The following is a 72089-nucleotide window of genomic DNA, read 5'->3' as shown; positions in this document are numbered from 1 at the left end:
AAGACACTTAAATAATTAAAATGAAGAACAATTTTAGCAAATATAAACTTATTACTATTTCAGTGGTAAGTGTGGGCCTGCTTTTGGCTGGTGAGATAGGATTGTTGTTGTTGTTGTTGTTTGTTTTCAAGTCGTTTCAGACTTAGGTTGACCCTGAGCGAGGGATGGGTAAATGACCTTGCAGGGCCATATCCGGCCCCCAGGCCTTAGTTTGAGGACCCCTGATCTAAACCAAAGCATCATAGGTGGGGTGAAACTATGTAGCTTGGTTACCTACAAAGTTTGTAGACAAAACAAAATTTGTATTCAAAATGTTCTACATTATAGATTACTCAGTGCTCAGCCATTATGTTTTTCCAGCTCTTACTTTAACTGAGCCACTTTGCAAATTGTGATGAATTTCTATCCAGTAGCACTTCAGTTGTTATCCTTGTAATGACTGAATTATAATCAATGCTATTGTCATAATTTTTCAAATGAATGTAGGTAACAATAAGAACAAAAAGCCATTTTTAAAATAATAAGGGACAGCATTTAGAAAAGAGAGAGAGAGAGAGTAAGATTATGTGTGGGTGTATGGTCTTTTTTCTTCCTCTTTTTTTTTTACTAACTTGACTGTTTATATTTACAACATTTATTTTAAAATCAGGTATACTAAATATATGCACATGGCTTAAGCTGAAGCTGTTCAGATGTAAGCTTCGGAATATATTTCCTTTAACATTAAGGTGTTTCTGAGTTCTGTTCAAATTTGTATAATCCAATCACTAAATTTTTCAAGCCTGTGATAAATTTTTTATTATTTGAACTTGTAAATGTAATATTTTGACATGCAGTTAAATATTTAAAGAAATTTGTTCTGGATACTCAAATATAAAATATGCCTCTACATTTAAAACTCTCTCTCTCTCTCTCTCTCTCTCTCTCTCTGTAGCATATAATAATTCGCAAATGGTACCCACCCCAGATGGCTGTAGGAGTGTGCTATTGACCCTTTGGATTAAAAGGATATTTCATGCAGTTCATGAACCCTGATTTATTACATGAAGAACTTGCAAGGTCTCACTGTTTTTATCAGGGTGGAGAATTCTTTTTCAACCTGAGGTACAAATTCAGTTTTAGAGATAGAATCATAAAACCATTGAGTTGGAAGAGACCCAGAGGCGGCCCTAGATAATTTTCAATGGTAAGCAAACAGTATTTTGGTGCCTCCCCCCCCAACAATCATCTATATATATACATTTGTTAGGGGCATCCAATGAGGAAACAAAACTCAAAAACCCCCCAACGAAACTTAACCAAAATTCCCATGCCCATAACACAACCCACAAAGTACAAACATATCTACTCAAAATGAAAAACAACACAACAACACACTCACAAAACGGCAAAACAACAAAACTCAAAAATCCCCCAACGAAACTTAACCAAAATCCCTGTGCCCATAACACAACCCACAAGGTACAAACATATCTACTCAAAATGAAAAACAACACAACAACACACTCACAAAACGGCAAAACAACAAAACTCAAAAATCCCCCAACGAAACTTAACTAAAATCCCCGTGCCCATAACATAACCCACAAGGTACAAACATACCTACTCAAAATGAAAAACAACACAGCAACACACTCACAAAATGGCAAAACAACAAAACTCAAAAATCCCCCAATGAAACTTAACCAAAATCCCCGTGCCCATAACACAACCCACAAGGTACAAACATATCTACTCAAAATGAAAAACAACACAGCAACACACTCACAAAAAGGCAAAAGAACAAAACTCAAAAAAACCCCAACGAAACTTAACCAAAATTCCCATGCCCATAACACAACCCACAAGGTACAAACATATCTACTCAAAATGAAAAACAACACAACGCACTCACAAAACGGCAAAACAACTGAGCATGCGCATTGGCGCCCAGCCGCAAGTTCCATCGCGCGCGCACATGGCCTTCCGGCCAACGTTCCCTCTGCGGAAACCATGCCTACCCCAAGCCCCGCCGCGCCGCTTCCCGCACACACACACCCCCTGCCGCACACACACACGCAACCCCACACTCCATCACTCCCCCTGCCGCCGCACACACACACGCAACCCCATGCTCCATCACTCCCCCCACCGCCGCACACACACGCAACCCCACTCCCCCCGCCGCCACACAACACACACAACCCCAGGCTCCATCACTCCCCCCGCTGCCTCACACACACACGCAACCCCACGCTCCATCACTCCCCTGCCCCAATCTTACCTCCTTTTACTTCACGCCACCTCCAAACCCCACCCCACCCCTTCCCGCCCTGTCAAAATCTAGGAAAGACAGGAAGGAAGGAAAGAAGGAAGAAAGAGAAAGGGAGGTAAAGAAAAAGGGGGAAGGAAGGAAAGTTAGAGGAAGAAGAAAAGGAAAGAAAAGGAAAGATGGAAGGAAACAAAAGAGAGACAGCAGAAGAGAAAGAAAAAGGGGGAAGGAAGGAAAGAGATAGAGAAAGAAGAGGAAAAGGAAAGATGGGAAGGAAGGAAGGAAGGAAGGAAGGAAGGAAGGAAGGAAGGAAGGAAGGAGGGAGGGAGGGAAAGGAAAGAAGGAGAGAAAGAGGGAAGATTGGCCACAGCAACACGTGGCGGGTAAAGGTTGTTATTTCTATTATTGTTATTATGCTATTGTTCCTCTGAGACCCTTTTAGGGGGAATGGGAGAGGTGTCAGGTCCCAGAGGCAATGCATTGCATTATTGTTATTGTTATGATGGTGGTGAAATAAAAGGAAATAAAAAGTGAAAGAAGGAAGCAAACAGGGAGGGAAGAAAGGCAAAGGAAGAAAGGGGGAGGGAATGAAGGAAAGAGAGAAGGATGAAACCAAGTAGTGAAAGAAGGAAAGAAAGAAAGAGGTAGAGAAGGAAGAAAGGAGAGAAAGGGGGAGGAAAAGGGGGAAGGAATAGGTAGGGACCTCTCTTTCATAATAGTCCAGATATCTACCTCAACTTTGATAAGTTTTACTATAGGCCACAGCAACGCATGGCAGGGCACAGCTAGTTGATATATATTTTCTGTTCGTCATGGGAGTTCTGTGTGCCATATTTGGTTCAAGTCCATCATGGGTGGAGTTCAGAATGCTCTTTGATGGACCAGCTCTGGTGTGGGCTGGTCCATGAACTATACATTCCAGTAACTACAACTCGCATATGTCAAGGACTATTTCCCCCCAAGAGCACCTCAAGAACGCTCCTGGGCAAAATTAACTATACTGCGAATGCTTACTTTGCGTAATGGGTTGAGCCACCCCTGAAGAGACCTCATGGGCCATCCAGTCCAACCCCTGACAAGAAGCAGGAAAATCGCATTCAAAGCACCCCCGACAGATGGCCATTCAGCCTCTGCTTAAAAGCCTCCAAAGAAGGAGCCTCCACCACACTCCAGGGCAGAGAGTTCCACTGCTGAACAGTTCTCACAGTTAGGAAGTTCTTCCTAATGTTCAGGTGGAATCTCCCTACCTGTAATTTGAAGCCATTGTTCTGCATCCTAGTCTCCAAGGCAGCAGAAAACAAGCTTGCCGACCAAGGGCAAGATGGATGGACAGTATCCTTGAAGTGATTGGCTTGACTCTGAAGGAGCTGGGAGTGGCCACGGCTGACGGGGAGCTTTGGTGTGGGCTGGTCCATGAGGCCATGAAGAGTCAGAAGCGACTGACTGAATAAACAACAAATGAAGTCCCAAGAGTAGCAGTAGAATTAAAAAAGGATCCAAGAAGTTCAACCCATGGTTAGAATTATCTTGAAGCAGTTATAAAATTATAAGAGAAAATCTCTTCAGAATGCTTAATGAGATTTGTCAGTATGTCAACAGGTTGAGTGCTACCTGGTGTTAACTATAAATGGATATCACTTCTCAATAAAATCATCTGCACTCATTGGCCTTGGAGGCATTAATTTGTTTTGTGAGCTTGTCCATTAAGGCTAATGTTCAGAGCCTTGCAAAGTTGTCCCAGACTCGAGATTTTGATTTCCATTGAAAGGAGACAAGGCATTTCTGTATTACTTGACTTAATTTATAAATATATACATTTTCACAGGTTGAATGGCAGTACAGTGCAACACCCTTTCTGATGTCCAAATATTTCTTTTATTTTTTAATTGTGGACAGTTCCAGGCATTAAGTTGATGAGAAGTATATAGTCATCCTGATCTGAATCAGTGCCCTATATATTTACAATGAATGTGTAGTGCCTCAGAGTATGGTGCTCTCCTTCTCTGGAGGTTTTTAAGCTGAGGCCGGATATTGATTTGCTGGCAGTGCTTTAATGGTGTTGTCCTGCATGTCAGGGGGTTGGGATGGCTGACCCATGTGCTCTCATCAAATTCTATGATTCTATACAATATGTACTTTGACCCCTAGATTTCATCATTTTCAGCTGTGGTAGACATGCCCCACACTCCTTTTAAAGGCCTCAAAGGAGATTCACTTATTTTTCTGCTGTTGTGAGAGCAATCAGCCAGGTCATCCCAACAAAAGGAAGTTATAGGTAGACCTGACATATAGAGAGCTCTAAACAGTTAGATTGTTCAAACTCCTAAATGCTGATCAAGAGCAAGAAAAGGGATTTGTTGTTGGGTGCCTTCAAGTTTTTTTCCAACCATAAGGTGAACATATCATGGATTTTTCTTGGCAGGATTTCTTCAAAGGAAGTTTGGCAAGAAGAAAGCTTGTCGAGAAACAAGGTGGCTTGTCTAAGGTCACTCAATGGTTTCCATGGACAATGAAGGATTCAGTGCTCAAATGATAATTCCACTTTGACTCTCTAAGAAATGGATAGGTAAAGGTAAAGCCTAGTCATGTCTGACTCTGGGGGGTAGTGCTCATCTCCATTTCTAAGCTGAAGAGCCGGTGTTGTCCATTGACACCTCTAAGGTCATGTGGCCAGCATGACTGCATGGAGCACCATTACCTTCAAACCGGAACAGTCCCTATTGATCTACACACATTTGCATGTTTTCGAATTGCTAGGTTGGCAGAAGCTGGGCCTAACATTGGGAGCTCACCCTGCTCCTCAGAATCAAACTGCTGACCTTTCGGGATGGAGTACAAAATTATTATTATTATTATTATTATTATTATTATTATTATTATTATTAAAACAAATAAAATGTAAAACAATTAAAATGCATATATTAAAATACACAGAACAAAGATATACAGTTTAAAATTGTCCAGTCGACGTGCTGGAAGAGATAGTTTTTCAGTCATATCTTGAATTCTGGCAGTTCATTTAGCTGTCGGAGCCCTTCTGGCAGGTCATTCCATAGTTTTGGGGTGGATGGTGAAAATGTCCTTTGGATGACTGTTCTCAATCGGGTTTTGGCTGGTTGGAATAATTGACCACAGAAGATCTAAGTGTACAGGGTGGATTATTCAGTAGAAGGGCTCCTTTAGCCTTAGATAATGATAGTGCTTTGATTCCACTTTAACTGCCATGGCTACATCTTATAGAATATTGGAATTTGGAATTTAGAGAAGGGTTTTTAGAATTCACAGACAGAGAGCACTAGTGCCATAGCAGACTACAAACACCAGGATGTAGCCATGGTAGTTAAAGTGAAATCGTGGCACTCTTAATTGTGTAGAGCGAAAGGACTCAAGGTCTATCATATCTATCATACACAGCTGCCATTCCTGCCATGTCTTTGCTGCAGAAGCTGAAAAATTTACTTGTTTGGATTAGAAATCATTGGATCCCTTAAACTTTATACCAAGAGCAACAACAACATCCTAAGGTCACCCTAGTCTAAATAACCAAGTTGTTAAGCTCCACTCCTAGCTGTTTCATTGTTTGCCAACCATTTTCCACTGCCTTGTGACTATCTGGGAAAAGTTTGTCTTAGGGGAAAGACTGGACCATAGCTTGAAGTCTTTCTTTCAAATGACAAGGGTGACCATCTGTGTTATTCTTCTTCAGTCTAAAGGACAAGGTGGCAGGAATAATAACAAGTAATAAAACTATGTGTGCAAACCTGGAAGCCAATTAGAACAATGTTCTCTTTTTCCAAAATGATTTTTCTCTTTTGAGAAACCTAGTTGAAAAATCATCAACAGAAATGATTATACAACACATAATATGAATACAGATTAGTAGGAACAACCTGTGCGTAAAAGGAAAGAGAACTGACAAGCATCTAGAAGTTATTATTTTGTGCATATAAAAGAAAGCAGAGGATGAAGATAAGGGAACTGGAAACAGTAACCTGACACTTCCATGACATCCCTGCATAGCTGTTTATTAAATGGCCAACATGTCTGTTAATAACACTTATTGACCTACTAGGTCAAAGTTGCTACTGCTAAGTGGCTAGTCAGTTGGATCGATAAGGTTGCCAAGCAACCAGATGATCCCAAACTACAGTTTAACCACCTGAAGTTTGATTTTAGGCCCATCAACCCTGACATTAGGTTTGAAAAACATTAATGTAAGACAGAAGCCTGTTATTATGGCTAGAAACCAAACAGATGATATCAGTGGCTTAGAAAACGTCAGTGAAAGGGAATAGAGACAGTCGAGTGGTCTCAAATTCTGTGGCAGCTTGTTGGACATACAGTAAAATAATTAACAACAACAACAACAACAACAACCAACATTGAGAATTCAGTAGTAGTAAACTGCTGAGTGCAAAAGACAAAGAGTGAATACCATAAAAACACAATCCAGAGCAGAAGAGAAAACTGGCCAAAGAAGGCTCTCTATGGACATATCCTTGGAAAAATTGAGAGCCAAATTGACAAAGAAAAAACATGGATGTGGCTCACAAATGGAACTTTGAAAAAGGAGATGAAGGGCCTGATTCTGGCAGCCCAAGAACAAGCCATTAGAACAAATGCCATCAAAGCCAGAATTGAAAATTCGGTGACAGAGCCCAAATGTAGACTCTACAAGGAAGCAGATGAAACAAAAGATCACATCCTCAGCTGCTGTAAGAAGATCGCGCAGACAGGCTATAAGCAGAGGCATAACACCATTGCTCAGATGATGCCTTGGAACTTGTGCCTCAAATACCATCTGCCTGCGACAAAGAACTAGTAGGATCACAAGCTTGAAAAAGTTACAGAAAATGAACACGTCAAACTACTCTGGGACTTCCAAATTCAGACTGACAGAGAACAATACTCCAGACCTCATGCTCATGTTAAAAAACAAAGTATGGATCGTCAATGTTGCAATCCCAAGTGAAAACAGAATGGAAGAGAAATAACTGGAAAAGCTGACACAATATGAGGATTTAAAGAACTGCAAAGATTCTGGCACAAGCCAGTAAAGGTGGTCCCAGTGGTGATCGGCACACTGGGTGCAGTGCCTAAAGATCTTGGCCTGCACTTAAACACAATTGGTGCTGACAAAATTACCATCTGCCAGCTGCAGAAGGCCACCTTACTGTGATCTGCACGCATTATTTGTTGATACATCACACCGTCCTAAACACTTGGGAGGTGTCCGACGTGTGATCCAATACAACAGCCAGCAGAGTGATCTTGTCTGCTAGGACTCATCTTGTTGTGTTTCTAATAATAATAATAATAATAATAATAATAATAATAATAATAATGCTTTATTTATCTCCCACCCTATCTTCCCAAAAGGACTCAGGGCAGCTTACAACAAAATAAAACACAGTGGCAAATATTCAATGCTGGGGATAACATATAACAAATCATAAACAAGCTCAATAAATATTTAAAAAGTAACTTAAATAACAAGACATTATGCAACCCACACAATTACAACATATTAAATCCCTAACCCCCAATTTCCAATCTCAATAAAATAATGAAGAGTAGAAACATCACACTGGCAACAAAGGTCTGCTTAGTTAAAGTAGTGGTATTCCCTGTAGTAACCTATGCATATAAGAGCTGGACCATAAGGAAGGCTGAGCAAAGGGAGATAGGCACTTCTGAACTGAGGTTCTGGAGAAAAATTCTGAGAGTGCCATGGACTGCAAGAAGATCAAAGCAGTCCATACTCCAGGAAAAAAAGCCTGAGTGCTCACTGGAGGCAAAGATGAAGTACTTTGGCCACATATTTAGCCAGTGCAAATTCAGCCACAATGGTTGGGAAAGTAGAATGCATCTGGGAAAAGGGTTCAAATGAAGTGAAGTTAAGGTAACCACTTACTGCAGGGGATATGCATTATCAGATAAGAACACTTGAATATGATTATGTACATTTATGTAGAGAGATGAAAATTTGGAAATGATTAATCTAGAGAGTGTAATGCAGCTACATTTGATCTGTGGCATGTTGCTTAGTCTGTTACTCAGATGCTAGTGGTTTTCTACTGACATTCAAGGTGTTTTGTCTCTCTTCCGGTAGTTCTTCATTTTTAAACCAGATCTTGGGCTCTTTTGCTTACCCAACAATAACACTGTATTTCACTTCAGCTGTCATGGATTCTTGGGATTTATAGTTTGTTAGGCACTAGAGCTTGTTAGCTGAGAGTTCTAAATACCTCTGTACAGACCAGTGGGTACCTGTTTGGAGATCATCATCCATAATGCAGGACTATTGGGTAGAAAAGGAGGAAGGAACTTGGAGACTAATAGAAGGGTTATTGAAGTGAAGAGAAATTGGAGGTGGACCTCATCTTCTCTATAGCTCCAGCTCATATTTATTGCTGTGTTTGCAGACACATTTCCAATATTTAGCATCTGAGTAATAGCATAATATTTTGCTGTTTTGCCATTCCTTTGTGAAGCAATATATAACAATATTTAGCATTCCGTTCAGCTTCGCTACCTCCATCATTACATCTAACAATTCCACATGATTTTGTTCTGTTTTATTTATTTCTTTTTAAAAATATGGTTCTAACTTATAGGAGAGTAGAATTTAATTGAACATTAGAAGAGAATGTGATAGTAAGCGTGGTTCAGCAATGGACCAAATGGCCTAGAGAGGTGATGGGGTCCCTTTTTTGGGACGTTTTCAAAAACAGTCTGGATAGCTACCTTTATGGGAGATATTGCATTGAACAAGGGGTTGGACTTGATGTGGACCCTTCCAACTCTGGAATTATATGGAGATGTCACTGCAACAGTATGCATGGCAATTCAAAACATACATTGTGTAGGGAAGACACATCCTAGCTCCCAATGAGTCTAAAATATACAATAAGAGGACAAGTAGTGAAGAGAGGGAGAAAGGCACAATAGTTGGGGAATGAAATCTTTGGACAAAAAGCAGTTATGTAATAAATTTATTCAAACACTTATACATTTACTAATATCCACTCAGAGGTTCAACACCGTGTCTAACATAGCATTAATCCTGTAAAACAGTTGCAGTACAGAAACAATGGATTAAATCCTGAAAAGTAACTGCACAGATTAAAATGTCAAATAAACATGTTTTTTGTCTGGTACTGAAGAGATCGTAGTGTTGGTGCCAGGTGTCCCTCCCTGGCATTGCTTTTTCACAGCACTAGTGCTGAAAAAACAGCTCCCTTTTACAACTGAAAAATCTGTCTCTGATAGATAACAGGAATAGATGCTTCAGCTATTGAAATCCCTGGTCATTTAGATCTTAAACGGTTAGCACCAGGGCTTTGAATTGTGCCTCGAAGCATACAGCAGTTTTTAAAAGTAGCATAATATGCACAAACCAAGTCATAGTATTGCCGAAGGCTTTCATGGCCGGAATCACTGGGTTGCTGTAAGTTTTTTGGGCTGCATGGCCATGTTCCAGAAGCATTGTCTCCTGACGTTTCACCTGCAAAAAAAGATAGGGTAGCTCCAGACAAGACAGGGGAGCATTCTCTCCTGACAATTTGCCTGCAAAAAAGACGGTAGCTCCAGACAAGAAATAATCAGGAACAGCTAATCACCTCTCAACAAAGGATTCCCCCAGACAGTAAGAAGTCACACCTTGAAAACTGCTAGGCCATTAAATGCTAATCAGTGTGGCCTATTGCAACATTCACACTTGCTTCCAACAGACAAGAGTTCTTTCTTCCACCTTGAACATTCCACAGATATATAAATCCCATTTTCCTAACTTCCAACAGACCTCACAACCTCTGAGGATGCCTGCCGTAGATGCAGGCAAAACTTCAGGAGATATTGCTTCTGGAACATGGCCATAGATCCCGAAAAACTTACAGCAACCAAGTCATAGTAGTCTTCAAGGGCAGCCCTACATATAACACCCACAGCAATTCAACTGCGATGGTAGGGGATTAGTATAGCATGGATTGCTATAGCCAAACTTTCTCTCTCCAGAAATGTCAGCAGCTGGCAAGCCATCTGAATACTATTGCTAGGCTTGGCTGCAGTTTGGAATTAAAGTTAAGAGGATACATCGCATAGTAAAGAATAGGGTTTGAGCAGGAATTTTCAAGGAAGGAACAGAGGTAGGAGTCAGGATAGGATCATGGTAAGCAAAGTGGATTTAAAAGTCTTAATGATCCATGTGTCATAAAAATGACAGACCACTCTAATTGTTACAGGAACAGTTCAGTCTTCCTAGTTGATCAGCTAGAAATTTAGCTAATATAAAATGGAAATATGCAGTGTTAAGCGATCTCTGCATGCACCATAGCTTTGATATGTAAGCAACACTCCTTAGAATTTATGTTGAAGGCTGAGTATGATATAAAATGCTATACACCATGAAAAATGTATGTTGTATAAGCTGTTTACTCAATATTAGTAGTAAAGTAGGAGCCCCCAGTGGCGCATTGGATTAAATCCTTGTGCCAGCAGGACCGAAGACTGACAGGTCGTAGGTTTGAATCTAGGGAGAGTGTGGATGAGCTCCCTCTGTCAGCTCCAGCTCCCCATGTGGGGACATGAGAGAAGCCTCCCACAAGGATGGTAAAACAACAAACATTCAGGCGTCCCCTGGGCAACATCCTTGCAGACAGCCAATTTTCTCATACCTGAAGCTACTTGCAGTTTCTCAAGTCGCTCCTGACATGAAAACCAAGTAGTAAAGTATCAAAGCATCGCCAGCATTTTGTCAGGCCTATGTTTTAGAGGTGGAATATGCTCTGTATTGCTCATGGCAGAAGCATGATTAATGGCATTGTACTGTTACTGGGTATGGAGTACTTTGCCATCTAGGAATGTCAGTTCTGTTCTCAGGGGATGATTTTTGAAAACATGACCCTTCCTTCTATACTCTAAAAGTATAGGCCAATGTAAAGCCTCAGTAATTCTAAGCTCCCATGTAGCTGCTTTTATGAGGTAGGAAGAGAATGGAACCTCCGAGGTGTAGCTATGGGAACAAGATAAGGACATTTTCTCCTCAAATAAGAACCTGATGTGCTAATTTTTTTTCTCCAACCCCCAAATTTCTTTGTGTTCAGATGACACAAAAGTCATCTGAACATTTAGAAAGATGAGGGTTGAATGAAAAATAATGCCTCCACTTTCGTTACTTGGGGTTTGGATGAGAATATTTTAATAAATCAAATGCAGAAATAATCCTTAGAATGTGCTCTTTAACTATCACTATTCACTTTTCCACATAATCACCAAACAATTGGATACATTTCTGCCAATGATGAACAAGTTTTCTGAAGCAGTCATGGAAGAAGTCTGTGCGCTTTTATTTCAGGCGTCAGCATCCTGGGTACCCATTGTGCACAGATCTTCTGATAGCCATGCAAAGCAATAATGTGACTCACATGTTCTTGTGGAATGCTGGTTATGCTTGAAATTTTTCTCCTGTCAAGAATTCAATGACTGCACATTGCTTAAGTCACATTGACCGACCGTCTGCGCAGGGTTCCATACTTCACACTTTAACAACACAACCATTCAATGTTAAGGCTTCCTGCCAAAATGGAATTGTAGAGGAGAGCCTACTGAACAAGCCAGTACTTGCCGCATACCAGTACTGCCATCTGTTGAGGAGTTACGAAGGTGGAGGCATTACTTTTCATTTAACCCTCGTATAATGTGGGCATGCACAAAGACGGAGCAAATAAAAAAAGGAAATGTGAGCACCTCAAACCAAAGAATATGCTCCAAGAACCCTCGTGGATACTTGAAACCATGGAGAAGAGTGAAGCCTATATTTTGACAATGCTTGAGACAGAAACACCCCATAGAATTGGAGTGAAGGAGAAAGAGAGGCCCTCAAACATTTATGGGATAGGGAAATGTTTTTTGGTATATGGTGAAATGACTCTATGGATATCAATCTGTGGATAAATGGGTCATATGGGGAAAATAGAGTTCTTATTGGGAGACAATGCTCTTATTTACCCCCCCCCCCCCCCCCAATTTCAATTCCCTCGGGCCGGTATTTATATATTGTGGTGCTCACCACTTCTTGGCTAGTTTCCATGGTATCAGTGAATGATCCCTGCATCCTCAAAATGACATTCATTTTAAGCAAACATTGCTTTTAAAAATTAACAAGGCAACAAATCAAATAATTACATATACATATGGTACTTTCCTTTATTTGAAAGTAGGCACTCTGCTTAAAATATGTGAACAGTGATTACTGAGCTGTTGTTTGAGTGATATATCTAGAAAGAGAGATAGATAGATAAATCAGAAATGCAACCAAGAAGCATAATGAGAGAGCAAATGCTATACCCCAGGTTGAATCCTTCAAATTCAGACTTGTCCCAGATTGAATATTTTAAATAGATATGTCTACAAATCTCCATGCAGTTTGGAATCCTGCCTTATGAATAGCTCAATGCTATGGAATCAGGGGAGTTGTAGTTTTACAAGATCTTATAAGTCTCCTCTAATACAGAGTGCTGGTGTCTCACCAAGCTATAAATCCTGGGACTCTACAGCATTGAGCCACGGCAGTTCAAGTCATATCAAGCTGTATTAATTATACACTGCAGATGAACCTTGGTGACCTTTGGCAAGTCACACTCTCTTAGTTCTTGTAGTTTTTCTGGGTTATATGGCCATGTTCTAGAGGCATTTCTAGAGGAAACCATTAAAATGAACAAAATCTGGCTACCAATATTAAAAAACTCCAAAATTACAATAGCAAAACAACAGAGAATAAACAATCAGGCACATCTAATCACCTCTCAACAAAAGATTCCCCCAGGCACTGCCAAGCCATCAAATGCTAATTAAGGTGGTGAATTGAAACATTCACACCTAGCTCCAGCAGACAAGAGTCTTTTGTCTCACCCTGGTCATTCCACAGATATATAAATCCATTTTCCTACTTCCAACAGACCTCACTACCTCTGAGGATGCTTGCCATAGATGCAGGCAAAACGTCAGGAGAGAATGCCTCTAGAACATGGCCATATAACCTGGAATAACCTACAATGATCCAGTGATTCCGGCCATGAAAGCCTTCGACAATACATTACACTCTCTTAGCTTCAAATTTTGCCAAGAAAATCACCTTCAGGTCAGCATAAATGATTCGTAAGTGACACTTCAGATAATGACATAGGTATATTTCTGGGTATTAGTTCTTTAACAAAAAATGCTGGTAAAAGGGGTGAAAATAACAAGGAATGATTAGGGATAGGCTCTTGCACTATTAAAAAAAAGAGAGGAACAATTCAACAAATTTCAGCAAACTTTCAATACAACAAAGCCAGGTGAGCATTCATTACTATGAAATATTCATTTTGAAACTTGTAAACACCACTTGAAGAATTCTTCCAAAATGTATCCTGGATTGAATTTTGCTTTCACCAGCCAGCACATATGATTTTCATATTGGCACCAAACTTACCAATCTATTCTTCTTTAATGAGCAAAGATAGGTAGTTGATAAGGAACGTGTATCTAGTCTCTCCCTTCTCTCTGTTTCAATAGATTCTTGAGGCAGATACAATTTACTTTGACTACTGTAAGCAGTCACACAGTGCTACAATAGGATCAGCTAGAATAAAATACTATTCTGTATTCCGAGAGGAGACATGATGGCCATGTATAAATATGTAAGGGAACGTCATAGGGAGGAGGGAGCCGGCTTGTTTTCTACTGCCCTGGAGACTGGGACGCGGAACAATGGCTTCAAACTACAGGAAAGGAGATTCCACCTAAACATTAGGAAGTTTTTGGAAGTGCAGCATAATAGATAAATATGAAGCTATGAAGAATGAACATGGAATGGCTAGATGAGGCTACTGGAAAACGAGTTTAACAGGACGACACTAGTGTTTATATATTTTAATGGTTTTATATTGTTATTCCGAATGATTTAAATTGTATTTTTTATGAATGTGTGGCATCGAATTTTTGCCAATCCGTAACCCGCCTTGAGTTGCCTTAGGACTAAGAAAGGCAGGCTAGAAATACCATAAATAAATAAACTTCCTGACTGTGAGAACTGTTAAGCAGTGGAACTCTCTGCCCTGGAGTATGGTTGATGCTCCTTCTTTGGAGGCTTTTAAACAGAGGCTGGATGGCTATCTGTCAGGAGTGCTTTGAATGTGATTTTCTTGTTTCTTGGCATGGTGTTGGACTGGATGGCCCACGAGGTCTATTCCAACTCTATGATTCTATTATTCTTTCCCACCTCAAGATTTAGTAATTTGTTTACTTCAAACACTGTGTTTCAACCCAATACCTAAAGTTGTTCCACATTCTCTCAGTGCTGATGCCGTTGAAAAATGTCCAGTTAGACAGAAGATAAGGAAGTAGATGCTGGTAGATGTCAGAAGACTGCAAAAAGAAGCTTTGTTAACAAGGTATGCCTGTATGTTCCTTTTACTCTTTGATGAAGAGATCGGAATATGGCACAAGTTATGTTTCATCCATAGTTCTTCCTATATCAACCTAACTTGTGAATGCGTCTTCATTTGGGGTTAATTCATAACTAACAAAGCAACCAAACAGGAGGTAATATTCACCATCACGTACTCCTCATGAAATATAATTCCTTCAGCTGACAAAACAAACTCTGTGAGAAAAGACCAGAATGTGAAAAAAATCATGTATTAGCTTGCTATTAAGCAGTCAAAAGAGAATGATTAATCTTCATTATCCTACAAAAATATCTTTGCAAGTAAACAAAGACAAGATTTTTTTAGCATCCCATTTATAATCCTCAATTTGTTTTGTGTGAAGCTCCATTGTTCCTCTCATTTCCTCTTACTTGTGCAGAAACCAGAGTGTTAACATATATAATTTAGGAGAATATCTGGACTCTGATCATGCTCCAGGGAAATGAATGGGCATCCTGTCATTAGCATCAATTCGACCTAAATCAAAGTTTTAATGACTGCAGGATTACGTGCAAGTATTGGAAGGGAAAGAGATGAGCTCCAACAGCTTTTAATTCAAATGACTGCACCTGATTGAATTCCTGGGGACTATGATGAGTATGTAATTTGGCTGAGAAATATATTGGATGAAACTCTCTTCAAATCAAAACTTGAATCATGTTCAACTTTTTCTCCTAAGTTCAGAGGGCCAGGAATTGAAGAAAAATAAAACGTTAGGAATGCCGAATGTTAGGTTCCAAACCAAATTCAGGGCCAGCTGTCATGTTTCCAGGCAGACAGATCTGGGTAATAGGGACTAATAGTTCAGAATAAAAGCCAACAAAGCCATCCTTTGGTCAGCAGACCAAACTTTGCCACATATGTCAGAAGTGTAGTTTTTAGGTGTGATGGGTAGACCAGTCTGCATCTCATCATCTGTTCCAGTGACATGTCTTTTGTGGCATGTTTTTGGGGACAATCTTTTTATCTCACTTGATCCTCCTTTGCCAAAATGGCTGGCATGATCTACTGACCCTTCTCCTTCCAATTGTTTTTGATAGCAAAACAAACAAGCAACCCCCCCCCCCGCAAAAAAAAAACCCCATACAAACTAGAGAGGCTGGTGAATTCAGTGCCAATGAGATCGTGGATCTTTTATGAATTTTAACCTAAACGTAATGTTTTAAAATGCATACCTTAACTTAAGAACCCAAGGAAGGTGCTGAACCTATTTTGGTGGTTGGGTTCAATAGCATGAGTAGCTTTTTTAAAGTTCAGACTAAACTCCGCAGCAGATTCAGCAAGTGACTAGCATGATGTTTCTGCTGCAATCAACCAAATGCTATGGGAAGATCAATTATTTGCTTATTGCCCTTTACCACAAATGGTTGGAAGTGTGTCATGGTCCTCAATATTTTCTTTAAGATCAAGGTTTTCATCAGAATGTTCTTACCAAAGGTTTTCATCAGAAATGTCATCTTGAAGGCTGTTTCTATGCACCTCTTTCACAACAGTTCTGTTACTGTAGCCATGATCAGCACAAAATCACATACATTTTGTGAAACAACAAATCACCTCCACTCACAGGCAGATCCACAGTTTGACTTCCATTTGTAAGCAATGGACCGAAGAAGCTTATTGGGAGCTGCAGGCTGCCATTTTGGAATGACTTGTATTCTACCACCGCCCGAGTACCAGCTCTATTTTGCAGCCAGAAGGATTACAATGGAAAATATCTCGCCACACAGCAATAGACATAGGTATAAATGTTGCAAGGATAAATTTTGTTTCTACTAGTTAATTCTGTTTCTTTAGGGTATGCAATGGCAGTTCTTATCAAGAATATATCTATGTCTCATACATGGATGGAACATTTTTTTGATTACATCCACCTCCCTGATGTCAAATTAGGGTGGATCTCCTTTAGAGTTTAGATGAAAACCCAGAGTACATTGACCACCTCCACATAACATGGAAACCACTGGCCAATTATGTCCAAGAATGCATTTACACTGTAGAATTAATGTAGTTTGACACCATTTTAACTGGCACGACTTAGTACTATGGAATCCTAAGATTTGTAGCTTGACACCACTTTAATTGGCATGTCTCAATACTGTGGAATCATAGGAGTTGCAGTTTGTCAGAGAAGGCTTAAGATGTTGTAAAAGAGTGCTGGCGTTCACAACTCGATGGATGAAGTGTTCAAAAGTGAGCCTTCACTCCCAGAAGTTGAGATATTTGGGAACGTTCTGTGATTCGACATTCCAGCTATACTCCTGGGTGGGTTGTAAAGAGGTCATGGACTAACAGCAAGATTTTTAAAAACTCATTATTCATGTAAGACATGGAAAACATCCAACATTTGGAACCATAATAATTAAAAACAGAGACGTTTGTTCTTCTTGGCACACTTATATATAAATCATGTTTATTTATATATAAGTAAGTAATTAGCAGAACTGAGAGATCAGAACAGATAAGACTGGCTGGCAAGCATCTTGGAGGTACGTGAGCACAGACACTAAGAATTCATCAAAGCAGGAGCCTAATGCAGTGAAGACAGAAATTATTAAAGTTTTCAGAAATTCATTTCTTTGGCCTTTTCTTCACCCCAGTCTTCTCGCACTCTCCTCGCCTCCGCCCGACCTAAAAGACCTTATGTGTTAGGAGAGCAAAGCAGCCTAGGGAGGTGATATTTTACCATGTCTGCACTATTAATGCAGCTTTAAAAAAATCTTCAGACAGGAAAAAAATCAGACAGATGCATCTTCCAGGTTCACATGTGCCAACTCCATCTGTTAAATCATTAAAACACAGGCTTGGCAGATTTGGAAGAAAAACACATTTGTTTTCTCTCTAAAGAGGAAGAGTAAACTTTTCCTCACATACTTATATGCTTTCCCCCTCCTTCTCCATTCTAAATAATTTCCAAGTACAAGTCTACCAGGATAAAGGAACTTCTGAAAGGAGGACTGAGGAAGAGGAGGAGAATAAGAAAGAGAAAACTGTTATTAAACCAGATAAAATGTTAATGTTAAGTGCATCTTATATAAGAATTAAAACCCATTTCAAAGGAATGTGAGCCAGGAGAAGTCCATTTTTAAGGTCTCATTTAAGCCTCTACATAAGCAACAATACAAGTGGAATGTAGAACCTTGAAAAATATTCCAGCATCATAAAAACAATCCATGCCCAAAGTAGAGGCTTTGTCACACAGTAATCCTTGCAAATATTTAACAGTTCATCCTTTTTGTCTCTATTTGGCTAGCAAAATTGTGTGTGTGTTTCTAGATTAATGTTGCCCCTGTATTTGGTTAATTCTGAATGGTCATCAAGATGCTTCACCTGGCATCTGGGAAAAAAGAGAGGAGCAGTGGAGCAAATCTGTCACCCCGCGTGCGGCTCCCCCTCAATCACGCTTTCCCCATCACATGGGAAAAGTGTCACCATCCTGTGCTGGACTCCATTGGGGCCAGCACAACATGGGAAGCCTCCTGTGTTAGGGGAAAAGCGTCCGGCAATGCTTTCAGCTTGGTTGGGGATGGAGCCTTCGCCGGAAGTCACACAACATAGTGTGATGCCTGGCATTGGACTCCGTTCATTAGACAGGGTGAAAGCATCCTAGGAAGCTAAATTCACCCCGTCTGATGAGATCATAAATCTAGTTTATATAGAATTAGTTATTTGCTGTTAACTGCCTTCAAATTTACTCATGGCAACCCAATGAATGAGGGCTCTCCAAGTCTTCATCAGCCTTGCTGTGATCTTGCAGATTTAGAACCGTTGCTTCCCTAATTGAGTTTATCCATCTGGAATACAGTCTTCCTCTTTTTCTACATCCCTCCAGTTTAATAAGCATTATTGTTTTTTCTATTGAGTCCTGTCTTTTAATGATACACCCAAAATATGACAGCTTCTGTTAGTCATCTTGGCTTCTAGAGAGTGTCCAGGTCCTATTTGATCTAAGATCCATTTCTTTTTCTTTTTAGCAGTCGACATTATCCACATAACTCTTCTCCAGTACCACATCTCAAATGGGTTGAGCTTCTTCCTATTGTAAGAGTTGAACATTCCCTTCTCCTTATTCTGCATGTCAAGCTAACAAGTAGGAACAGTAAAAAATGATGTTGGTCTTCACAGTCTTGTTGAAAGTAGCTACTTGTGAGAAAATGTGCACCTTACTTTGAGGGCTTGTGCACCTTTGTGAGACTTGAAGGGCATTCCTGATAAATAAAGGGAGCACAAAAATGCCTAAGTGTTAAAGCGTGAATGTCTGAAATGTACATCAATGAATATCCTTTAGTTTTCATCTCCAGAACTCAAGACAGAGCTCAAAAGAGAAAACTGAGAAAAAAATTGTTCATTTGTATGGCAACAATCTTAAGTTTGTCTCCTTTTTCCGTTTATAAGATATATGTCTTACATTTGTTAAGCACTAGCACATTTGTGATTATTTTCTGCATGTTCCATAACCAACACACACACACACAATCTTTTCCTTTTAATGCCCATTTAGTCCTGGGAATGTAAAGACTGTTTCCTTTTGGGAGAACCTGTGTGTGGTAGGCCATACAATCTATGCAAGTTCCATTCTTACCCTGTACTTTTGCAAACTGCAAGTCAAGAGATGGAAATTACGCCCCTCTCTTTAAAATCTTTTCCCTTAACATTTGGATTTGGCAAGTTACCTTTGTTATTATGGTTTCACATTAAAAACCCATCAGCTAGTGCTGACATTTTAATATGCAGTCTCATTCTGTAATAATGAACTGTTCCCTCCAACAAGCTACCTTTATTTTTCTTCTATTGTCTGTAAGGGTGTCCTTTAAATAAATCCGAATCCTGCTATAAGGGGGTTGTTATGATAGGGCTTCTTTCTAAGCTTCAGGCAAAATGTATGTCAGGCGAAAACATTTTAAACAATGTAGAAGATTTGTAGAACACTTTTCAGTGTTCAAAGTATGTTTTTCCATATTGGTTTGGATTTTACATTAGGGTCGGAGCATGTGCATTTCTTTATATAATTTCACATGTGTTCTGCCATATTAACCTTTTGTTGAGTGGCAATGCTGTGCTCTTGAACCACAACACCAAATGTGTAACAATGAGGAAAACCCAATACGCACTGCACCTCTATACACAATGTGCAAGACGCATTCATGTCCAATGCATAACAAGCATCCATGTGCAATTGCAAGACACACACAACTCTGCTTCTGTAAACTTTAATTGAACATAGCCCTTCTGTGATTGACACTTTCATGAGCCAACCTATTTGTGTATAAGGCAACTGCACAATTTCAGCATTTAAAAAAGGAAATTGTGCCATCACATCCAGACCCTATAAAAATAAAACTAAGATGTGCTTCTCTCTTTGTCTGGGTGGACCGCGGGGGTCTTTCTTTAGAAGCTTGAGATTCCCAGCAACTGAGGCTACTACAGGTTTTGAACATCAAAACAGAATATTTATTTCTCAAATGCCTTGCAGACTTGGCACCGCTTGGCAAAGTTGCAAACAAAACAGTCAACTGGTGAAACCATAAAGATGATCTTTCTTTCCTTCAGTTACTGAGGTAACTTTTTCCCAAATGGCAAAAAGGAAAATCCTGGGATCTTTTCACCCTAACCCTGAGCTGCTATGGTTAGAAAAAAGCAGGTTTTTTCCCTATCTATAGCTCAAGGTTAGCTTTGGAGAGGAAGTAATGCTCAATAATACTGAATGACTCAATATCTATCTATAACTCAATAAGCTTTTTAATCTATATAACTCAATCTATCTTTCTATCTGTAACTCAATTACTATCTATATCTCAATCAGTATCTATGTTTCAATCTCAATCTATAGTATCTCAATCAGCTTCTTTATATCTTAATCAATTAATTGATCTTTTTATCTATTTCTCAATCATTCTTACAATGGTTTTTTCAGAGTTACCTGCCTAACCAATAGCACATCTGAAGCTTTCTTCTCTACACTAAAGGAGGCAGGGGAGATTCCAAAATGGAGACCTCAAACCCTAGGAAAAAAGGCGGTCTCTAAACCCAAAGAGATACTTTCCTAAACCAATAGCTGCAAAAGGGCCTACAGGCTGGCTTTGCAGACTCTGATACTGTTTAACTTCCAGGGTGCTGCTGGGGAAATGCAAAAGAACACTATCCCATGCAACTAAAAGGTAATGCAAACTATGCTCCTGGAAGACGGAACAGAAATGGTTAATAGAAATATAAAGTATGAAAGGAAAGGATGCCTAGCTTGACAGCAGTATGTAGGAAAAAGCCAGTGGGATTCTGGCCTGCATAAATAGGAGTATAGTGTCTAGATTGAGGGAAGTCATGCTACCCTTCTATCCTGACTTGGTTGGACCACACCTGGGATCACATTGTGTCCAGTTCTGGGCACCGCAGTTTAAGGGAGATGTTGACAAATTTGAATATGTCCAGAGTAGGGAAACTAAAATGATCAAGAGTCTGGAGAACAAGCCCTATGAGGAGTGGCTTAAAGAGCTGGATATGTTTTGTCTGCAGAAGAGAAGGTTGAGGGGAGATATGATGGCCATGTATAAATATGTGAGGAGAAGTCATAGGGAGGATGGGCACAATACTGGCAAGCCTTGCTCCTTCAGTACTTTGATGGGTCAACAAATACCCTAATGCATCTGGACAAGAAGGCGATTAGAGACAAAATCTTTGAGAGGGATGCAGCTGACAACTTGCAGATTAGCAAACTGCAAGGTTTCTCTACCTGGTATCCTCGGCTAAAAAGTGACCAATATTGTCAACAATATCTTCAAGACCTAAAGTCAGCGGTCCTGAGGAAAGCATTTACAGCCCTGCGATTCCAAACAATGCCCTCAAACTGGCTAGAGGGAAGATACAGAGGGATCCCCCATGCCCAACGACTTTGCATTTGTGGCACAGGGGAAATAGAAGACCTAACACACTATTTGCTACACTGCCCCTTGTACAATGACCCTAGGAAAAATCTCCTAGGATCACTCTTGGAAGAAAGGGCATCATGGCAACAATCTGCGGTGGTCTGTGACTTGCTAGCAGATCATTCTAAAAATATAACACTAAAGGTTGCCACATTCGCAGTCACAGCCCAAAAGATCAGAGCCAAAGTAGCAAAATCCATACTGGGGGTCAGAAATGGAAACGGTTTGGAATGACACAAAGCAGACACTGTTATTGTCATATTTCTGCTTTCATAACTTTAAAGAACTTGTTTTAGTTTTAATTCTTGTTACATTTTAAGGTTTATATTGGAAAGTGTTTATAAAGTTAGTGTATCACTGATGTCATGGCCTATGGCTAGTACAATAAACAATGCATTCATTCATAGGGAGGAGGGAGCAGACTTGTTTTCTGCTGTCCTAGAGACTAGGACGTGAAACAATGGCCTCAAACTAGAGGAAAGGAGATTCCACGGAAACATTATGAAGAACTTTCAAACTGCAAGATCTGTTCAGCAGTGGAACTCTCTGCCCTGGAGTGTGGTGGAGGCTCCTTCTTTGGAGGCTTTTAAAGAGAGACTGGATGGCCATCTGTCAGGGGTGCTTTGAATGTGATTTTTCTGCTTCTTGGTAGGGGGATGGACTGAATGGCCCATTAGGTCTATTCCAACTTTATGATTCTATGAAAGGAAAACAGCCAGCTTTGGAAAAGTAAGGGATCAGAAGGAAAGCAGGACAATTATGTCCCCTGATGTCACTTTACCTCTAACATGATGGCACAGAGACACTGGGAACCATCACACTTAGCGCTTTATCAGACTAGCACTTTAAAGTGGTCACTCCCATATTTTTCCATCTTCTGCTGCCTGCAGAATTCTGGGAAATATAGTTTGAGAAGACAAGAACCTCTGTAGCCGAGAATTCCAAAGGCCACTCCCTAAACTACATTTCCCAGAATTCTGCAGGTCGCAGAAGACACCAGTGATGCGGCAGTGCCTTCTTTAAAATATGATAAAGCCCTAAGATAGGTGATGGGAGTGTTGTATGGTTGGGAGCTAGTGAGCTCATGTGAGCTGCCCCGAGTACCCTTTGCGGGAGATGGTGGCAGGGTACAAATAATAATAATAATAATAATAATTATTATTATTATTAGTGATGGATTAAATACATTAATAGCTAGGGACAGGAAAATAGAGGAGGTAGATGGGAAACACGTGACATTGTGCAACGTTTGGTGATGGTCCAGCCTACAATGCCAATTTGCCCTTGTCGTGTGATGACATCCTATGTAAGTCCTCATTAGGACTTTCATTGTGCTCTCGGTTGTGCATCTGGAGAAACACATAAACTTGGAAATCGGAGAAAGCTCTTCATAGTTCTGAGATTAAGATTCTATACAGTAACATCCCAGCTGTAAACTACAAGGACTTCTCTGTATTTAATTATTAAATACCAATAATTTGAACATCCATATTTTATACCTTAATTCTGAGGGCTTATAATTGAGTTCAGTGTGTGCATACGCATGCAGATGATGAAGATTTAGATGTTCTTCCAAAGCATCTGTTCGCTAATCCCCAGTACATGGAAACTGTATGCAACGGATGGTCCTAAATCACTTTTTCACTTGTGCTCAGAAATCTCTTGGGATAATTCTACATCTGTGCTAATCAACAGAGATTAGAAAAGTCACTTTTTGGGATTACAATTCCCAGGCCCTGCCCTAGTTGGACAGATTGGGGGAGGCGCAGTTCCAAAAGTAAGTTGTCCAAGTTCTTCTAATAACTTGTCATGACTTGTCTTGCCCTAAGATTTTCATGTAAACAAGATGCATTTCCTGGAAATTGGCTCTCTCTTTTAAAATAAATTGCCAGTTCCCATTTGGAGTCATTGGCTGAGAGCCACCATCACTTTGTTTTCCTCTCCTCTTGTCTGGAGACTGTGGAGACACCTAGTAACTGGCTCTGAATGGTTTCCCATTCCCCAACCTTTGAGTAGGTTTATGGGGTGAACAGAGAGGGCTGGATTATGGAGACGAAGTTTGGTTGTTAATTGCTGTCAAGTCAGCTTCGATTTATGGTGACCATATGAACCAGTGATTTTTATGTCTTCTGATTGTAGAAACATCATAATTATTATCACTTGAAAGTTTGCTATGTCTTACTTAAACTGTGGAGAGGAAAAGGGAATGAAATACAAAAGCAAACAAACCAAGAGCTTTATAAAGAAAGAAACTCAATTGAAGGTTAAACAAATAGCCCACAATGTGTTGCCACTTAGCTTGGCATTCAAAATCCAGCATGCACCCACTCCCTCGTTTGCATTGTACCTTAAAGGTTTCACACCACTTGCTTTGAAAGTGTTAAATTAAAGGAGTTGAGCAAAAAGCCAGCCCTATATGTTAACCTTTCCCACTTGAGATGGCAATTTCAAAAACACCATCAAATTGAAGGCCTCGGGGAGCCCTGGAACAAAAGCAAATGAGGAACAAAAATTGAATAGAAGAGGTGATGTGGATGGAGGACAATGATCAGGGATTTAAAAAAAATGCAGCCTGAAGGTTAGTAATAGGTCTGTGTAAGTTTCCCTGCTGATATATGAGAGAGAAAACACATTGAGCAACTATCACTACCATTAAAAATAATTAATTAAAAATGCAAAGCATAATCAGGAATAGAAAGCTAGTGTTTCTGAGAACTAGCGGGAGTTTAGAAATAATGAAGTTTCCACATTGTGATGGAATCATTGGTGAAAGAGCTCTAATTGTTCAAATCTTAGAGCCTTCAACACGCAGACCACCAAAAGCTTTTGTCATGTGGTATTGACCTGTTCCAGATCAACACCATTGGGAAAACATTTTCCTTTAGTAGAGATCCTCCATCATCCTCACAAAGAACATATGATGGTTGTATGGATCCTTGGTGCATTAAGCACTGGGATCTGGCCTTGGATCAAGTGGGATTAACTCACCATTTTGTAGTTAAGTCAATGGGTCCACTCTAGTGGGCCTTTTCAATAGCATTCAGACCCTAATTGTTTTGGACCCTGAGTATCTAAAGGACATTCCTATATCAAACTGCTTCTGTGTTATTCAAAACAGATCTTTCTCAGTATTACATCAGTAAAGGGAGGAAATTTGTCATTTTAAAAAGAGAGAGCTTTCTCTTTTTTGGATGTTCATCTTCTGGCAATGTCACCCATTTTTTACTGACAGATTGAAACCTGCTTATTTGCTCAAGCATTTAAAATTTTGTATAATCACAGCCAGCACTCCATATTTGCTGGGCTTTTAAGGGCACAGGATCCCAATGAAATGGAAAAACTGAATTAAAAGTGTGTTTTTAAATTTCATGACAGAACATCTCTTTAGGAATTTCAAGACCCTCCAGCACGAGACTACGGTCAATTTCTTCTGGAAGCTAACCATAGAATCCCATTGGAAGATCTAAGATTTCTAAAGAGGTGTCCTTTATGGAATCTGTAGGTCTTCCAGCATGACTGGTCTATATTTGGAGAAAGTTGCACTGGAGGATCTAGTGATTATTCGATAGTACATTTTGATCAAATCCATGACTAATAAAATCCACAAAAGTCAATCCCACAGAAGTAGAGGGCTGCCTATATAGTATTATTATTTTGAAGTATGCATTTTATGGCTAACACTGTATTTCTGTTTAATTTCCCATTTCTGCTCCAGGGCTTTTTGGGAAATATAAATGGCAACCCTCATCCACTTGATACTGCTCAGTGCTGTAAACTGTTCCTGGTAGGCATGTCATCTAGGGTCCATCAGCAGAGAAAGAGAGCTAGCAAAGCATTTTTAGCTGGAGCTGGCTTTGGACCCTTCCTCACTACGTAATTATAGCACTAGTATTCCATTTTAACTGCTATGGTCTCATCTTCTGGAATTCTTGGATGTGTAATTTGGCAAGGGTTATCTAGATATCTCATCCAGAGAATTCTAGTGCTCACAACCTCCACCTCAAGTTCTTCTGTATGAGGTGCTGGGTGTATGCTTTCCTTAGAAAGAAAAATCTATCAATCAGGCTGGAAGCACTCAAGATTTTCTACGCATCCACAATGTGTGGCCAGATGGTAGTACAAACAGGACCTAAGAGACTGTTTGACCTAGCGTGCTTTTAAATAGTCTGTTGGTTAAAATTTCCCATATGAATAGAACAAGTTGTACAGCTTGTTCAAAAAGTAGGGGAAGGGGGGAAAAAAGAAAAGAAAAAAGGTTATTCAATTAACAATTTGCACAAACAGCTCATGAGCTAATAGGAAACAGAATATGCAGCTTCTGTTATTTCACAAACCCCTTACATGCCGTTATTTCACAAACCAAAAGAAGCTTCTCTTTGCACAGTACTTGACAAAATCCAGCTATAATATGCAAAGGAAATGCCTACATATGGCCCTTCATTGTTTTGTGATATTTTCCTGCCTCTCTCTTTATGGTATGGAAGGCAAGTCAGGCACTTTCAGTGGGGGAAAAGTATCATGAGGTGAGATGTGTGTGTGTATTTGGAAAAAGTAGGGACTGAATGTTTTACTGAATGTTTTACTCCTTTCCTAATATTGATTTAGTATAATTATAAATATTTGAGAAATGTCTTGAAATTCTACATTTTCTAGTTGGTTTAAAATATTTTCATTGACATAATGGAAAGATCTGAAACAAGATCTGACAATTGTCTTTTCACTGTGGTCAGTAGAATCACAAGGGACCACCTAGGAAATGTAGAATGCTAGTGCCCCAATGAAATAAGGTGTGATAAGAAATAAGGTATGATAATTGTATAATAATAGAAGTCAATGAATAGGGTTTGAGTGTTCGACTAGGACTCTGGGAGACCAAATTACATTAAATACAAGCTATGGAGGTGATGAAAATCATGTGCTATGGCAAGCATGGCTTTCACTGCTTAAGAGAGCAGATGTTGTAGCCTGGTCAGATTCACAATGCTCAGAAGATGAGGAAGGGGATGCTGGGATAGTGTTGGAGCTCAGCCTGTGATTGTGTTTCAGGGTGCTTTGGATGTGGGGAGTGATGTCAATGAGTTTCAAGATGGCAATGGTTTGGTCATTGATATTGATGCAGAGAATGACCAGAAGATCCCTGTTCAGTGTTGTTTCCCATGACAATGTCCCTGAGGGGTGTGGGGATGATGGTGTGCTTTCTGAATTGTTACCAGAGAGTTCCCATGATAGAGAAACATGAAAACAGCTCAGCACCTGGCCCAGCTGCAGAAATTAATGAGCAAATAGATAATGAGCAAATAGATAGACAAGAGAGCCGAACAGTGGCTTCGGCGTTCTGCCAGGCTCCGAGAGAAAAAAGATGAGAAAGTCTCAGCTAAAGCAAAACCAATTTCTGAGCACTAGAGACATAGCTAATGAGGAAATAAAAGTCCCAAGTACAGGTATGTAATCAGATGAAGGATCGTTTGGAATCAAGTCAAGATCTCGTTCTTGTTTCATGGAAGCTTTGCTTGGAAAATTCATGTTTTAAGTGCCTTTGTTTCATGGTTTTGATTCTTGGATTCTATGCTTTTATATTCATGCCTTGGAGTCATGTTTTCTGATTTCTTATTTATTTATTTACAGTATTTATATTCCGCCCTTCTCTCCTCGAAGGGGTCTCACGGCAGATCACAATACACACATACATGGCAAACAGTCAATGCCATTTTTGACATACAAGACATACATACAGACAGAGGCCATTCAACAGTTCTTCTACCAAGTCCTGGAGGTTGCTCAATTCGGCCACAAGGGGAGCTGTCGCTTTGTCCACTATGACGCTGAACCTTTTTGGTTGTAGTATTTCCTCCTTGCTTCTCCGGCATTTTTATGGTGTCATAAATTAGCCTCCCTGCTTTAAGCGATCCCTAATTTTTCTACTCACAGCTCACAGCTGTTTTCGAACTGCTTCGGTTGACATTGAGCTGGGCAATTTCTTTCTTTTTTTAAAAAAACAGCTATTTCTTAACAGCTATTAACAGTTGGGCACTCAACCCCGACTTGGGCTTTGAACTTGCCACCTTTCGGTTGGCAGTAATTTATTGTAGCTGATTAACCAGTTGTGTTACCAGCCCAGCCCATTTTATTGCATTTTATTTGGGAAGTTTTGACTTAGTTTTTATGGACTTTGCTGGACTATTACCCCAGACTACTTTGCTCCTGCTTATCTTCCTACCTAATTGGATTTACCTATTTCTTTAAAGTGTTTTTTTTACTTTACTGCTTTTTAATTATCTTCAATAAAAGGATTGTTTCCCATCCAACGGAGTGGTGTTTAAAGTCAGATGGCTTTTCTTGTCCTGGAGTGCAACAGATAGATTTGGAGGGCCCAGAGGAGGATGGAAGTGGCCTGGAGAGTGTTGTTTTGGAATCTCCTTGCAGTTATTATTTATTATTATTTATTTATTATTTGCATTTGTTAACCGCCACTCTCAGCCCGAAGGCGACTCGTGGCGGTGTACAGAACACAGAACATGAAGACAACAGTTACAGTAAATCAGGATCATAACACACATCTTACTAACACACAGCTAATTAAACTAAAAATCCGCTTCGTCTTGTTTGGGTCATAATCAGTCTCGTCGTCTTAGTCCATTCCGGTGGTCATTCCAAAACATAGCACTTAATTGAAGGCCTTTTCGAAGAGCCAGGTTTTCAGGCCCTTACAGAAGGCAATGAGGGAGGGCGCCTGTCTAATTTCAACAGGGAGGGAGTTCCACAGCCGGGGGGCCACCACCGAGAAGGCCCGCTCTCTAGTCCCCGTCAAGCGTGCCTGTGAGGCAGGCGGGACCGAGAGAAGGGCCTCCCCGGATGATCTCAAGGTCCTCGTGGGCTGATAGGCCGAGATGCGGTACTCAAGGTATTTTGGGCCGGAACCGTTTAGGGCTTTGTAGGTTAGCACCAGCACCTTGAATTGGGCCCGGTAGCTAATCGGCAGCCAGTGGAGCTGGGACAGCAAGGGCGTTGTGCGCTCCCTGCGTTCCGCTCCGGTTAACAACATGGCTGCCGCGCGCTGGACTAGCTGGAGCTTCCGGGCCGTCTTCAAGGGCAGCCCCACGTAGAGAGCGTTGCAGTAGTCGAGGCGGGATGTGACCAAAGCGTGTACCACCGTGGCCAAGTCAGACTTCCCAAGATACGGGCGCAGCTGGCGCACGAGCCGAAGCTGTGCAAATGCTCCCCTGGTCCCCAGTTCCCACGAGACTGGAGAAAGTAATATCAGTTCTCATGCGAACCTGCCAGAAGTGCAGGCTGAGAGAAATGTGGGAGATGAATGTTTGTCCAGATCAAGGCACTTGGAACTTCAGAGGCAGAGCATACAACAAAGACAGACTTTCTTTTCCCGGTGGCTTAGAGAGAAGGAAAGGAAAAGCAGGTGTATGAGAAATGATGTCATGGGAGGGACTGAGGCCTTTTCAGTGGTTTTCTGCTGGTACAATCCTTTGTGAGAGCAGTGTGGTATTCAAGTGAATAGCTCTTTGTTCCTGGTCCTACGTCTTGGGATTCATGTATTCAAGTTTCTAAGTTTATTCCTGTTTCTAGTTTCATGGGTGGGATAGATCACCTGCCTTGGATTCATGCTATCATATTTATGGATACATATGTGGATTTACTCTTGAGACTGTATTTGAAAGGATTTTGGAATCTTGGCTATCTGGGAAATAACTGTTTGAACTTTGATTCTCCTTTTTAGATTTGCTTATTTTTATACAGGTCAGAATGGTCTTGATTTGGATTAAACAATTGCATAGAATTCTGTCCTCATATATTCTCTTCTTATATCTAGAACAAGAGCTCACATGTCCCATTAACCCCCTCTAGCTTTGAAGCCTAGAATATGGGTCAGCCAATTCCCTGAAGGGCCATTGGATGGGATACCTAAAAGATGGGCAAAGTCTTTGGGAAGCATGGCAACTCTGCTTCTTTTAGCACATGGCAAAGTCTACATAAAAAGGCAAAGCAACAGCTCTGTCATTAAACAGAATATTTGGAGAAAGATAAATGCATAGCTCCTTTCAACATGACAGTGTTGGCTGCATTTGCCATTGAGGTCGCAGGGAAGACAAATGTGACTGAATGCCTTTAAGGGCTGCAGAGTGTTAAATGACCTTTGATCGTTTTAAACACTTCGGGATTTTTTTTTAATGAAGGTCATAAGACCAGAAAAATATTACTAGAGATGGTACAAGCAGGCAGCACACCTCCAACTGTTACAAACTTTTCTGGGCATGAGAGTTTCTTAAAAACAGAATGTTCTTTATGGCTAGTCACTTCAATTCCTCTTTTTAAGGTGAGCTTTACCTTTTCCTGTGAAAGGCTAGCAAAGGCATGAGCCAACGGAACACACAGATATGAAATGATCAAGAGTGGTGCGTCCTTTTAATGCATGTGCTGTAAGAAATGGACATAATTTTCAAGCTTGCATTATGTAGCTCGGTTGAATCATGACCTTAAAGCTACACTTAGTACATTAAAAATAAGCCACTGTCAGATTTACTGGGGCTTTTAAAGGTTGCTCATGTCCTTCAGAAGATATGCAGCTGAAAGGCAATGAATACTGAAGTGTTATGAAGCAGCAAGGTGTGACTTCTATTCAAAAGGTGAAGGGGTCAGCAATTGAAATCTGTGGGGTATTCCTGAACATGCACGAGGTCATGTCATTCTGTCTTGCATGGAGACCATAGGTCATTTTCCTAACACACACACACACACACACAGTACAGTTTCCTTACAGGATGAAATGTCATTTAGCCATAGACTGTATGCCTTGCATGTGGGAAAATGTTTACCCGAGGTTGGGGAGAAAAATTGGACCCCAACTCTCAATGTCCTTTTCACCATTTAAGTGACTTCTGCTTTAATGTTGTGGGAAGCAAATGTTCCATTTTCTTTCTCCTCTTTTCATTTCCCCCCTTTGTTATCAGCTTAATTCCATTGCTGAAAAGCGAGTTCAAAATGCAAAAGTAATTTACACTCCATTAACTCAGCAGTGGGAAAAGGAGTGGTTAGAATTATACTCTTCCTAGTAGGCTTAGGCAAAAGCAAACTGACACATCCTCTCCTTGCTAGTGGGTTATTCCTCAATAATAGCTTTTGCTGTGCTTGGCCACTTGTCCCAGTGTTTACCTGTGGAATGTTAGGGGTTATGCCTAACTGGAAGCAAGTGATAATTAACTTATGTCTTCCTCCTTCAGGATCTCCTTTAAGGATCTGTGCAACAGGAAAGGGCATGTTAATGGTGGTGTCAAGGAGTTGCAAAAACTGTCCTAGGGGCACACGTAGCGCAAAACCCTCAAAATTCCCACTGCTGCCTATGAAGTATTTTTCTTATTTCATCTTCCTTTTTGATTTATAAAACATTGTAGAAATTGTGTAAGATGTTAATGAACATTTGATACTGTAGAATTAACTTATTCTGATTATGGATGGCCATGTCAGCTCCCCTTCCTCCTGCATTCAGGATCTCAAGCTCTTCCAATCACAAAGAGATGGTATGTGAGTGTTGCCAAATTCTTGCAAAACAGGGCCTAATCTAGTGGGTGCAAATGTTCCAAAAATGGAGGTAATTATTCACTTGTGTTTCAGATGCACTGGAGTGGAGACAACAATGTGGTCCTCCAGATGTCCAAGTGCAAGCTCCAGCAGCCCTGGCTAGAACACTTGATGGTGAGAAATGCTGGGAAAGGAAATCCAGCTACATGCGCATAACTACATGACCTTTGGTATAGGAGTTTAAAGCTTCTTAGAAAATTAGAGTATCACCTAGTTTCAAAAGTATGATAGCTGGATATGCAGGGATTCATACCAGAGTTCTAGGAGTTGAGCACTTAAGACCCTGCAAATCGATAATGAATCAGTTAGTTCAAATGTATCCCAAATTTGCTGTAATTTTTTTATTTTTTTTATTTTTTAAAAAACGATTCTAAATGTGATTTCTGCTTATCACCACTGTGGTGGGACATGGGTTGTGTGTTTGCACTTAAGCTACAGCACTTGTCTTTGTGATGCAATTTTCTAATCATCCTTGTCTAGTGATGTTTTGGCGCCAATGTTGAAACTCCAATACTTAAATTAGCAGGGATTAGGGCCACATCTACACTGCCATATAATATAGTGTGAAACTGCATTATATGGTCAGCAAAGACTTATATAATGCAGTTTTACTGCATTTAATTGCATTATATGAGTCCACACCGAATATATAATACAGTTTCAAACTGTATTATAAGCTAATGTAGATGGGGCTTATGACATCACTTGCCACTTTCCTCTCCTCTATATGTTATCTTGAGCTATTTCTGTTGCAATCGAATGTATAGCTTGGTTTTGATTGAATCAGATGCATTAGCTTTATAAAAGACCTGCTCTTTGTATGCAGTTGTCAGTCTTGTTCTGAGCATCTGAATCGGGTAGAAAATGGAGCATCTCATCTATTAAAGATAGGAATAGAGTTCTTTGCCACCTTGTCTCAAAGGCAAGGGATATGAAACATTGATGTTTTTGGTCATTCAAATCTTAGCAAACTTACTTTATTTCATCTGCCAGTTCTCCGATGGGAAAGCATTGTTATTTCTTTTCCTGTTCCTTTTCTCTCTTCGGTGAAGCTCAAACATATTTCCTACCCAACAAAAAAGAAAGAAAAAGAAAAAGAAGGCTGCTTCAATTTATTATTTCTTTACACATTCAGCAGGGAGTCGGCGGTTTGTTATTCAGATGCATCATATATTATTATGCTATATGTTGCAATGCAATGAAGTGATCGGTCTTAAAAGATGAAAATGTGTCTCCCTGGGACAATCATTCTCTGAAGCGTTCGTCTATCAGTTTGCACAGTGTTTTCCGAGCCAAATCAGAGCTGCAGAAAAACCCAACATCTGTGTCGCCTGCTCTTACTTTTCACAAATCAAATATCAACATAAACAGTGGGAGGCTGATTCCTAGGATGGAATGTATAAAACTCTTGCGTTGGTGCCATTAATATTCTCTGTCTCTCAACACATTTCTGACTAACATTGTCTGGCACTTGGCAATCTCACTTCTGAGGGGATTCTTGCAAAGATTTCCTTTGGTTTCTCATGAGTGCAGCTCCCTTAACCCTTCCTGGCCCCATTCCTCTTCTAATGAAAAAATGCAAACTTGCAACAGAAAAGTATCTGTTTCCTCCATACTTTCATGACAGTCAAACCTTACAACATTTTACTGATATATTTAAAGCATTTTCATTCCTAAGTCAAAACATCTTCCATACTGCCTTATGGAAAATCAAAGACAGTCACCAGAATGGCACAAAGGAGGAAACAATGATGGGGAGGATGGAAGGCACAGAGATCTTTCACCTGGGTGGCTGGATGAGTCCTGCTTTCCATCTTATTTTCCTCCTTTAGAGGAACCATTTGGTGTAGAGATATAAACAATTAATTTCTAGAACTTAGTGGGATGAGCCAAAGGTGGAGTTCAGAGGGAGTTCAGAGGGAGGGAGGTAGATGAAGATCAGAAGGGCAAAGCACTAGAGGCAGACTGGAGGTTAGGCATTGGAGGTTAGGCATTTAGAGGAAGAAGAGTTCTTGTACAGGCAGCCACCAAGTTACGAACAAGATAGGTTCTTTAGGTTTGTTCTTAAGTTGAATTTAAGTCAGAATAGGTACATTTCTAAGTGTAACTCCAACCACATATATACACATATACATATACATATACATGATAATGATGATGGTATTGTTATTATCCCTGGGTTTGTCTCTGGTATTGTTTGGCTCCTCTCTTGCCCTATTCCATCTCCATCCTCTTTTTGGCTAGGTAGCAGAACTACTCACTAAGCAGAACCATTCACCTATTTTCAAGACTGGCCAGAAGAAGATGGTTCTGCCATTAGAAAGACCTTTGTGCAGGCAGAAAAAGACTTATACCTAATCTTAACCCATTATAGCTGGTACGTCTTTGGACAAAGATTACACTGACACTCCACATTTCCCCTATGTTTATGACACTGTAGCACATCTTTTGTACCATTTGGTGTAGAGATATAAACAATTAATTTCTAGAACTTAGTGGGATGAGCCAAAGGTGGAGTTCAGAGGGAGGTAGATGAAGATCAGAAGGGCAAAGCACTAGAGGCAGACTGGAGGTTAGGCATTGGATCAGATAGAAGGAGATCAAAGGGATAGAAGGAAATGCAGAGTCAGACTACAGCAGAATGTGAAGGTCTAAGGCAGCAATGGAGGGTTAATAAAAGTTCAGATCAAAGACATCAGGAATCACAATCGAAGGCTGTAATTGGGAGGATGAGTCAGAATAGAAAGGGAAGGGTATAGAAGATAACTCATTATACATAATTCTCATGTTTCATTTTCCCAGTAATCATGATATAATTACAAGTAAGTAGTTTTTGGTCTTCCTCCAAGCTCTGATCTTGTTCTGTGTTTTGCTGACATAAGATGGTCAACCCTTCCCTAAAACAATTTATATTACGTTTGAGATTTGATCTAGAATTGGTTTGGGGATATATATATATATCTGAGAATACCATGGAGTAATACCATTCAGGTGTCCCCGCGCAGATTTGATCTTCCTTGATTGTTCTCTCTTGCTGAGGCCAGCAGGGCTACTAATGTTCAGAGCACTGTGTTCAGCTCTAGGCTTCACATTTAATGCTGACAAGCTGGAAAGCATCCAGTTATGCTCAGCGCGAGAATTTTACAAAGGAGCTCTTAAACAATTGCAAGTGATTTGCACGTGGAGAATGGCTTCCTGGCAGAAAAAGATTGATTAGCCTGTGGGGAAAGCTGCCATCTGTAATGTAATGAACTTGGCTGCTAAGACGACTGCTTGTGCCACTATTTTGGTGGTGCTCCAAAAGCGAAACACACGAATCTCTGCAACATCAGTTAAAAAGTTGAATCTAATATAGCATACTTTTGTGCTAATATGATATAGTGGGTATAAATTGGCATGGTTCAGGTTTACTGACCTGGAGGTTTCTAGGTAGAGAAAGGATGAATACAATATCCCAAGGTAATTGATCATAGTGTGTATGTAACTAGATCTATCTTTGCATACAGATGCCACAGTTTTAATCTCCAAAATCTCCTGTTTAAGGATTTTAGCCTGCAGGCTTTAAGCTGACCTCCATATTGCAAAGGTCTCTGTAAGTCAGAACAGCCAACTGATTTGGGAGGACTAATACAATCAAAGGCAGCTTTGTGTATTTTGCTGGGTAGATAGGCAAACAGTACAATGCAAACCACTTCTAGAGGTCTGTGCTAGAAATTGTTACATCTATAAAGTCCAGAGCCATATTTTTTTCTTTAGTCATCAATTTATCTGCTCTGTATTAATTGTTTTTTTAATTACCAAATCTGTCCCTTTTTAGAATTTTTCAAATGTGCATTTCGTGTACATTTATGAAATTGCACATTGTTGGATTGTATTCCACTTTGATTAAAACCAACTTAAGATGTGTTCATTTTTCCCCAGATATATCCACAGCCTCCCATAGATATGTTGGTGCTAGGGCTCAAAATGCAACTGATCCACAGACAGTCCTGCAAAACGTCAAGAGAGAATGCTTCTGGAACATGCACATACAGCCCGGAAAACTCACAGCCACCCAGTCTCGCTATTTTTAACTGAGCAAAGTCTGTCCAGAATGTTTGCTGAAGTGGACTCCTTGTGCATTCTAAGTCTGTTTGCATTAGAGAAATAAAAAAATATATATTTGAAAATATTTCAAAAATGGTTGAAAATAGCATTTCCTGAATTGCACAATTGTTTGCACAGGGAATTGCATTTTATATGCAAATACAGAAATATAGAGGTTGCGTTTGCATTTAGACTGTTTTTCAAATATTTTCAAATGTTCTTTCCATTTCTAATAACCCCCCTTCCTCAGATGCAATTTGTTGTTTCTCATTCATCCAGGCGCTGCAGACTCTTCATGACCTCATGGACCAGCCCAAGCCAGAGCTCTCTGTCAGCTGTCACCACCCCCAGTTCCTTCAAGGTCAATCCAGTCACTTCAAGGATGCCATCCATCTATCTTGCCCTTGGTCGGCCCCTCTTCCTTCCATTTTCTACAGCATAATTGTCTTCTCTAAGCTTTCCTTTCTTCTCATGATGTGGCCAAAGTACTTCATCTTAGCCTATACTGCCCTTTCCTCCAGTGAGCAGTCGGGCTTTATTTCCTGGAGGATGGACTGGTTAGATCTTGTCACAGTCCAAGGCACTCTCAGAACTTTCCTCCAACACCACAGTTCAAACACCAGATGCAACAGAGAGAGAGATTAAAGCCTTATGTATAAAGTATATTATCTGTGGGAGTGGAATATAATTTGATAGGACCCAGAAGATGCAATTCATGCCCCTTGCCCTATATTTTTAAAGTGTTAGGCAAGGTGATAAAGATTTTTCAGATCTCTACAAGGGTCGGTTAGTGTTGATGTGTGAAATCATTAACTCTGCTTCCCAAAAGTCAGTTTTCCTGGCATCAAAATACTCTCAGAGAATGAGGTTATTGAAGAATTGCATCCCTAATTTGTATACGTCTGATATGTGTATGTACCTATCTATAGATATAGCTATAATGAATGAATATTTTATTACGATCAACAGATTAGACAAATATAGTTTATATCTACATCTACACCTACAGCTAATCAACTGGCCTATTGATTTTAATATTATTTGTTGAAATAAACATTTGTCTAAGCTGACCATTTTAGAAGAGGTAGATGTCTTAGTTCTTTGCATCACAAACAATGAGGACACCTTATAGATAACATATTAAGGGGAAGCTACTTTGGCCATGCAGCACAATTCATAAAGACATTATTTTATTGGTTAACCAAAATGCACAAAATCATGCAAACTTTTGGAGCGCTGAAAGTTAAAAATCTAATGGACTAATGGATGTAAAGGCTTTTAAATGTAATGAAGCTAATTAAAGTAGTTGAAGTGTTATTTCCTGTATTTTATTGTCCCTTGGCCCAATTCCTACATTCATTTGTTGTTCATTCATTCAGTCATTTCCGACTCTTCGTGACCTCATGGACCAGCCCACGCCAGAGCTCCCTGTCGGCCGTCACTACCCCCAGCTCCTTCAAGGTCAGTCCAGTCACTTCAAGGATGCCATCCATCCATCTTGCCCTTGGTTGGCCCCTCTTCCTTTTACCTTCCACTTTCCCCAGCATAATTGTCTTCTCTAGGTTTTGCTGTCTCCTCATGATGTGGCCAAAGTACTTCAACTTTGTCTCTAGTATCCTTCCCTCCAGTGAGCAGTTGGGCTTTATTTCCTGGAGGATGGACTGGTTGGATCTTCTCGCAGTCCAAGGCACTCTCAGAACTTTCCTCCAACACCACAGTTCGAAAGCATCTATCTTCCTTCGCTCAGCCTTCCCTAAGGTCCAGCTCTCACATCCGTAGGTTACTACAGGGAATACCATGGCTTTGACTATGCGGATCTTTGTTCCCAGTCTGATGTCTCTAGTCTTTACTATTTTATCGAGATTGGGCATTGCTCTCCTCCCAAGAAGTAAGCGTCTTCTGATTTCCTGGCCACAGTCTGCATCTGCAGTAATCTTTGCACCTAGAAATACAAAGTCTGTCACGAACTCCACATTTTCTCCCTCTATTTCCCAGTTGTCAATCATTCTTGTTGCCATAATCTTGGTTTTTTTTAATGTTTAGCTGCAACCTGGCTTTTGCACTTTCTTCTTTCACCTTGATTAGAAGACTCCTCAGCTCCTCCTCCCTTTCGGCCATCAGAGTGGTGTCATCTGCATATCTGAGGTTGTTAATGTTTCTTCCAATAATATTCACCCCAGCCTTGCATTCATCAAGCCCCGCACATCGCATGATGTGTTCTGCATACAAGTTAAAAAGGTTGGGTGAGAGTATGCAGCCTTGCCGTACGCCTTTCCCAATCTTGAACCAGTCTGTTGTTCCGTGGTCAGTTCTTACTGTTGCTACTTGGTCCTTGTACAGATTCCTCAGGAGAGAGACAAGGTGGCTTGGTATGCCCGTCCCACCAAGAACCTGCCACCATTTATGATGATCCACACAGTCAAAGGCTTTAGAATAGTCAATGAAGCAGAAGTAGATGTTTTTCTGAAACTCCCTGCCTTTCTCCATTATCCAGCGGATATTGGCAATCTGGTCTCTCGTTCCTCTGCCTTTTCTAAACCTACATTCTTTTTCTAAACATTCCTTTTCTAAACCTATATTCATACAGGTTTAAAAATCAAACATTTACTGAAAATAAATCAGCATTTGCAAGGCGTGTGAAACAGGCCGATTTAGTCTTTGATGAAGTATAAATGAAGCATTTTTGCAGAGTCCACTGTAAACACCTCACATTGTTCCAAACAGATTTGTGCAAATGTTTAAAATAGCCACTAGGTGGCATTCAGACACATTTTACTAATGCCAAATTTTTCACAACTTCCATTTTCTCTTATTGGACCCCATTTATTTATTATTTATTTATTTGAACATTTATATTCCACCCTTCTCACCCCGAAGGGGACTCAGGGCGGGACGAAACATATATACAGCAAGCATCCCATGCTGGGACACAAAATAACTATAAATATACACAAACATTAAAATCAGTTATATCTACTTTAAAATCAGTTGGAGTCTAGATTCATAATTTAAGAAGCAGTTCTCTAGACTATCTTAACTGTCAACACAAATAGCAAAACATGTGCTTTAATGTCATTCTTCTTCTTCTCTATGGTTTTGAACCTCCTTGCTTGATGAAAAAGTCAGTGAAGTTTGAAAATGTACACAATATATTTTATGTGTTTTTGTTGGCCAATGATGGTATCTTTCTTTTGTGGTTTTTTTATTTTGCTGTTTGTTGTTTATTTGCTCAGTTGCTTCCGACTCTTCATGACCTCATGGACCAGCCCATGCCAAAGCTCCCTGTCAGCCGTTGCCACTCCCAGCTCCTTCAAAGTCAAGCCAGTCACTTCAAGGATAACATCCATCCATCTTGCCCTTGGTCGGCCCCTCTTCCTTTTCCCTTCCACTTTCCCCAGCATCATTGTCTTCTCCAAGCTTTCCTTTCTTCTCATGATTTGGCCAAAGTACTTCATCTTTGCCTCTACTATCCTTCCCTCCAGTGAGGAGCCGGGCTTTATTTCCTGGAGTATGGACTAGTTGGATCAGAATTTTCCTCCAACATAACCGTTCAAAAGTATCTATCTTCCTTTGCTCAGCCTTTCTTATGGTCCAGCTCTCACATCCATAGGTTACTATGGGGAATATCATTTCTTCATTGTCAGTGTGATGTCTCTACTCTTCACTATTTTATCAAGATTGGTTATTGCTCTCCTCCCAAGAAGTAAATATCTTCTGATTTCCTGACTGCAGTCTGCATCTGCATCTTTATTTATTATTTATTTATTTATTTATTAGATGCACTTATTGACCGCCATTCTCAGCCCTTACGGGCGACTCATGGCGGTGTACAGTACACATAAAAAGACAGTTACAGAGGCCAGTATCAACAACATATGACTATACAACAAATACAAACTACATAAAAATCCGCTTCGTCTCTTAGTAGAATCATAGCCAGTCTCATTTTCCTTATACCATTCCAGTTCTCATTACCGTAATGTTGTTGCTTAGCACTTAATTAAATGCCCTCTCGAACAGCCAGGTCTTAAGGCTTTTTCGAAAGGACATGAGGGAGGGCGCCTGTCTGATGTGTGCCGGGAGAGTGTTCCACAGCCGGGGGGCCACCACCGAGAAGGCCCTCTCCCTCGTCCCCGCCAGCCGTGCCTGTGATGCAGGCGGGATCGAGAGAAGGGCCTCCCCAGACGATCTCAAGGTCCTCATGGGCTCGTAGGCCAAGATGCGGTCAGAAAGGTACCTAGAAATACAAAGTCTGTCACTACCTCCATGTTTTCTCCTTCTATTTGCCAATTATTAGTCAGTCTGTTTTTAATCTTGTTTTTTTATGTTTAACTGCGACCCAGCTTTTGCCCTTTCTTCTTTCACCTTGGTTAGAAGGCTCCTCAACTCCTCCTCGCTTGCAGCTATCAAAGTGGTATCATCTGCATATCTAAGGTTTTTAATGTTTCTTCCAGCAATTTTAACTCCAACCTTGGATTCATCAAGCCCCACACATTGTATGATGTGTTCTGCCTACTAGTCGAATAGGTTGGGTGAGAGCATACAACCCTGCCATACTCCTTTCCCAATCTTGAATCTGTCTGTTGTTCCATGGTCAGTTCTTACTGTTGCTACTTGGTTGTTATACAGATTCCTCAGGAGACAGACAAGGTGATGTGGGATCCCCATGCCACCAAGAACTTGCCACAATTTATTATGATCCACACAGTGAAAGGCTTTAGAATAGTCAATAAAACAGAAATAGATGTTTTTCTGAAACTCCCTGCCTTTTTCCATTATCCAGCGGCTATTGGCAATTTGGTCTCTCATTCCTCTGCCTTTTCTAAACCCAGCTTGTACACCTGGCAACTCTTTCTCCATGTATTGCTGGAGTCTACCTTGCAAGATCTTGAGCATTACCGTACTGGCATGTGAAACAAGTGACACTGTACAAAAGTTGGAGCATTCTTTAGCGTTTCCCTTTTTTGGTATGGGGATGTAAGTGGATTTTTTCTAATCTGATTTGTTGTACTTCATAGATAATATATTTTGGCAAGTACTTTTGCAGATGGTTTCCACTCAGAATGTGTGGACATTCCTTTTGATACAGAACGCCTTGCAATGTGAGCTGGCTAGCCAAAGCCTTCCCCTCCTTTCAATTCAAATCTTTCTTTTATAAAAATGGCTTTTTATATATTTTGCAGCAGAGCTCCCTCTGCCTTCTCCCTGCCTCCTCCAAAAATCATCCAGTTCCCTGACCACCTGTGTTTGTTTAAATGCATCAAAGGCACCAACTCCACAAGATGTTCGGTCTGCCAGGCATTAAATATCATGTTCTCTCTTTTGAAACAACAGATTTGAAGAAAGAACTACAGAAAAGAATTCATTAGCAGGAAAGAGGAGGATGAAGAAGTTACATTGCTCATTTTACTTAGCTCATGGGCTGACATGTTCTGGACAGAGTCTGCAGTGCAGTCTTTCCCAGGTATTATTCTCAAAGCAGGTGGTAGATTGCCATCTTTATTGTTGGGCTAGGATCCAATAACTTGCTGGATTAGTCCAGACATCTGCTTTATTCTTTATCCTGTCTCCAACAATTTGAAGTCCACAACTAGGGCATAAAATCAATAACAATCTTTTTGTGATACATAGAGTCTCTATCTACGTACGATAGCTAAAGTCTGGACAAGTTATTTTTTGGATTTCCACTGTCAATTAAGCAGAGATGTTCTGGGAATTGTAGTCCAAAAAAGAGAGAAAATTTCTAAGCTCTATTCATAACTGAGGCTGGAATAGAGAGGAGTGATGAATTCACTCTGGTGTCCTTTTAGTATTATTTTTAATGGTTCACATTTCCTTGACTGGCTGAACATTAAGTACTATTTGTGTTATGAATCTGTATATTTGTAGTTCTTCAAAGTTGCATATCAAAAAGTGACCACATTTAAAGTGTAGATAGAAAATCATTTCAAATATAGGTGTAACTCTACATAGATACATTTTAGTCAATGTGGCACATGGGGAGAGGCAAAATGCACAACGTGTACATTTGAAACATCCTCCCCAGAAGGGAGAGATGCTATCTGTGAAAATGAAATGCAGAGATCAAGAACAGGGGAAAGCCCATGGATATGGCCTTCTAGTTATGCGCATTCTTAAGTTGGAACTATTGTACTTCTCTAGCCTTTTCCAGCCATACAAGTCAACCACCATTCTCATAGATTGTAACAGTGATATTCATTTGATGAATGAAAAAAACTTCTTTCATTGTCTCGAATTCCTTGCATGTTTGGTATTACTTCCCTCTCTCTCTTTCTCTCTGTGTGTGTTTGTACAGTATGTATGTATGTATGTATGTATGTGAGATAGGGCTGTGCAAAATTTCATTTGTATCTCATTTGTCATATCTATTTCATAAGATTCATACATACAATGTGACATTAAGAAATGTGAGAGGCACCCATGCAAAAAAAAAAATTAAAATTAAAAAAAAACTGACCGATAACTTTTGGAAGAGTTATGTAAGACTCATAAATGGTTTCCATTGCGGGTACTGCTTCTCCCCAAAAAGAGCTCAGTTTGCTTCCTCCAAAGGTCTCTGAGGAGGATGGCGAGGCCAGAGTGGAGGGAGAAACACTGCTATTTCCTCAAAGAGGGCTGTGAGGGTGGCCTGGGGTGGGCTGGCGGACAGGAGGGATGCCTAGCTGGATATCTGGGCAAGGAAGAAACTCCTCCGGCACATGGATGGCCCAGAGAGAGACAGGCAGAGAGCACACTTACAATGAGGCTTTAATGTAGGAAGCGAGCAGAATTCTAGGAAATGTAATTTAGCGTGGGGTCTTTTGAATTTTCAGCCATAGGGATCCTTGCCTTCTTAAACTACATTTCCAGACTTCTTTCCTGAAAGTTTTGGTGATCAATCTCTAACAGGATTTCGAGATAAAAGGGGACTGCTGGGAGTTGAATCATTCCTGTGAGATAGGCTGTTGTAGTTCAGCCTGTGATTGTGTCTGATGTCAATGGGGATTAAGGGTTTTCTGGGTCTGTGTCTGATATCAGTGGGGATTTCTGGACCTGAGTTGAGCACAGGCCTTGCTGAGAGGCCTGAGGTGTTTCATGAATGGAGTGCTTCTCCTGTAGTGTCATAAGGTAAAATTCCTGGGAGAGGCCCACACCAGTCTTTCTCTGAGAAACTGTCTTCTGAGGATGATTTGTTAGTTGCAGAATGTAATGAGGGTAAAGATAGAAAGCAGAACTTTTGTAAACTGAGACAGAGTTCTTGGGATCAGTGAAGGTCAATCCGTCGGCTGGAAAAGAAAGATAAGAAATCCTTATCTGGTTGTAAGGGCAAGTGGTGTTGTGGTTCAGCCTGCAATTGTACCACTGTCTGGGGTGTCAGGGGAGATTGTGCCAGCATCTAAGGACTCACAAGAGTATGGTTCTGTACCTGATGGGGCTGAGGATTCTGGGAATGCGAAGCCAGCAATAAGTTCGCAGTTGGAGAAAGATTTGGAGGTTGACAGACCAGAGTTAGATTTCTCAAGGGAACCAAGGTCAGTCTCTGATCGGAATGTATTAATTGCAGATGCGTTTCCTCATGACTCCCCTGTTTCTCCTGAGTTAGATAGCAAAAGAGCAATTTATCAACAAAGGCAAGCAGCTGAAGGGAGGTGCTGTTCTCAATGCCTGTTAATAAGAAGGGGCCCTGCAGAGAGTTCCCAAGTGAAGCAGGTATAAAGGAGGTTTGATTTGGGCCATTCCTTAGAGGAGTTAATGTTTGAGTTCAAGTTACATGCTTCATGTTCCTCTCTCAAGCTTTCTCATGTGTATGAGATTTATGAACTCAAGTTTTAGGTTTTTCTTTGTGTTTATTCATGGATTCATGTTCCAAGTATCAAGTAGTTTCCTGGTCTCCTGTATTTTTGGATTAATGTTATAGCTGCTGTGTACTTATGATCTTCTGGGCTCCTGTGTTTTGTTAGAAACTCCAGTTTAAAGATCTTGCCTACATAGAGGGGTGCTTTGAATGCAATATTCCTGCTTCTAGGCAGGGAGTTGGACTGGATGGCCCATGAGGCCTCTTCTAACTATGATTCTATCCTGAACTTATGGGTTATTGCTCTCTTGTTGTCAGATTGGTCAAAAATACTTATGCTCTTTTGCTTTGTTTTTGGTTCAACAAAGTATAGTTTACTTCACTTGCTGAAAAACTGACTTGTTCTGGATTGACAAGAAATGAAATAAATAAAATTTCCACTGGTGGGGGAAATCTAACTATGATCTTCCAGAAGTGTTTGGCCTACGAATCCCAGCAATCTTCACGAATATAGCCAATGACAGGAAGACGTGGGAGCTGAAGGTCAGAGATATCTGGAGACCCATGGTCATCTGCTTCTGTTGTAGTGCTCAAACCCGTCAGTCATTTTGGTTAGATGCTTTTGCACTTTCCTCAAATCTATTTGAGACAGTGATGCAATTGTTATGCAAAGTATTTCAAATGTGGTCCCATTGTTCATGTATATTGGCTATTTTATTTTTGGCTCACCTGCAAGCAGACCTTCTCCACTCAAAAATATTGTTTGGTGTATATGTAGGATAAGTCAGGGATATTGAATGTGTGGATAAGGGGATCAGTTTGTATTGAGTTAAATGGAGCATATTAGGTTTACCTTTAGAATGGTCTACTTTTTAATGTTGGTGGCAGGCAGTAGATCCAAGCTGACCTCAGTGTTTGTTGATGTGGCCTCAGCTTGATCCATGGAAACATATGGACAAAGGTGGGCAACCGTGGGCGAAGTCTCCAACAGTTCCAGCCTTGCCCTAAACTCAACTTCTTTTCCATTGGCGTTGAAGCAATAATACACGGGGCAGATCCGCTGCTGTGTATTTATTTGTAACCTCTGCTTGGCTCTTGTCCCATGATGATTTCAGTGACTTATGGGAGAATGCAGCTTTGATGTTTCCACTTGTTTATGGGTTGCTGTGACTATTGCTTTGTGCCAACTACCAACACACAAGCTTTTTGTATTTACAGGTGTGTTTATACTACCAAAGCAGGGTTTCAGGAAATCGACACAACCTTCCAGAAGTAATGTTTCATTTCATTTCCCGTTAATAGGATGGTGAATCATGAAAGCAAAATATATGAAAGCTTTTTGCCTCTTCTCTGAGCAAAAAAAGCCTTACCTGTCCCCTTCTCCATTTTACAAATACTACTTTTGGATTAGTGGGGAGGAAACTGAGAAGAAAGAGAAGAGAAAGGAGGTGAAAACAGTGTTGACGAATTGGCTGTGTCTATTACCTTGGGGCACAGGCCATCCAATAATAATGAGAATCATATCAATAACATTTTATTATCACTTTTTATTTTTAAAATCTCAAAGCAGTTTACAACAAATGCAGCAAAACTATGGGCTCAAAATAATAAAGGAATACAATAATAAAACAATCATCTGGAATCCCAGTTTTGAGGGAAAGGTGGGGGCATAGATAACATTAACAAGAACAGAAATGCAATACTTTAAAGATAATTTGTTACAAAACATGAAAATACTGGTAATATTAACAATCAAGAAAATAATCAGGAAAGTGCCTGGCAAATAGATTCACATTTTTGATGCCCATTCAAGGTAGCCTCCTTTGTCTCAATGGGGAAACAATTTCACACAGTATAAGAGAACGCCAGGTTAAAAACCTTTAAAAAATCAATTGCCTCCAGTTGCCTTAGAATCTTAGAGCTGGAAGGGATCAACGAGGGATTTCTAGACCAACTCCAGCCAGACAGGAATACACAACTAAAGTATTCCTGAAATATGCCCATCCAACCTCTATTTAAAGACCTCCAATGAAGGTAAATCCACACCCTGTCTACGCAACCTGTTTTACTGTTAAACAGCTCACACATTAAAGAAGCTCTTCATAATCATAGAATCATAGAGTTGGAGGAGATCTCCTGGGCCATCCAATCCAACCCCTTGCCAAAACGCAGGAAAATTGCATTCAAAGCACCCCCGACAGATGGCCATCCATCCATCCATCATCCATTTAAAAGCCTCCAAAGAAGGAGCCTCCACCACACTCTAAGGCAGAGAGTTCCACTCTTGAATAGCTCTCACAGTTAGGAAGTTATTTCTAATGTTTAGGTGGAATCTCCTTTCCTGTAGTTTGAAGTCGTTATTCCACATCCTAGTCTCCAGGGCAGCAGAAAACAAGCTTGTTCCCTCCTCCCTATGACTTCCCCTCACATATTTATACATGGTCATCATGTCTCTTCTCAGCCTTTTATTATTATTATTATTATTATTATTATACTTTATTTGTACCCCGCTAGCATCTCCCGAAGGATTCGATGCGGCTTACACAGGCCGAGGCCTCAACACACAACACAACAATACAATCTAAGCAAATCAAACAATTTAAAACAGAATAAAGCAAAATAAACAACAGGCACAATACACTAAACACAATAAAACTGGGCTGGGCCAGAGCAATGGGTACAAGATTAAAAGTGCTGATGTGACAGGAGGTGTATATAGGGCTTCCAGGGCAAGTGCGATGTGCGATGTGCAGCAATCATTGGTTCTGATAAAGTGCTTATGGGACTTGGTAGTGGAGATTTCCTAATCTGGGAAGGCACATCGGAAAAGCCAGGTCTTCAAGTTCTTTCTGAAGACAGCCAATGTAGGGGCCTGTCTAAGGTTTTTGGGGAGGGCGTTCCAGAGTCGGGGGGCCACCACAGAAAAGGCCCACCACAGAAAAGGCCCTGGAAAAAGCCTTTTCTTTTGCAGGCTAAACATGCCCAGCTCTTTAAGCTGTTCCTCATAGGGCTTCTTCTCCTGATCATTCATCATTTTAGTCACTCTCCTCTGGACACATTCCAACTTGTCAATATCTCCCTTCAATTGCAGTGCCCAGAACTGGACACAGTATTCCAGGAATGGTTTGGCCAAGGCAGAATAGAGAGGTAGCATGACTTCCCTGGATCTAGACACCATACTCCTATTTATGCAGGCCAAAATCCCATTGGCCTTTTTTGCCACTGCATGACACTGTTGGCTCATGTTTAACTTGTTGTCCTCGAAGACTCTAAGATCTTTTTCACATGTACTGCTGTAATATTTTGTTGGAATCTCCTTTCATGAAACAAAAATGCATTTGTTTGTGATCTAGTCATGGCAGCAACAGAAAACAGGGTTAGCTCCATATTCTACATGGCATCTTTGCAGTTTTCGGTTTACAAAGACCCTAGACCCTTTTTGTTTTTACTGCTTTCAAGCCACATGTCACCCATCCTATATTTATGCATTTCATTTATGTTGCCTGTCAATTTATGGCAACCTCGTGACTTCTGTAAGGTTTTCATAGGCAAGGAATATTCAGAGGTAGTTTTGGCACTTTCCTTCCTTTGAAATAGAGCCTGGAGCATCTGGTATTCATTAACAATCTTCCATACAGGTCCTAACCAGGGATGACCCTGCTCAACTTCAAAATCAGGCAGGTCTGGTGCCTTTAGGATATTTAGACTTTATGCTTATCCCTCTTGGAATTAAATTTGTTAATTTTGGCCTGGCTGTCCAATCTGTTATGGTAGTTCTGAATTTTGATCCTGTCCTCCGGGGTATTTGTTTCCTCTTCCTAATTTAGTGTCATTGTGAATTTGATGGAGAAGCTCTAAGCCCGTGCTTATCTTTGCCACTGATGCCAAGCTTGTGATGTTTCCAGGCATAACAGCTTGGCATCCTGTGCGGCAGAAATTGGACTTTTTTTTTTTTCAAAACACCATTGTGCAGAAATTGGTGAGTTATGCAAAGAACGCTCAGTTTCTGCCCTCCTTCCCCTTGCTTTATGATTGGATGACCTAAATAGTGGCCAGTAGATTTGGCCATTTTTATCTATCCTTGAAGTTTCTGAAGCTATTCATCCTGGCCTGGGGTGACAATACAACTAAATATCTGAAAATGGAAAGATCCTTCCTTTCAGTCATGGGACTTAGAACCAGCAGGGCATTCCACCAACAGAGGCAGAAGAAACAGTTCTCCCTTCTTACACTGTAAAAACAAACATTAAAAAACCCCAAACACAAATACTCTGGGATCACAAGGAGCTCAAAGGGATTTTTTTTGTAATTGGAGCATCAGATCATACCCTTGTGAGTTTTAGAAAACTCTCACCTCCCCCTGAATTACAGCACCTTGTTCTTCCCTTGGAAGAAATCTGCTGCAGACCTGTACCAAGAGCACTCTGGTGTTACATGATCTTATGGGGTCTGAAACAAGTGACCGAGGTTTAGCAGACACAAATAATGTGAATTAAAATGCTTAATATCTTACAGGAACATGTAGTGGAATTTACCTAAAGGATCCCTTTAACCTGCCGGGGAAGCATAAAGCTCTACCAGGTACCTGTGCCAGGAAGATGAGCCCTGACATCTTTATTCTCCATTGGTTCTTTCCAAATTGTTTGTATTACGTGCACTGGATGATGATGCTTTAACCGTACTGGTGCATGCTTGCATATTTCTCTCATTAGCTAGGGAGTTTTTATCTTTGCTTAGTAGATTTAAGGCATTCAGCTGCAGAGGGTAGTAACAACTGCCAAAAAACTACAAGGTGTTTCTCATGACACCTTAATGCAGTGGTTCTCAACCTGTGGGTCCCCAGATGTTTTTGTGAAGTCTTGTCTCTGTCTTTTCCTCTCCTCTGCTTCAGTTTCCCCTGTTCATAGATTTTCCCAATAGTGTAGATACCTTCCTTTGTATTCGTTTTTGGGTGGAGCATAACACCCCCCAGAGGCCAGTCTTTAGTTGGTCTATTCCATTTATCTGTATAGAGCTCTCTTGCTGGACTGCTCCCTTTTCTACAGTCACTAGAGGCTTGGGGCGTTGTCTGGTAATTGCAGGCCAAACAATCCAAAAAAAGGCATTCTTTGCACCTGCAAAGAATATAGCAGTATTATAATATCTGCAGTCCAAAGGACAACAGAAGTTTGTGACCAGCTTATGCTTCACAAGAAAGAAGATTGGGACAGTTTATAACCATCACTTTGTGCCAGAGGCAGAGAGATGACAGTAACTAGCAAAGGCTCCTTTTGTAATGTATTGTTTATTCATCTTTTTTGCAGCAAACTAATTTTGGTTATCTTTTCACCTTACCTAAAGTGCCTCTGTCTGCTAAGGGTCTTAACAGAAGGTATACAGATAGCCCCCGTTTAAAGCCAGACAATATAGTTTTCCCAAAGGCTCGGGCGTGCCATCACAGTGTTGACCTTCTACTCCCAGAAATCCTAACAGCTAGTAAACTAGCTGAGATTTCTGGGAGTTGTAGGCCAAAACACCTGGGGACCCACAGGTTGAGAACCACTGCTTTAATGAAATATAGATAGATAGATAGATAGATAGATAGATAGATAGATAGATAGACAGACAGATAGAGGTTAATACACACACACACACACACACACACACATATGTTAAAATATTTTTGCCCCCATAAAATACTCACTGCCACCAATTCACATTTGAATGAAAAGGTTCTGGTGAAAAGAGAGCAGAGAGGGGGCCAACCAGCTTCCCATGAATGGGGAACCCTCAGTATGGAAGGCTCTGTCCTGTGTCCGCACCAGATGAGGCTGTGATGGTAAACAAAAGCTTTCCCAAAAAGATCTCAAGACTGGCAGGTCTGTGTATTAAAATTGTCACTGCAGGACAGATGGACTGATCAAAATTTCCCGGACAACTTGCATAACCATGCCCTGTGATTTGGCCCTCCAAAATAAGAATGCATAAACCATAACTTATTTTCAAATAAACCATTGATGGGAAAATATTGCTTTTTGGTCTTAGTTTATTTGCCCTGCTTCAAACAAGCCACGATTGTGCCAATATTGCCACAATTGCATCACTGTTACCACTTCCTAAGAGGGTAAAATTCAAAGAAATAGTTGTGTTAATGTTTGTATATTTGTAGATTTAAAACTGTATTGAAATGCTTCCCTCTGCTGAGCTTTTGACTAGATAATTTCTCTGATAACTTGATCCCAGGTAGGATCCTGCACTTTAATATTGTCCAGTACTTAAAGTTATAATGCTCTTACATTGCCTCCTATCTTTGCTATTGCCAATTGACTTACACACTTTAGTGATCAACCCTATCCTTATTTGCACCAGCCATTCATCCATTCCCAGAAATTAATAATTATTGCAGATCTATTAGTTGCTGGTTGATGTCTGCTTTTATATCATTGTTATAATGTTGTTGTTTGTTTATGTTGTTGTTGATGTATTTTAATGTGTTTTATTTTAACTATGTTGATCGGGCTCATCCCCATGTAAGCTGCCCCGAGTCCCCATGGGGAGATGGAGGTGGGGTACAAAAATAAACTTATTAAGTTATTATTATTATAATGTAAGTCACTTTGAGTTTCATTGTGGTGAGAAAAAATGGTTATGATTATGGTAAATGATTATGGTAATGTTGATGATGATGTCTGGAATGTCAGTATGCAAGGGTTTTTGTAGCGCCTTTATTTACTTACTTACTTACTGACTTACTGCATTTATATACCGTTTTTCTCACCCCTGGAGGGACTCAAAGCAGTATACATCAAGTAATGGCAAGATTCCATGCCAACATATATACAAAACCAAACCATAAAAACCAAAACGATAACGTAACTATAAATTAAACTATTAAAATCATATTAAACATAGAACATAATTAGACATTTAAAACAATGAAAACATAAAATTAAACACATCTTAATATAACATTAAAATGACATAATCCAGAATTGTAATCTGAAGCCATTTCTACTGTCAGTTGCACTTATTCCTATTCATTCTTTGAGACTGAGATAATGAATTTGGTAGATAAACTTTTGTAGATTCAGTCTACTTCCTCAGATGCATTTAGGGAAGCACTTAAACTACCAAATTTGTTCTTTCAATCTCTAAAGCATTTGTATACCACTTTCATATTCTGGCAAGAAGAAGTATGAGAACTGTGAAAAAAATCTGTCCCACAATAAAGGAAATGGTTGATAGTGTGTCTGTATCAGGGGCGGCTCAACCCATTACGCAAAGTAATCATTTGCAGTATAGTTGATTTTGCCCAGGGGCGCTCTTGAGGCGCTCTTGGGGGAAAACAGACCTTGACATATGCGAGTTGTAGTTACTGGGATGTATAGTTCACATACAATCAAAGAGCATTCTGAACTCCACCGATGATGGAATTGAACCAAATATGGCACACAGAACTCCCATGACAAACAGAAAATATATATCAGTGATTGGTTGGGGGGGGGGGGGGGAGCAAAATACTGTTTGCTTACCATTGAAAATTACCTAGGGCCGCCTCTGGTCTGTGTGTGAGAAAACAAAACAAAGCAAGGTTTACAAAAGTCCTACAGTCTGAAATGTGGGGTGGGGGAGGTGGAGAGCTGGGGGGAGAGAGAGAGCAAGCCTGGAAGCTTTTTGTCTCTGGAAACTCACTTTGAGGACAGTTTGCTCTGCTGTTTGCCCTCACATTCAATATGACTACAATATTTGCTAATACGAGGGCTGGAACTTTAATACGGGCAACACTGCTGTAAAGACGCCACGAAACCAAAGAATGTTGTGTGTACCACACGTTAGTTACATACTAACATCATCTCTGAGCAAAAAGACTTGCCCTTCCTACGTCACGTGCATGCGGAGTGATGCGAAGAACTGAGCCTCGTATTAGCTTGCAGTCTAAAGTAGGTGTTGTCGCAATGTTTTTGAAACAAGAACAATGGAGTTGGATAAAGATTGAATGTGCCAGAGGTCATGCGGCACGACAATGTCATCAAGGTCGTATGTGCAAATCCTGTGTTTCAGGCCAGCTCATGAATCGTATGGTGTTGATCACTGTCTACGAGTGCGGCAATAGCATTCACCTCTGCTTCGCTGACACTAGGATGACCTGGCTGATGCATGTCTGCCACATTTTGGCGTCCTTTGTTGAAGGCTTCTACCCACCTTGCCACTGTTCTGTAAGGCAATGCAGATTCCCCGCAAGCCTCTTGAAGACCTTGATGACACTCTTGTGCTGCGTGACCTCTGGCACATTCAATCTTTATCCAACTCCATTGTTCTTGTTTTGAAAACATTGCAACAACACTTACTTTAGACTGCAAGCTAATACGAGGCTCAGTTCTTTGCGTCACTCCATATGCGCATGACATAGGAAGGGCGGGTTTTTTGCTCAGAGGTAAGGTTGGTATGTAACTAATGTGCGGTACACACAACATTCTTTGGTCTTGTTGTGTGGCGTCTTTACAGCAGTGTTGCCCCTATTAAAGTTCCAACCCTCGTAAATCCAAATAGTGCATTAAAATCATATGTCTTCAGAGACCTCCTCTTCAAAAGAAACCAATCCTAAATAAGGGCTGCTGGTTGCCTAGTAAAGTAGAACACACAAAACACTGCTGAGTTCAGAAAAATTACTTTCTTTGACTTCCTCATTGGGCTGGATGCCTGGGGAATTCTGGAGTATTAGGCCAACTGGTAACTTTTCCAAGCTCCATCCGACTGTGCTGTTTGTCTACAGTGAATTTCCAGCCAATTAAGCAGGAGCAATGAGCACTGTGGCCTGTTCCCAATGTTCTTCCCATGCATCTCTCCCAGCAGCCTCTGATGAACAAACATAAGGGTGACATGAACAACACTGACACAAATAGACAGAGATGAAGACAACTTCAGGACTTGTACATTGTGTGTCTTTCATTTTCTCTTCCCCCTAAATTACCCTTTGTGATGAAGATATGGGCAAAGAGGCATCTGTCCAGTAATCTATTTTGAAAGATTTGTTTTCTTTGGAGGAAGGAGAGATCTGTTTTTTTTCTTCTTCTTTCCTGTTTCTATTGCTATCATTCACCACTCTCTCGTTAAAACAATCACATGTAAGGCCCTTTTTGAAAGACCTAATAAGAAGTGAATAGCTTGGAGTACTTGACGGGTCTTCTACCTGCTCTAGGCAGACAAAAAAAAGTGAAGGGTGACTTCAAAAACAGCAGTGCTCATGCATTGTTTTTGTCACCCATATGGGCCTGCTGTACATCACCATTTCCACCAAAAGAGGGAAGATTGACGGGTACATTGTTCAGCATTCTGCACATTTTTATACAGAGTCTGGAAAGACGCACTTTCTTGGACTACAGCTCCTAGAATTCCAGGAACCACGATGGCTGGAAATTCTGGGAGGGTAGTCCAAAAAGAAAACTGTTTGAATCTGTCTATGCAAATTATAGCAGTTAATTAGCTTTGTGCTGAGTGATGGCCATGGATTAACAGCATGGACCAGAAAGCTTTGGCTTGCCAGAATCTCTTGGACAAGAATTATTGTCACTTCTGGCCATAGGCTCCATGGCTGGGACATGTAAGAGTCTGGAGAACAGAGAAAACCTACTGGCCCCTTCTACCCTGCCATCTAATCCAAATTATCCAAGCAGACAATCCACATTATCTGCTTTGAACTGGATTATATGACTCTACACTGCGATATAATCCAATTCAAAGCAGATAATTTGGATTTTATATGGCAGTGTTGAAGGGGCTCCAGGATGAGTCAAACACATTGAGCCCCAGGAAACACTGTGACAAGTTTACCTTAAGAGACGCTTTCCAGGCTGTCTCCCATCTAGAGAGCAACAAGAGAGGAGCAAGATCATGAGCTAAGCCTCATCTAAAGATGCTGTTGTCCTGTTGTAATTGAGGTTTGCCTCCCTCATCTGATAAACACCTGAAGGCTTTTCCACACAGCCCCAAATCCCACAATATCTGCTTTGAACTAGGGGCCCATCCAGACAGTACCTTTATTGCGGTAACTCCCATAATAAAGAAGAGGCTTTCCAGACAGTCCTGATTCAGTTTGTTACAAACCAGAAAAACCCTGGTTTGTAGTGAATTAAATAGTGGATTTATTCTGTGCCTTCTTGGAAGACACGGGATAAACCCACTATTTCCGGTGTCTGGACCGCAGTCTAGACAACATTTCCACAGTTTTCTAGACTAAATTAGTCTGTAAAACTGTGGGAATTCCCACCCCCTCCCCCGAAGCCCCCAGACCCCTTTGAGAAGTAAAGAAAACTTACCCGGTCTCCAATACACACTTGGAGCAGCTTTCCTGGCACATAGTAATGATGCGCGAGGAGAGCGGGGAGGGAGGGAAATCACTCCTTCCTCCCCTCCCCCACTTGGCGTATCATTTCTACATGCCAGGAGAGTATCTCTGAGAGTGTACTGGAGGCCAGGTAATTTTATTTTCCTTTTCAAAGGGGTCTGGGGGCTTTGGGGGAGGGGGTGGGTATTCCCACAGTTTTACAGACTAATTTAGTCCAGAAAACTGTGGAAGGGTAGGGCCTCCAGATGTTTTTGTGGGCCAGTCCCACAAGAGCATCTGGACACCCATCACAGGAAGTGTGCTCCTGGGATAATGGCCTGTCTGGATCTGCCCTGGGTTATCTGAGTCCACATTGCCATATATTCCAGTTCAAAGGTGATTTGAATGCAATATTCCTGCTTCTTGGCAGGGGGTTGGACTGGATGGCCCATGAGGTCTCTTCCAACTCTTTGATTCTATGATTCTATAATTCTAAGGACGTTAATGTGGGATTTTATTCAGCTGTGTGGAAGGTCCCTGAGACTCCCACAGATGGCCACTGCTTGCATTCACTGAGGGAATCTGGCAGCGATTGTCCAGAAAACCCCTTTTCAAGCTCTGGCACTCATCCTTTGGCAGTTAAAAGTATAGATCTTAAAGAAAAGAAGGCTTGAAACGAATAGGAAACACATATTGCTTTTTCCTTTTGGCTAAGCCATCACAAATCTGGCAAGGCTCTGGATTCCTCTAAAGTTTCCAGTATTGGAACAATTACCCAAGATTGCTGGGTTATTCTGCAAAAGTTTGTTTGGATCGTTTCCTCACCTATTTGTTTGCTGCTAGTTGAATCCTTTTATGCTTCTTATATTCTTCTTATATCCTGTTTCTTTCCATAATTTTAGATACAACTTCCTGGGATCCCTGGAAGGCAAAAGAAAAAAGTCAATGAACCAAGAGATAAATTAAATCTTGTGACGAATTCAAGACAAAAGTGTACTTGGAAGAAAGGATTTAGGCTTAGTAACATTTTAAATCTTTGTTCTCCATTTTTTTTTATCCAGAGTGGATCTTGCTGTTGACTCACATCTGTCAAGCATGATTTGAAATGCTATCAAGAGTTGAATAGGGCAAAAAGCATTTGGCCTCTTTTACATTACATTACATGGGGTGTGGATCAGAGAAAACCCCTATTTCCTTTCTTTGCCAAAAGTTAATAAGAATGTATGTCTCCCCCTCTTCTCTTTCTTGGCCTCCACCTCCATTAGATGGATTATTAGCTGACAAAGGCTGAATAGCAATTCAAAATGTGTATGAAGTTAGAGGAAGCTGGAGACGAGCCAGAGTCATCAAAGTGTGTAACCAAAAGGTTATGTTCCTACCCCACACCCTCCCCCAGTTTTCTCCCCACTGTTACAACAACTTCTCAAGTTCTGTACAGTGCCAAGCAAAAGCAAGGATGGCAGATGGCCTGTTTTCATGCTGGGAATCTGTCTATTTTAGTTCTGTCTTCAAAATGAGGCTCAAAACTGTCAGGAACAGCAAGACTTGAACATTCACCAACGGGAACTATGTACAGCTGATGAGTCTGTGGAGCTTTCCAGAGAACAGCAGGTGGTTGCGATCTGACTCTGCAAAGCTTTGCAAAAACACTTCCAGGAAACTGGTGGATCATCAACTTCTGTGAAAGGAAGCAATCTCCTCTTGATCTGACCCATGCATGCATTATTGGTTATTCTACCCCTCCCTGTTTTTCATGTGCTTGGAAGAACATATACTTGTCCCAAGACCAAGGTTTGCTGAAGAGACATTTCTTTATGACCCATCACTGGACGTAATACACGGCAGGAAGATGTGAGAGAGGATTGTAGATTGAGAAATGCTCTCCTTAGAAAGCCTGATAGGCATCCACACTAACATCATTTTAGTGCCGTGACTGTTTATTATGCTTTTTGTGGCTTAATTGATTTTCTCCAAAATGTGGTTGCCATTCGATACAAAAGTTGTTTAGAGCAATCAATGCATAATACCACAAGGAAAAATGTATGCTGTGATGTAGGATCTTTGCCATGACATCAATGCATTTATTTAGACTTATTTGCACTAACTAGTGTTTACTTAAAATTGTGTGAGAAATGCATAATATGAAGTAGAGGTACATGTGTACATATTTCACTTCAGATTGAGTTTCCCTTATCTGAAATTATTGGGATCAGAAGTGATTTTGGATTTTGGAATATTTTTTAATACTTGTGTTCACTTATATGTATGTAATGAGTTATCTTGGAAACTCAGGTCCAGACTCAAATTTAGACTCAAGTCTAATCACGGCAATGGCCAGTGGAGCTTTCGCACAATTAAAACTTGTGCGTCAGCTGCGCTGGTACCTTGGGAAGTCAGACTTGGCCACAGTGGTCATGCTCTCATTACATCTAGGATAGACTACTGCAACACACTCTATGTGGGGTTGCCTTTGAAGACTGCTCAGAAGCTTCAAATAGTCCAATGAGAGGTAGCCAGGTTAATAACTAGGGTGGCATACAGGGAGCATACAACTCCCATGTTATGCCAGCTCCACTGGCTGCCTGTTTGCTACCGGGAACAATTCAAAGTGCTGGCTTTGGCCTATGAAACCCTAAACGGCTCCGGCCCAATTTACCTGTCCGAATGCATCTCCCCTGTGAATCATCACAGAGATTAAGATCTTCTGGGGAGGCCCTGCTTTCTGTCCCACCATTGTCACAGGTGCAATTGGTGGGGACAAGAGAGAGGGCCTTCTCGGTGATTGTCCCCCAGCTATGGAACTCCCTTCCTGGTGTGATCAGATCGGCCCCCTCCCTTCTGTCCTTCAGAAGAATGGTAAAAACTTGACTGCGGGACAGTGCAATAAAGCAGTGATAGGAAACTTTACCAGGCCAATTAGATTTGACGCAGATGACCAAGACTGATTTAAACAGTGTATTTTAATATTGAGATAAATGTTTTTAAAGTTTATGTATGCATATAATGAATTCTTGTCGCGGCATTGAATGTTTGCTGTATATATGCTGTGCTCCGCTCTGAGTCCCCTTCTGGGTGAGAAAGGTGGAATATAAATGTTTTAAATAAATGAATAAACATGCATTCATGTTTCATATACATCCAGTGGGACCTTGGTAGCTACTGGAAGTTTGGTTCTAAGACCCGTCTGGATGCCAAAATCCATAGGTGCTCGTCCCATTAAATACAATGGTGTAGCAAGATGGTATCATTTTTATAAATAGAGAAATCAAAGTTTACTTTTTGGAATTAGAAAACTATTTCAAGCCATGGATGGTGGAATCTGCAGGTACAGAACCCAACAAGGGTCAACCATATAGTTTGGTGGTAATTTTAGACAGTATTTTAAATAATTTCATGCACATTAGAATCATAGAATCATAGAATCGAAGAGTTGGAAGAGACCTCATGGGCCATCCAGTCCAACCCCCTGCCAAGAAGCAGGAATATTGCATTCAAATCACCCCTGACAGATGGCCATCCAGCCTCTGCTTAAAAGCTTCCAAAGAAGGAGCCTCCACCACACTCCGGGGCAGAGAGTTCCACTGCTGAACAGCTCTCACAGTCAGGAAGTTCTTCCTAATGTTCAGATGGAATCTCCTCTCTTGTAGTTTGAAGCCATTGTTCCGCGTCCTAGTCTCCAAGGAAGCAGAAAACAAGCTTGCTCCCTCCTCCCTGTGGCTTCCTCTCACATATTTATACATGGCTATCATATCTCCTCTCAGCCTTCAGCAGTGGAACTCTCTGCCCCGGAGTGTGGTGGAGGCTCCTTCTTTGGAAGCTTTTAAGCAGAGGCTGGATGGCCATCTGTCAGGGGTGATTTGAATGCAATATTCCTGCTTCTTGGCAGGGGGTTGGACTGGATGGCCCATGAGGTCTCTTCCAACTCTTTGATTCTATGATTCTATGATTCTATGATTCTATGATTCTATGATTCTATGATTCTCTTCTTCAGGCCAAACATGCCCAGTTCCCTAAGCCGTTCCTCATAGGGCTTGTTCTCCAGACCCTTGATCATTTTAGTCGCCCTCCTCTGGACACATTCCAGCTTGTCAATATCTCTCTTGAATTGCGGTGCCCAGAATTGGACACAATATTCCAGATGTGGTCTAACCAAAGCAGAATAGAGGGGTAGCATTACTTCCTTAGATCTAGACACTATGCTCCTATTGATGCAGGCCAAAATCCCATTAGCTTTTTTTGCCGCCACATCACATTGTTGGCTCATGTTTAACTTGTTGTCCACGAGGACTCCAAGATCTTTTTCACACGTACTGCTCTCGAGCCAGGCGTCCCCCATTCTGTATCTTTGCATTTCATTTTTTCTGCCAAAGTGGAGTATCTTGCATTTGTCACTGTTGAACTTCATTTTGTTAGTTTTGGCCCATCTCTCTAATCTGTCAAGATCGTTTTGAATCCTGCTCCTGTCCTCTGGACTATTGGCTATCCCACCCAATTTGGTGTCGTCTGCAAACTTGATGATCATGCCTTCTAGCCCTTCATCTAAGTCATTAATAAAGATGTTGAACAGGACCGGGCCCAGGACGGAACCCTGCGGCACTCCACTTGTCACTTCTTTCCAAGATGAAGAGGAAGCATTAGTGAGCACTCTCTGTGTTCGTCCACTTAACCAATTCCAGATCCACCTCACCGTAGTTTTGCCTAGCCCACATTGGACTAGTTTCCTTGCCAGAAGGTCATGGGGGACCTTGTCGAAGGCCTTACTGAAATCCAGGTACGCTACATCCACGGCATTCCCCGCATCTACCCAGCTTGTAGCTCTATCGAAGAAAGAGATCAGATTAGTCTGGCATGACTTGTTTTTGATAAATCCATGTTGACTATTAGCGATGACTGCATTTGTTTCTAAGTGTTTGCAGACCGCTTCCTTAACAATCTTTTCCAGAATCTTGCCCGGTATCGACGTGAGGCTGACCGGATGGTAGTTGTTTGGGTCATCCTTTTTTCCCTTCTTGAAGATTGGGACCACATTGGCCCTCCTCCAATCTGCTGGAACTTCTCCCGTTCTCCAAGAACTCTCAAAGATGGTTGCCAATGGTTCCGAAATGACTTCCGCTAGTTCCTTCAATACTCTTGGGTGTAGTTGATCTGGCCCTGGGGACTTGAACTCATTAAGAGCGGCCAGGTATTCCTGGACGACTTCTTTCCCAATTTGGGGTTGGATGTCCTCCAATCCCTCATCCACTCCATCTTGCTGAGGTTGAAGACTCTCTTTTTGTGAGAAGACTGAGGCAAAGAAGGCATTAAGTAGTTCTGCCTTTTCCCTATCCCCTGTCAGCATTGCCCCATCTTGAACCATCAGAATGTAAAGTTGTCACTATCTCAAGTGGACAATTTCAGATTATGAAATAGTTTGGATTTCAGAATTCTAGATAAGGGTTGCTCAACCTGTACTGTCAAGAAACATTAAAATCAGCCCACCCGATCATGGCAACAGCATGCCATCAGTTTGTCAACTGATATAACTGTTGTCATCCATTCATATCTCACATGCTTTATACAAATCTTTTGTGTGTGTACACCAGACCACAGGTACACAGGGACATCGAATGACTATGTCAAGGTGCAAGAATTTAAAACCGATAGGCTATCAATAGACAAGACATTTTTTTGTTTAAAACAAAGCAACTGGTGAGATAGATATTTTTTCTTTCCAGTGTATGCCATCTGTATAGGAATAGTTCTGTAGTTAATAGAAAACCAAGAATCTGCTTTCCTGTGTTTATGTTATTTGTGAACCAACACTGTAAAGCAAATTTAATCAGTCAGTGCTGAATATAACAAAGATCATTTTTTGTACTTTGTGAAAAGAAGGAATTTGTTGCATCCAAATCATTTATTTCTTATGCATGGAAAAAAAACCATTTCATTCATGAGGTGATGGCATTTCCTTGAATCCTTCACCTCTTTTGACTTCTCACTTTCTGTAAACCTAATCTGTTTCCTTTTGTAAATCAAATACATTTTGGAAAAAAAATGAATAAAAAGACAAAATGGATATAAGGAGAAAAGAATGTCCATTATTTTAGTGCTAAGAGCCAAAAATATGTCTATAAATTGACACATACTTTCAGCAAAAAGAAAAGCTATGTAGTCAAAGTCAGCTTTGAATAATGAGATACCACAAAACAAGTATTTTTGCAATCTGTAAGAGGTCATTCAGTTCATGGAAAGGAACCATGTACCCAGCTCTTAATGAAAGTATGGAGGTAGTAAGGTATGTTTATATAGCTAAAACTCTGTTAACCAGAGCTGGTTCCAGGGATCATATGACCACACTGTTGAAACATTTTTATTGTCTGCTACTCAGTTTCTGGGCATGCTTCTTATGATGTTTAAAGTCGCTCTCTCTTTCTCTCTTGAAAAAGAGACTATAGTTTCCCAAATTGTCACTTATCTTTGAGAACAGTTTAGGTCAGATGCAGCAAGGCCACAATAGTTCAGTCCTGCCAATTTAGACACTGTAATTTATAGCCTGGGTACAGGGTTCTTGAGACAGTAATATGACAAACTGTGATATACCAATCTTGCTGAAGAGAGACATTCCTCAGTGATTCTCAACCTGTGGGTCCACAGATGTTTTGGCCTTCAACTCCCAGAAATCCTAACAGCTGGGAAACTAGCTGGGATTTCTGGGAGTTCTAGGCCAAAACACCTGGGGACTCACAGGTTGAGAACAACGGATATAGATACTTTCCACCCCTCATTTCCAAAATGTGTTTCTTTTCTTGATTTTTCTTTATTTGCATACTAGCCATTTCCCCATCTTATTGGCATGTTCAAAGTAGTTTTATTTTGTGTATCTAAACTTTCTTTCTAAACCTAACATTGTGATCCCATCTAGTTTTTTCATAGCATTCTTAGTTCCTTGTCTAGTTTTAAATTGCTTGGGTCGTTTTAACTTTCCTTTCCTTCTCCATTCTTTCCTCTAATATCCTCTGAATTTCTTTCTCTCTCTCTTTGCGTTCCACCCCCCCCCCCACGACAGCTTTCCAAATTATTCTCCAATCCATTTCTCCTGTTATATTTTCTTCAAAATATTTACTTAAAGTGAATTTGACTCCTTCTACTATTTCTTCATACTTCAGTAAACATTTATTCAGTCTTCATGTAAAGTCTTTTTTATAGCTTCCTAATTTCAATAATATTGGACAATGGTCTGAAATAGTTTTGTGCATAATTTCTATAATTTTTATTCTAGTACATACATTTTGTTTACCAAGAACATATCAATCCTTGACCATGATTTATGTGCATTAGAGTAAAAAGTGAAGTCCCTTTCCTCCCCTTTTTTGTAATGCTAAGTCTTCATGCAGTATTTCAAATAATTTCAGTAGTTTCCCTTTAAACCTTTTATTTTTCATGGCTGATTGCCTATCCTTTTGTGGATCCAAGGCCCATTCCAGCCTCCACAGAAGTTAAAAATTTGTATGGTCATTAAGGTTTTTTTTTTTTTTGCTGAAGTTTCTCACATTTTCCCCCTAAGTGGGGTGCACATACCTACTAGGCATGTGTGATAAAAAAATTTCAACAGTCATTTCAAAATTAGGGGGTGCTGGTGTTTTTTTGATGCACTTATTAACCGCCATTCTCAGCCCATTAGGGCGACTCATGGCGGTGTACAAATACATATAGAAGACAATTTACAAAGGAAACCAATTACAACAACATATAGACTATACAACAATTACAGACAACATTAAAAATCCGCTTCGTCTCTTAGTAGAATCATAACCAGTCTCATATTCCTTGTTCCATTCCGATCTTCTTTACCACATCGTTGCACTTAACTAAATGCCCTCTCGAACAGCCATGTCTTAAGGCTTTTTCGGAAGGACATGAGGGAGGGCGCCTGCCTGATGTCTGCAGGGAGAGTGTTCCACAGCCGGGGGGCCACCACCGAGAAGGCCCTCTCCCTCGTCCCCGCCAGCCGTGCCTGTGAGGCAGGCGGGATCGAGAGAAGGGCCTCCCCAGACGATCTCAAGGTCCTCGTGGGCTCGTAGGCCAAGATGCGGTCCGAAAGGTATTTTGGGCCGGAACCGTTTAGGGCTTTGTAGGCCAAAACCAGCACCTTGAATTGGGTCCGGTAGCAAATCGGCAGCCAGTGGAGCTGGGACAACAAGGGCGTTGTGTGCTCCCTGCTACCCGCTCCAGTTAGTAACATGGCTGCCGCGCGCTGAACCAGCTGCAGCTTCCGGGCCGTCTTCAAGGGCAACCCCACGTAGAGAGCGTTGCAGTAGTCAAGGCGGGATGTGACCAGAGCGTGTACCACCGTGGCCAAGTCAGACTTCCCGAGATACGGGCGCAGCTGGCGCACGAGCCTGAGCTGTGCAAATGCTCCCCTGGTCACCGCTGAAACCTGGGGATCCAGGCTCAACGATGAGTCCAGGGTCACACCCAAGCTGCGAACCTGCGCCTTCAAGGGGAGTGCGACCCCGTCCAGCACAGGCTGTAACCCTATACCCCGTTCGGCCCTACGACTGACCAGGAGTACCTCTGTCTTGTCTGGATTTAATTTCAGTTTGTTCGCCCTCATCCAGACCATTACAGCGGCCAGGCACCGGTTCAGGACCTCGACAGCCTCCTTAGTAGCAGGTGGAAAGGAGTGACAGAGTTGGACATCATCTGCGTACAGATGACACCGCACCCCGAAACTCCGGATGATCTCACCCAGCGGCTTCATGTAGATATTAAACAGCATGGGGGACAGTATGGAACCCTGTGGCACCCCACAAGTCAAAGGCTGTGGTGCGGAACAGGAGTCCCCCAATAACACCTTCTGGGTGCGGCCCTCCAGGAATGACTGGAGCCACTGCAAAGCAATGCCTCCAAGGCCCATTCCCGCAAGGCGCCCCAGAAGGATACCATGTTCGACGGTATCGAAGGCCGCTGAGAGGTCCAGGAGCACCAACAGGGACACACTCCCCCTGTCTAGCTCCCGGCGCAGATCATCCACTAAGGCGACCAAGACCGTCTCGGTACCATGTCCCGGTCTGAAACCAGACTGTGCCGGATCCAGATAATCCGTGTCTCTCAAGAATACCTGGAGTTGTGAGGCCACCACGCTTTCCATGACTTTGCCCAAGAAGGGGAGATTGGAAACAGGCTGAAAGTTGTCCAATTTAGTGGGGTCCAGTGATGGTTTCTTCAACAGCGGCTTTATAATAGCCTGTTTTAGGCTCGCTGGAATCTTGCCTTCCCGAAGGGAGGCATTCACCACCACTGTTACCCACTCAGCCAATCCCCCTCTGGCCTCCCTCAGAAGCCAGGATGGGCAGGGGTCTAGGATGGACGTGGTGGGCCTCATTCCTCCAAGTATCTTGTCCACATCCTCGGGTTTCACAAACTGAAAAGAATCCATCAAAATAGGACAAGCAGGTGCTCTTGTTACATCCTCAGAGACTGCATTTAACGCGGCGTCCAGCCCAGAACGGATCAAGGCGACTTTGTCTGCAAAGAACCGAGCAAATGCTTCACAGCGCGCGACCGAATTGTCAGGGCTCCCGCCCGCATTGGTGGGAGTTAAAAGACCTCTGACAATCCAAAACAACTCCGCCGGACGGTTCTTTGCAGACGCAAAACCTTCTTTGCGGCCTTTATTGCCGTGGCATATGCCTTAAGAAAGGACACAAACCGTGCTCGGTTTGACTCGTTCGGATCCGAACGCCACACGCTCTCTAGTTCCCTCTTCCTTCGCTTCATCACTGCCAGCTCCTCAGTAAACCAAGGGGCTGGTTTAGCTCGGCTACTTGAGAGGGGACGTTCCGGAGCAATCATGTCAATAGCCCTGGCCATCTCCCCATTCCAGAGAGCAACCAAGGCTTCGACATGGTCACCTACTGAGGTGGCGGGAAAATCCCCAAGAGCCGTCAGGAATTCATTTGGATCCATCAGCCTCCTGGGGCGGACCATCTTAGTAGGTCCTCCACCTTTGCAGAGGTTAGGGGGCGCAGTGAGCCTAAATCTGACCAGGAAGTGGTCGGTCCATGGCAACGGAGAGATGGACAACTCCTCCACACCGCCACCCTGTTCCCATCCCTGGCAGAAAACCAAATCCAATGTGTGTCCAACACAGTGGGTGGGGCCAGATATTTGTTGGGACAGCCCCATGGTTGCCATGGCAGACATGAAGTCCTGAGCCGCACCTGTGAGGGCCGCCTCGGCATGGATGTTGAAGTCTCCCAGCACAAGAAGCTGTTGAGACTCCAACGCCAGGCTCGAGACCACCCCCGCTAGCTCAGGTAGGGAGACTGTAGTGCAGCGAGGTGGACGGTACACTAACAGTGTTTTGTTTCTAAAGTGTTTCTAAAGTATAGTTAGTGAAAATTTCATTACTATAATGAAAGTAAAAAAAACTTTGTCACTTTTGTGTTATAGTAATTGCGCATAATTACTGCAACTGGGGTAACTTCAGGGCTCATTTCTTCCTCATTTCTTCAGCTATTGCGGTGAAACTTGCTGTAATAGTAGAACACATTTTTCCACTGTTTTGCTTCCTTACGTGTTGCTTTGCTTCCTTATGCTGATAATGAAACTAATTTTGGGAGGCTTCCAAGGTTTACAAAATTCAAATGAAAAAGTATTGGGTAAGTTTTGATTCTTAAGTTTTTGACATGCCCATGTATCAAATATCACATTGTAAGTACAAATCTAATGCATTTGATACAACTTATGATGACTTGTGACAAAAATGCACACCCCTAATACTTACTATGTCCAGATACAGTCCCTTCTATTCATTAAATAGTTCCATCAATTTCATTGCATTCTTTATATGTATTGCCACACCTTTTTTTCTTTCTCAATTTTATTTCATATTCAACTCCTAAGGAGTTGCATATTCAACTCCTTCTATCTTTGTCTTTTATATGGGTTTCCGGTAACCACACAAGATTTAAATTCAACTTATTTACCAAGTTAAAGGTTTGGTTTCCTTTTCGGGGCTCATTCAGACCTCTTACATTCCCAGATAAGTGTGATTGCTGATTATTTTTATTTTCCCCTTTTCCTACTCCCAATCCCTTTCCTTTTGTGCTGTATCTTTTAGATATGATTTTTGCTATTTATTAGTCACTTTGAAAATGATTTGGGGTTAAGAACCATGTAGAATTGTGTTAAATAAAGAATTAAAAATAACAGAGGTTGAGTATCCCTTATTGAAAATGCTTGGAATTATTAGTAGATTTTGGATTCTCTCTCCCCCCCCCCCCCCCCCAGATTTTGCATATGTACATAATGATATACAATAGACTCTCAGTTAACTGGCACACATGGGGATCGGTAAATGACAGACAAATGTCGTTTCTGGTTATTTGAGAGGTACTATTAAAAATAAGCTGAACTAATACTACATCCATACTTTATCATGCCATGTTGATGTTTCTGAATTTGGATTCTTAGACATGACATTTAATAGATGGTGCTAACCAACTATGGAAAAAAATAGTTCTAGTTTTTGTTCTCTGCTCCATAATGTCACCTTTTATACTGTAAATCAAACCTGCACGAAATCCCATACATTTTTAGTATTGCCTCTTTCCAAATAATACCTTTGGTGATTATCCATGGAACTCTCTGACACTTAAAGAAATGTGGAGTTACAGAATAATTGATATAAATGTATATATATTATGTTACACTTAGAATACAATATTTTAACATATCTGGGAAACAGTTAAGCAATTCACTAACTTCCTTGTTTGCCCTACCATTTTGCAAAGATAACAAAGGGAAGAAAGATATTATCAATTATAAATGAAAAAGTTAATGAGAGGTTTAACAATGAAAGTGTAATTAAGAGTGTTTTCATGCCTAAATAGAAGGATGAATGTTAACTCCCTTCAATCTTTTATGATAAGCGTGTTTCAACAAGGTTTTCAGACTTGTTTGTTGTCTATGAATGTTTGGTTTTATGTGTGCTGAGGCCCATTTCACACAAAGGGACTCTTAATTTTTGAGTTGACTTGTGTAGGATTGCGCTGACTGTATGCTTTCTGGGTGACACAAAAATCAATGTCTTTATTGAGAGGGGAACACAGCATCCGGCATTTAAATTGAGCTAAATTGATAAAGATGGCCTGTGGAAACAAACTGGCTGCCCTCCTAGCTTAATTGACTTTGCTTAACTCCTTTTAAGTAACTATTAATATTGATTGGTTTTTGTTTTTGATTTGACATTGACACATAGGGCGGTTTCATTTTGGTGAAGGCAGTTTGAGGTCAACTGGGGAAAATCTGTTGTGTTGATAAACTTTCAGAGATGGTCAATGGCTTGGAAGGAAAAGTATAAATCAATATTTGCTGAAGAGATTTGTGAAAGAGAATGCAGATGCTGAAGCTCTATTACTTAGTTAGGGGAGCATTGTAAGAGCTTGGTCACCATCACCATTATCCAAGGATGGACTTGAAATATGCACAAGAAACAAGAGGTATTGGTAGATGAATATAATGTATAACAACAGTGCTGACTTGTGAGTTTTATGTCCAAGCAGTGGTGAATCTATTTAATGTGGAAAAGCAATATCCAAAGTGCTGAACCTACTTTGATGATAGGGATCAGTACTTTGGAAAGCTCCCTTAAAGTTTTTGAAAAAACAAACCCTAGAGCAGTGGTTCTCAACCTGGGGTCCCCAAATGTTTTTGGCCTACAACTCCCAGAAATCCCAGCCGCTTTACCAGCTGTTAGGATTTCTGGGAGTTGGAGGCCAAAAACATCTGGGGACCCCATGTTGAGAAGCACTGCCCTAGAGGGAATTCATCAATTCACTGACATGGAAGGTACCACCTACTATTGAATGAGATCCTATGGATGAAATATGGTTGACTTTTGCAGCATTGTAGTGCTTGCTGTAGTACTAGGCTGAGTTATATATAGTGACTCAAATGTGTACTCAAGCTGCCTTTACCAAAATGTAGTAAAATTGGGGGGGGGGGGGGAGGGATTCCTTCTACAGTTTTAAAGTGCAACTCTTTCCCATGCAATCTCATGGATTGTGTAATTTCTTCTCATTTTGGGTGAAGGTGATATTCCCCCCTAGTCCTTCAATTGCCAGCCACAATTCTTTCCAATAATGTAAGTTTCCCCCCCCAAAGATGTACATTTTTTAAAAAAAGGGAATAATGATAGCCATCTCCCAAGGTGCCAGTCTGATAGTCAATGCAGTGTAGAGGATTGTGTGTTGGACTGGGATCCAAGTTCAAGTCATCATTTAGTCATCATTTAGTCATGAAAGTCACAAACTGAGCAGAGTTCAACTGTATGTTGTCCTTTGTTGAAGGATTCTAAATGGACATTATATAGCCATCTCTCTGGAATGCTTTAGCAGTGGAGTTTTTTACTGATAGGATGTTGGATTTCAAACTTCAGAGCTGTGGCATTTTCCTTGTTTATTGTACTAGACTTCTGGTACACAATCAGAACACACATCAATCAGCCATCATATAATACAAAGCTAAGGTAATAAGGTATGTTGATTGAGAAGCATGAAATGTGGGGGGTGAAGGGTTGAACATTTGAATGATATTTCAGCAAGGCTAGTTGGTTTGACAGTTAGTTAATGAGAGATATAGATAGGCAGAGACAGAAATTAGATACACTTGGAGATATGGAAAAGTTAAGTTTTGAAAGAGACCAAACAGTGAGTGTGATGAGGTGAAGGAAGAGACAAGACCCCAAAAAGAAGGATTTTATATTTTGGATCAATTATTACAGCTAGGTTCAACTGGGATAATCATAATCATAATCATAATAATAATAATAATAATAATAATAATAATAATAATAATAATAATAGATCAGTGGTTATCAACCTGTGGGTCCCCAAGTGTTTTGACCTTCAACTCCCAGAAAACCTAATAGCTGGTAAACTGGCTTGGATTTCTGGGAGTTGTAGGCCAAAAACACCTGGGGACCTACAGGTTGAAAACCACTCTCATAGCTATCACTATGATTGCCTTTATAAGTTTAGAGTCTTGATGGTGGGTCCGTAGGTGACTGTAGAGACCTATTCTGGATCTGCATGTTCTTTCACAATGAGGACATTGATTTCTGTCTGCCCTCCATTCATGCCTCCTCAAATTCCACAGCACAGTTGGTAACAACCGACCTCCAGTTGGAATGCTTGAGAGCATTATTAGGGTATCTGATTTTGTATTACTTTAACACATTAATTATAAACAAAATAGATGCCCACCTAGTGCTATGTGACAGAATGGTAGAGACTGAGTGTCTGCTCAGCCTACTGTGGGTCCTTATTTTTCTTTCTTATGGTTCTCTGTCTTTCAACTGGACTTGGTCTAGGTCAGAGTTTCTCAAACTGTGTTCCTCCAAATGTTTTGGACATAAACTCCCACAATTCCTACAAGATGGTAAGCTGGCTGGGATTTCCGGAACCCAAAACACCTTGAGGAGCACAGTTAGAGAAACAATGGTCTAGAAATTCCCTGTGAATCCTTCCAAAGAGATCAATGTCTTCATGTAGCTGAGGGCAATGGGTGGCTATATGTTAGTGGTGAATCTTCAGTAGGTTGCAGTCTGAACATTAGATGAGTCATCCAAGGTCTTGAATCCAATTCCCCCAATCAATTCAGCACTCTGGACAGATGTTTTAAAGTCTGGAAGTGAAACTGAAATGGATTTGCCACCCCACTGATTTGAAAGCCACCATGGAAAATTACTGGGGAAAGAAACAGGCTGCAATCTAAGCTGCAGTTCTGTCACAAGTGTGTCTGTCTGGGGTTTTTTTTTGTCTGCCTCCTAGATTCTAAACAACAATGCTTTGCAAATCGCTTCACTTTTTCCTCAGCCTTTTTGCTCTCCTAAGCTCACCCAGAAGAAACAAGTGGAAGGTAAGCATGAGGAGTAAAACCTGCTTTGCAATGACCCACACTTACTTTTGCTGTTTCCAAATTGTCACTCTGTTACATAAAGAACCTTGTCAGAACTGATCCTCGATAAAGGTTAAGAAGCCCATTCTTCTCATGAGCTTTGTTCTTATGGAAGCGGCAGCAACTTCAGCACATCCTCGTTTCAGACACAAATGTTTTGTACTTATATGATCATCATCATCCTTGCATTACCAACAACCTACCATGTTTCCATTTGGCTTCTTACCCTCAAAAACAAAGGGGTCCATGTTAAGATGTAGGCGAGACAAAGAGATAATGGTTTGAACATTTCCCTCTGGGAGGAAGTTTGTACCAAACATCTAATTATTGAACAAACAATTATTTAAACAAGAGATGAAAAGAATAGTTATCTCCCAAGGCTTTTAGCTCCGATTTTATTCTAGACCTTGGGAGACTGTTATTTCCACAATGTCCCATTTGAACTATGTTTCTTGGCTACTGTTTTATGCTTTTATTTCTACTCTCTGTTACACTTGGGAACAGCCTTGAAACATTTGACTTTTTTGAAAGAGAAAGAGGGAGCAGGGAGAACATTTCTATTCCAAAGTAATGTAAAAGGTTTGCATCAAAGGCTAGACACAAACTGTTTGCATCAAAGGATAGAGACAAACAGATCCATCTCCGCCGAATTGTTGCTGTTTTAAATCTGTTTGGCACAGGAACAAATATTTATCAGAATTACTGAGGCATAGAAACACAAAACATCTTCTCAGTCCTTTTTTATTACAGTTAGTGTATGTTTTTTAAATATGGATGCAATATTATGATGGAGTGAAGATGTTGGATGTAGTGGAACCATTTTTGTCAGTGCTGCCCCTGGACATCACCATCTCTCTGAAGACTATTGTATTTAATTTCACAATGTAATGATTGTTTTCAAGAGGGAGAAAACATGAAGGTAGTGACAGACTTTGTATTTCTAGGCTCAAAGATTACTGCAGAGACAGACTGAAATCAGGACATCAGAAAACGTTTACTTCTTGGGAGGAGAGCAATGACCAATCTCGAGAAAACAGTGAAAAGTAGAGAAATCACACTGGCAATGATATTCCCCGTAGTAACCTATGGATGTGAGAGCTGGAACATAAGGATGTGAGAGCTGGATCATGAGTGAAGGAAGATAGATGCTTTTGAGCTGTGGTGTTGGAGGAAAATTCTGAGAGTGCCGTGGACTGCAAGAAGATCCAACCAGTCCTTACTTCAGGAAATAACCCAACTGCTCACTGGGGGGAAGGTTATTGGAGACAAAGATGAAGTATTTTGGACACATAATGAGAAGACAGGAAAGCTTGGAGAAGAGAGTGATGCTGGGGTAAAGGGAAGGAAAAAGGAAGAAGGGTCGAGCAAGGGCAAGATGAATGGATGGTATCGTTGAAGTGACTGGCTTGACTTTGAAGGAACTGGGGGTGGCCACAGCCAACAGGGAGTTCTGGTGTGGGCTAGCCCATGAAGTCATGAAGAGTTGGAAGCAACTGAACAAATAAACAACAACAAAAGAAAGGAGCTTCAGACAGGTATTGCTGACGTGTTAGGTAATACATATGATAATCTTTCCAGCCCTCATCTAGATATATACATACACATGTAGAAATACTACACAAAGAGACTTTGTAGCACTTTTGAGATTAACAGAGAAAACATGGTAGTAAAAGCTTTCATAGTCTAAGGCCCCTTCTACACTGCCATATAATCCAGATTATCAAATCATATAATCCACATTATCTGCTTTGTACTGGATTATCCGAGTCTACACTGCCATATAATCCACTTCAAAGCAGATAATCTGAATTTTATATGTAGAAGAGGCTTAAGTCTACTTCACCAGATGCATAAAGTGTCTAAGAACACACACTTATGTCAATGAATGAGCAGGATGACTGTGTGAATAGCAATAGAAGAGGTGATAAGTTCAGTTTTAACGATGGTCTGGAGGACAAAGGTAGAAGGAAAGATATTGCCTAAAGCCAAGGTGGGGAGATTATATGAATATTGGAGAGAGTTATTGGAATGTAGTGTCTAGAAACTAGAAAGGAGATGTGATAAAATAGGCAAGAGAGTCTGCATGAGGCTGGGGAGTTAACTGGTGTTATAATATTTGTAGTACAGAAGGGAGTCATTGTCTAAATTCAATGGACTGTCAATAGTCTGGAGTTTGTGGGCATATACCAATTTCTTTTTCTAATTTTACTTTGTAGTTTTGTTGTTATTATCGCAGGACTGCTGTTCTGAGGTCCAAGATGGAAATGTCAAAGAAAACTGATTATGTTCTGCAACTGATCCCATTCTTGTTATCTAATTTATGTCTGTTTATCACATTTCTCGAATAGATGATGTGGGCAGAATTGTCATCTGGCTTGTGGCATGTGGAAACACTGCCATTGATGGCTCCCAGAAATGAATAGGAAACACTGCCTGAGATCCCATGTCAGCCAGGAGGAATCTAACAATCTGTCTGTGCAGCTCCATATCCTTTCTGCATCCAAGGATCTGTCCAGCTTCAGGAGGACTTTGGCATGAACTAAGTAGTATTTCTCTTGCTGCTTTCTTCTGAAGGTATCCCAACCCTCTTTGACATGCTGTTTCTTCAGTTTCCATTTTAGTTTGTGATTTCATACTTCTGAAGTGTTTTTTAATGGGGGGGGGGGTGTTTCTTGTGATTGCTCATAATGTTGGCTGATATATTATTTTGCAGGATCCCTAACAGTTGTATATTCAGGTATTCTATGTATTGACAACTGAGTGCACTATTACTATGATAATAAATGTCCTGTGAAACCTAAACTGCATTGAAAACGTGCACTGTTCTGCTGGTGATTATAATGCAACAGGATACTATTTCCAGCCCCCTCTTGCCACCGATCTGTGGGGTTAGGAGTTGGGTGAAATGTCTTGGCTACAGCTGTCATGATGTGAAAAATAATCAGGATTGGAGGCAGATGCATGGAGAAGTGGGGAGGATGGGCTTCTATCCATGGTACTAGTAGGGTTTGGGAGCCATTCATGAAGAAATTTAAAGCCAAATAATAATAATTGAAAATGGAATGTGACAAAGTACCATGTTTTTTGCCATAATCATTTTGTCTTGCACGCTAGACCTTCCAGGGCAGTGTTGTATGTTGAGAGTTGAGAGTTGAAGTCCAACCTCTACTAGTTTGGTAGGACCCAAATGCTTATTGTCCACAGCTTTCATATAGTCACTGAGAGAAAATCTGAAATTTCTTTCTGGCCAACTTTCCTGACTCCCATACATTTCCATGAAGCCCTCTTTCCAGGTTCACCAAAGGTATACTGGATAGTTGAGGATATTAATGTTCAGAACCCCTCCTCCTCTGCAATTTATTAACCCACTGGTAGAATATTCATGATAGAATTAGCATAGTTTTAGCCCAACTTGTACTCATTCATGTCTTTTTAGATATTCCACTGTTTTAAATATCTACAACTGGATTATTTCACTGTGATTTACTGCCAAATGAAGTGAGTAGTTAATAGGCAATGATCACAGTTGTCCTTCATCCCAAAGTCCTTGAAAAGGGTAAAGTCAGTAACTAGGAAGCTTTACAAGTAGCACAATAAATCTCTTAGGTGCTGCATAAAAGTAGAGCGCTAATGTACCCCCCAACCTCATGAAAGAATATTATGTATTGATCTTTATGCAGGTATAAATGTCTGTGCCATCCATAGATTAGTTCTGCCTTCCATCCGAGGCACT

The 72089-nt window shown here is 40.9% G+C and overlaps 1 long non-coding RNA gene across 1 annotated transcript; it reads right to left on the bottom strand.

Annotated features, from left to right (window-relative positions):
- Window positions 1-17107: 17107 nt before the first annotated feature.
- Window positions 17108-54330, bottom strand: LOC137096838 (uncharacterized). Its single transcript, XR_010909767.1, has 3 exons — window positions 54239-54330; window positions 32206-32295; window positions 17108-17349 (listed from the first exon to the last, which is right to left on the bottom strand). It is a non-coding gene; the product is annotated as an uncharacterized lncRNA (long non-coding RNA).
- Window positions 54331-72089: the final 17759 nt, after the last annotated feature.

Source organism: Anolis sagrei, chromosome 4, assembly GCF_037176765.1.
Source record: "Anolis sagrei isolate rAnoSag1 chromosome 4, rAnoSag1.mat, whole genome shotgun sequence".
NCBI lineage: Eukaryota > Metazoa > Chordata > Lepidosauria > Squamata > Dactyloidae > Anolis > Anolis sagrei.
The sequence above is the reverse complement of the archived record's forward strand: the minus strand, read 5'-3'. Positions and strand labels throughout refer to the sequence as shown.